This window comes from Sus scrofa, chromosome 4 (genome assembly GCF_054392235.1).
Source record: "Sus scrofa isolate SSC_HxYL_T2T_F1_AM1 chromosome 4, Sscrofa_HxYL_maternal_Yorkshire_Landrace_v2.0, whole genome shotgun sequence".
In the NCBI taxonomy this organism is placed as follows: Eukaryota; Metazoa; Chordata; class Mammalia; order Artiodactyla; family Suidae; genus Sus; species Sus scrofa.
In genome coordinates, this window is record NC_139386.1 from 101,093,523 (window position 1) to 101,165,286 (window position 71,764).

General features: G+C 43.9%; 3 protein-coding genes and 1 long non-coding RNA gene across 4 annotated transcripts; 1 reads left to right on the forward strand and 3 right to left on the reverse strand.

Annotated features, from left to right (window-relative positions):
* The first annotated feature begins 8,219 nt into the window (after window positions 1-8,219).
* LOC110255231 (uncharacterized) lies at window positions 8,220-9,817 on the forward strand. The gene is made up of 2 exons (XM_005663427.3): window positions 8,220-8,236; window positions 9,205-9,817. The coding sequence occupies exon 2, from the start codon at window positions 9,224-9,226 to the stop codon at window positions 9,440-9,442; it is 219 nt and encodes a 72-aa protein (XP_005663484.2). The 5' UTR covers window positions 8,220-8,236; window positions 9,205-9,223; the 3' UTR covers window positions 9,443-9,817.
* An 8,046-nt stretch (window positions 9,818-17,863) lies between these two features.
* On the reverse strand, window positions 17,864-18,422 carry LOC100157968 (cornifin). The gene has a single exon (XM_013997101.3). The coding sequence runs from the start codon at window positions 18,415-18,417 to the stop codon at window positions 18,172-18,174; it is 246 nt and encodes an 81-aa protein (XP_013852555.3). The 5' UTR covers window positions 18,418-18,422; the 3' UTR covers window positions 17,864-18,171.
* A 10,135-nt stretch (window positions 18,423-28,557) lies between these two features.
* Window positions 28,558-29,139, reverse strand: LOC146404077 (uncharacterized). Its single transcript, XR_014844174.1, has one exon. It is a non-coding gene; the product is annotated as an uncharacterized LOC146404077 (long non-coding RNA).
* Window positions 29,140-40,483: 11,344 nt separating this feature from the next.
* Window positions 40,484-42,189, reverse strand: SPRP (small proline-rich protein). The gene is made up of 2 exons (NM_214238.2): window positions 42,137-42,189; window positions 40,484-41,106 (listed from the first exon to the last, which is right to left on the reverse strand). Exon 2 carries the CDS (start codon window positions 41,085-41,087, stop codon window positions 40,794-40,796), a length of 294 nt encoding a protein of 97 aa, NP_999403.2. The 5' UTR covers window positions 41,088-41,106; window positions 42,137-42,189; the 3' UTR covers window positions 40,484-40,793.
* Window positions 42,190-71,764: the final 29,575 nt, after the last annotated feature.

Below are 71,764 nucleotides of genomic sequence, written 5' to 3' on the forward strand. Positions count from 1 at the left end.
GTATAGTTGATTTTCAATGTTGTGTTAATTTCAGGTATACGGCAAAGTGATTCAGTTATACATATACATATAGACATTCTTTTTCAGATTCTTTTCCCATATAGGTTACTACAGAATATTGAATAGAGTTTCCTATATTATGCAGTAGGTCCTTATTGATTATCTATAGTAGAGTAAGTACCATTGAGTATGATGGTATCTGTGGTTTTGTTTTAAATGGCTTTTATCATGTTGGGGTAGGTTCCTTTTATATCTACTTTGTTGAAAGTCTTTGTTAGTATTGAATTTTGTCAAATGCTTTTTCTGCATCTGTTGAGATGACCACGTGATTTTTACCCTTCCTTTTGTTAATGTAGCTCTTTTAAAAAATTCTTTTAGATGTTGGGTTAGGCTGCTCATTTGAGAGTCTTATTTCTTGAAGTAGACCTGTATTGCTATAAAATTCCCTCTTAGAACTGCTTGTCTTACATCCTATAGATTTTGGAAACTTATGTTTTTGTTTTCTCTTATCTTAAGGTTTTTTTTCTGACTTTTCTCTTTGATGTCTTTTTTGCCCTATTGGTTTTTCAGTTGCATGTTGTTTAGTTTTCATTTACTTGTGCTTCTTCCATTTTTCTTTCTATAATTGATTTCTAGTTTCATATTGTTGTAGTTGGAAAAGATGCTTGATACAATTTATATCTTCTTAAATTTGTTGAGACTCATTTTATGGCCCGGCATGTGATCCATCCTGGAAAACATTCCATGTGTATGTGAAAAGCATGTATTCTGCTGTTTGGGGATGGAATGTTCTATAGATATTTATTACTAAGGAACTTGTACTTTTAGTTCTTACATTTAGGTCTTTGATGCATTTTGAGTTAATTTTTGCTTATGGTGTAAGATATGGATTCAAATTAATTCTTTTGCCTGTGAATATCTAGTTTTCCCAGCACCATTTGTCGAAAACACTGTCCTTTTCCCATTAAATGGCCTTGATGCCCTTGTCAAAAATCAGTTGACCAGAGTTCCTGTTGTGGCTCAGTGGGAAGGACCTGACATTTTCTCTGTGAGGAGGCAGGTACGATCCCTGGCCTCACTCAGAGGGTTGAGGATCCAGTGTTGCTGTAAGTTGCAGCATAGGTCTCAGATGTGGCTCAGATCTGGTGTTTCCATGGCTATGTTTTAAGCTTCAGACACAACTCTTATTTGACCCCTGGCCCAGGAACCTCCATATGCCACAGGTGCAGCTATAAAAAGAAAAAAAAATGACTGGATAGGGAAAGATTTATTTCTGGATTCCCTAGTTTATTCCATTGATCTATATGTCTGTCTTTATGCCAGTACTATACTGTTTTGATTTTTGTAGCTTTGTACTAAGTTTTGAGTCAGGAAGCATGAGACCTCCTTATGTGCTCTTCTTTTTCAAGCTTGATTTGGCTATTTGGGATTCCTTGAAGTTGTATATGAATTTCAGGATGAGATTTTCTATTTCTGCAAGATACACATTTGGGATTTTAATAAGGATTGCATTGAAAATGTAGATCTTTTGGGTATTACTGTTATCTTAAAAATACTGTCTTCTGGAGTTCCCGTCGTGGCGCAGTGGTTAACGAATCCGACTAGGAACCATGAGGTTGCGGGTTCGGTCCCTGCCCTTGCTCAGTGGGTTAACGATCCGGCGTTGCCGTGAGCTGTGGTGTAGGCTGCAGACGCGGCTCGGATCCCGCATTGCTGTGGCTCTGGCGTAGGCCAGTGGCTACAGCTCCGATTCAACCCCTAGCCTGGGAACTTCCATATGCCGCGGAAGCGGCCCAAGAGATAGCAACAACAACAACAACAAAAGACAAAAGACAAAAAAAAAAAAAAAAAAAAAAAAAAAATACTGTCTTCTGGAGTTCCCTTCATGGCTCAGGGTTAATGAAAGTGACCAGGATCCATAAGGATGCCCGTTTGATCCCTGGCCTCGCTCATTGGGTTGAGGATCTGGCATTGTCATGAGCTGTGGTATAGGCAGCAGATGTGGCTCAGATCCTGCATTGTTGTGGCTGTGGTGTAGGCCAGCAGCATAGCTCCGATTCAACCCCTAGCATGGGAGCTTGCATATGTTGTGGGTGCAGCCCGAAAAAGCCAAAAAAAAAAAAGTATCTTCTTTTTTGGCCATGCCCGTGGCATGTGGAACTTCCTGGGCCAGGGATTGAACCAGAGCCACAGGAGTGACAACATAGAATCCTTAACTAATAGGTAGCAGGGAACACCTATAATTTGAATCTTTTTGATTATAGTAAAATAACTTAAAATTCTCTTTAACGGCCTTAAAAATTCAACCACATGAATGTATAGTAACTTAACCAATTCATCAAGATTATGGAAGGATAATGGAGAGTGAGCCTTATACTCAGAAATAAAAACAAAAGTCAGAAATTCAAAGGTACTCGCGGTTACCATTTCACTAAAAGTGTCAGGGATGTCTTACCATGGTTCTGATTTACTTATTGTTCTTTCTTTCCTATTTTATTGTAGAATCTTAATTTTCACGGAATATTTCATTCAATGGTGTACACATATAGTAGTAAAACATGAGATAAAATATTGAAGTGGAAATTGGACAGAATTTTTAAAAATGTTTTCCTGTCATTTGTCTTATAAGAATGATTCACAGTAAAACCCTCAGAAAGTTAGAGAATGGAGACAGTAGGGTTAAACCTGGCATTATTGAGTCTTAAGACCATAAATCCAAGCTCTTTAGATATGTAGATAGAGGATAGATAGATAGAAAGATAACACATGTGAGTGGTGTGTGTGTTTGTGTGTGTGTATAAAGTATTTTGTGTTCCATGTCTCATGTCTTAGATGCTCAAATATGGAGGAACTTTAATTATTAGATGCCATTTTCTTTTTGGTCTTTGAGGGCTGCACATGTAGCATATGGAGGTTCCCAGACTAGAGGTCCAAGTGGAGCTGTAGCTGGCACCTAAGCCACAGCCACAGCAATGTGGGATCTGAGCCACGTCTTCGACATACACCACAGCTCATGGCAATGCAGGATCCTTAACCTACTGAGCAAGGCCAGGGATGGAACCTGTGTCCCCATGGATGCTAGTTGGGTTTGTTAATCACTGAGCCATGACAGGAACTCCTAGATGCCATTTTTTCATCTTGTGGCAGCTCTTCCTGTAGATGATCTTGAGGAACCCTGAGTGTTCAAGTTCACTACCGCAACCTATAAAATGACTGCTGCCTCACAGGTTGGGGCACCAGGACTGCTGGGACTTTGGCGCCTTCACTGTCACAATGAGCACCCTTTCTGGAATGGTGTCCTCAGAGGGAAATTCTTCAAAGCTGGAGTGTCTGACACTGTTAATCCTATTTGAGCAGCTAAGTCTTAAATTCTTTGGATGACAGAAATCAGACATTTCTCTAAGGATTTAATTTTAGATGTGATGTGGAGCTCTGGGTAGTAATAACCTGTTGAGTAAAGTCCCTTCTCTTTGCTCTCCGATATAGTCTATATAAACCTTTTGGTGACAGCACTGCTGGTAGACACCTATCCTGAAGGTGCAGTAGTGATGGCTCTGTTCCTGGATGGTCACGGTCAGCAGTAATCTGGACAAAGCTCTTCCTTCCTGACAGGAGCAATGACAGTTCTGGGAACCTAACCTGTTTAACTGATGAGATGTGATGTTAGGTTAATTCCATGATCCTTGATTTCTGGAGCATAGCTGGTGACTGTTTCAGAGGTTTCAAGTGTTCCCTCTTTCTATTCCTTCCCTTCTCTTCATCCTCCTTTCCCATTTACAAAGCCACATTTTCAAAAAGCTTCCTGGTTATTTCGCCAACACAAGGAAGGAGGCTCGAGCAACATCACTGTAAACACTTAATTTGCAATTTAATTTTAAGTTAATTTGTCTGCCCTTCTGACTGCAGGAAGAATTTCTTTTTTTTTCCTTTTTGTCTTTTTAGGGGCACACCCATGGCATATGGAAGTCCCCAGGCTAGGGGTCAATCCGAGCTGTAGCCTCTTTCGGCCTATGCCAGAGCCACAGCAACACCAGATCTGATCCATGACTGTGACCTAAACCACAGCTCAGGGCAACCCTGGATCCCTATTACACTGAGCAAGCCAGGCATCGAACCTGCAACCTCATGGTTGCTAGTCAGATTCGTTTCCACTGAGTTATGATGGGAATTCCAGAATATTTATAAATGTGAAAAGATGAATCCCTAAATGCATTGATGTTGTGTCAATGTACCAAATTGGACAGTCAAGAGTTATACATTGGGGGGTCACCTTGCTGTGTACTGGTAAATTGAGAGAACTGTATAAAATAGCTATGATGGAAAAAAAATCATTTAAAAAAAAGAGTTACATATTGGAGAGTGTGAGGATAATGTGGAGGGCTGAAGGAGAAGACAGAGAGTAAGCATAAACATAAATTTAAACAAATAAAATTACAAAGAAATTAAAATTATGTTTAAAATTTACATTTAAGAATTAAACTTAAAAATGAAAAAATAAAATTACCATCTTTTAAAGAACTAAAACACATTTGGAAAGAGAATGGGAGAAAGCAAATTTATAAGCTCAGCCCTAGATCTCAGAGCTTAGTATCTGATCCTCTCCCTCCTCCCCGTACCTACACTCTGTCACTTCTTTGTGATGGTGTGAGTCTTCAACGGTGCCTTACATTTCTTTTAGGTCTCATGCCATTTAAACCCATTTGCTCATAGGAAAACAGGGTTTATTTCCTGATAAAGGAATGTGAAGCACATGACGGCAGTCTAGGGGAGTGTTGGGGTCAGGGGGAGATGGAACATGCTGGTTCCAATAACAAACATGTTCCTACGTTGCACAGGGACATAAAGCCAGGCGTGTAGCTTGATTCCCAAACCACACAGGACCCCTCACCCCTCATCAGCCACGGCCCGTGAATAAGATTTCAGTGCCCAAGTGCACAGTACGGAAAAGAGGATCGTTCCGGGCCAGCACTGAATGGGGAGCTGTAGAATTCTTGAGAGCTAAATCTCTGAAAAGGCAGAAATGAAATCCTTTGCCAGGATTGGAGAACATACTATGGCATTGTTTCTCAAACTTGGGTTATTCCCCAAAGGCCCATTACATTTGTCCCAATCACGTATCGCATGTACCATGTAGTATTCATGCTTTTTACTTTACATTCATCGTATGCTACCTTTCTGAATTTTTAATTTAATTGGCCATAGGCAATCCATTATGTACATGAAATGGCAGAGGAACAATTCCAGTTATATATATATATATCTTTAGAGAGAGAGACACACACAGACAGAGACTGAGACAGAGAAAGAGATACCTTGAAGGCTGGCAGGGCCCACACCTGTGGAGCCCAAACCCTGCTGGAAGCCATTAGGCAGGGCAGTTATCTCTTGCTGGGAGAGGGTCCGCCTTTTGCTCTTCTATTCAAGCTTTCAGTAGATTGCGTGAGGCCTACCGACCTTGTAGAGGACACCCTCAGAGCACTGACCCCAGTGTGAATCTCATCGCAAAACACTCTCAGAGAAGCATCCAGGATAATGTTTGACCAACTATCTGGGTACCCTGTGGCCTGTCACGCTGACCCACAAGTTCGCCATCAACGCTTCCTTCCAGCACTCTGACAAATTGTGTGGCAAACGTGGAGCAGGAAGCGGTGTATGTGACTTCCATTCCACTGGGATCAATATGGAAAGATCTTACTAACAATAAAATTATTGTTCATGATTAAGAAGTTGTATGTACATGGCAATTAACTTCAATGACACAATTACTAATTGCCGTAGGCCAGCTCCGTCGGACAGGGAGTGTACACTTTTTCCCGATCGGAGGTGGACGGCGTCGGCAAAAATGTGCAATATGGAGACAGCCTCTTTGCCCCTTCTTTCAGGGCGCTGGACTGATCAAATTTTATTGGCATAAGTGGTTGATTATATAGACAGCTTTTCACTACAGATTACATCACAGTGTTAAAAGTACGTTGGTAAACTATTACATGGTATAGCAGCTATACATCATGTTTTAAGATCTTTATCTTAACTAAACTTAGTGGGTACAATTTAAGGGCAATTAGGTACAATACATCATGTGGAAAGGAGGAGACTCAATACAAATCATCCATGGCCAGCCAGTCTTTACAAGTTGAAGAGGCCACAGACACAAGAATTTGGCATTCACAAACCTTGTTTGTAGACTGGTGCTTATCTTCAAAGCGTTATGGCAGGGAGACAGTGTAAGTAAATATAAACCAACTTAACCAGCTATCACTTAAAAGCTTTTAAAATCAAGGACAAAACTCACAGCTAGGTTTCGTGGACAATATATGTCTAACTTCTATGGACCTCATTAATATCCTAAGTCTAAAGTTTACTATATAACTAGTTAGTAGATAAACACTATGTTTTAACTAAGTTGGATTTAAATAGGGGAAAGTCCTTTGGGGTGAAATTCTTATTATATTATTGTTGTAACTTTGTTAAATCACCAATCACCACAGGAAAATAAGAATGGAAAATAAGAATAGTAAGCAAATAATCAGGAAAGACTGAGGAAAACTGAGTAACAAATAAAACAACAGGAAAGACTAGGTCACCAGAGAAACAATCCATGTTCTCTGGTGCAAACATGGAAATTGTTTTCCCAGGAAAGCCCCAATTCTTTCCCATCAACATCAAAATGAGAGCTGTGTAACCTGAGGCCTGCCCTTGGCTTGTACCGTGCAGGCGAGCTTTTTTCCTGACCAGAGGCCCACCTTCGGCTTGTACTGTTCAGGTGAGCTTTTTATCCGGAACAGAAGCCCACGTTCGGCATGTACCATTCAGGTGAGCTCCCTTCCTTGGTTAGGAACCTGCTTTCAGGTTTTGTTTTGCCATCAGGCAAGGTCCTTGTTTTGAGTCCCTGCATTGTCTCGGCTCCCCACAACTAATAAAGTGAGTTCAACTTTGTCTCGAATTTACCTTTAGATTCTGTGTGAAACAAATGGGTTTCAATAATCAATACATATTAAATACGTATGAAATTAGTTTTTGAATGGCACTGCTTATTACATTGGGTTTTCCAATCATTTCAAAGGGGTAAGAAGCCAGAAAATTGGAACAAGCTCCTGAGAGTGCTTCCAAAGTTGAAGAAACAGAAAGAGGTCCATGGAGAGACATTCTGTCCCGTTGGGGCGTTATGAGCAAAAAGCTTGTTGCCTGTGGTAGGTCTAGGGTCTGAGCTGCCAGAACATCTGAATTACACTAGGTGATGCTATGGTCCTGGTAAATGCCTTGTGTCCCCGTCCCCAGGTGAAACCGATTTATAAAGGCCAGAGGAACCTGCTGGATGTCCTTTGCTTGAAGGAGCAAAGCAGTGAGTGGAGGACCCTAGAGGTCAGCACTGTGCTGAACGTGTGTGAGAGTCACGAAGGGAAGGCTGGCGAGATGATTTGCAAGCTTCACTCAGTCCATTTTAGAAGAAGAATGGGAGTTCCCGTCTTGGCGCAGTGGAAATGAATCTGACTAGGAGCTATGAGGTTGCAGGTTCAATCCCTGGCCTTACTCAGTGGGTTAAGGATCTGGCGTGCCAGGAGCTGTGGTGTAGGTCACAGATGCCACTCGGATCTGGCGTTGCTGTGGCTGTGGCTTAGGCCGGCAGCAACAGCTCCGATGAGACCCCTAGCCTGGGAACCTCCATGCGCCATGACCGAGGCTCTAAAAAGACGAAAGACAAAAATAAATAAATAAAGGAACAGAAGAGGAATGGCTACTTAGGTTAGCAAGGCTCTCGATGGATCAGGGGAAAGGCATTAGGAACAGGACTTGAGGTATAGAAAAAGGAGTGAGCAGGTAGCCAGGCTCTTTTCAACCCAATGTGTGGAAGAGGGCAAGCAGCTTTATGATTCAGGAAAGGGGAAAGACAGAAACGGGTCATCTTCCCCAATCAGAAAAGGGAGACCTTGATTACCCACCTCGCTTCTCCCTCAGCCATAAAGCACGGAAACTGAGAGCTAAGGCCGGGACTCTGTGAGTCATGAGAACTTAAGCCAGTGAGCCGATCCTGAGGCAGCACAGTTCCTGTTGTCAGAGTCCCTGTCAAGCCAGGTGTGGATGGATTTGCATTTTGGTTGGGAAACGATTGGACCAGACCAGTTTTAGGCAGCTCCACTTCCCCCTGGGCGGGGCAGCAAGCCCCAATAAAGAGGCCCTCGGCTGCACAGCGGCCATCCTCCTGGTGCTCGCATCCCGATCCACTTCGGAGAACCCGGTGAGTCTGAGTCTTGATTTCGACTGTGTTCTTGGGCTCCCGCAGGTGGAATTTATTCTGGAGACACCACAAGCGGTGGGTGCAAGGTTACGATCATGGGTTTAATACGACTCAGCTTTTGGAAACTTGGAATCTGGGCAAAGGGAATGCCGTGTTTATGAGGTTTCTCATGCATGGTTTGGCATCCTCATTTAAAAAGAACCTAATTGAAAAAGCTTTGCCATGAGTGGAGGTAAAGCACAAAGTGCTTTTCCTTGTTCTTTGTTCTTTTTAGGGCTGCACCCGCGGCATATGGAGGTTCCCAGGCTAGGGGCTGAATCGGAGCTCCAGCTGCCGGACTACACCAGAGCCACAGCAATGCCGGATCCTCAACCCACTCAGCAAAGCCAGGGATCGAACTCACATCCCCATGGATCCTAGTTGGGTTCGTTAACCGCCGAGCCACGAAGGGAACTTCCTTTTTGTGTTTGTGTTTTTTGTTTTTGGCTTTCCCCGTTTCGATGTCTTTTTGGTGTCCCTCTGCTGTGACTGCAGAGGCTTCTGTCTTAGAATGTGTGAGGTCCTTGTCTTCTCCCTGATGGCCCTTTGTTCGGGACACAAGTCATTCCGTTGGGACCTCAGGAGAGAGAATGATGATAGGAATTGCCTGTGAGCTGGTCCAGGATTTCAGAACTCATGATGGCTTTTCTTGAAGATGTTTTCCAACCCCCCCAAACGTCGTTTGGGTCTTTCAAACAAAGAAATTCCCTTTGAAAAAGCTGCATGAGAAAAGAGACGGTTTTCTCTGGGCTGAGAGCACAATTTGCTCACGAGGGAGCCAGAAGCCAGAAATTTGTTCAAAGGGGTGGCAGAGATGAAAGCACACGCTTGGAGACTGGAGACGTACTGTCTCATGGCGTGACATCAGCTCTGGCTGTTCTCTCTGTGTAGGAGTTCCTTCTTGTGAGCCCTGTCGTCCTTTCTTTCAGGTTCTCAAACTCCAGAGACATGTCTTATCAACAGCAGCAGTGCAAGCAGCCCTGCCAGCCACCTCCAGTGTGCCCTCCTCCAAAGTGCCCGGAGCCCTGCCCTCCTCCAAAGTGCCCAGAGCCCTGCCCACCTCCAAAGTGTCCTGAGCCGTGCCCACCTCAGCAGTGCCAGCAGAAATGCCCTCCCGTGCCACCTCCCCAACCCTGCCAGCAGAAGTGCCCACCCAAGAGCAAATAAGAGCGTCTCCATTCGTCCGGACCAGGAAGGGATAAGCACAATGGGCTCACCTGCTGCCACACTCCACCTTCGCCTTCTCTCCAAGGCCCGTCATGGAGGCAGAAGAAGCTTCTCCCTCCTTCAGCCTGTCGCATGCTGGGAGCCACTCCTGATGGCCAAAGCTTTCTTCCCTGAGGCTGCTCTGCCTCTTCCCTCCAGAGGCTGCTAAGGAAGCACCTCAGGGCTTCAGACGGAAGAGCAGAAGCTCCCCTCCTGGGCACCAGCAGGGGATTCTCAGGCCGTCTTCAGTGCATGTCACCTGGGCAGGGGTTTCTACCACTGGGCAATTGTTACTTATCCTCCCCTTCCTGAATAAACCACAGTTCTTTTGTGTGATGAGCAATGTGTTTGCTTTCTTTTAAAGCCTGCTTGTTGCAAAGGGGTATCATCATCCGGGTTTGCTTCTGTTCTTCTTGGATCCCGAGGTTCCGTCTCTCACTGTCAGTGTTATCTGAATTTTGAGTCCCGTCCACCATTATTTCTATAGAATTTTGAATCCGTGTTATTTCCCTTAATTTCGCTTGATTGGCGGAACCATTTATTTAACTCCTCAGGACTTCAATGCCTTTATTCAAAAGTGGAGCCCATTGTCTTTTCACTGCAAACTTGGCTGAGGCGTAAAGATTAAGTGAGTGTGTATAACTCGGTTGACACCATGCCGGACACAGAGGTAGGTAGCACTTGGGAAGTCAGCAGATGCTCACGGTCTCCATCCCCATCACTGTCACCAGCATCGTGATCATCAGCACCAGCAGCAGCAGCATCACCACCACCACCACCACCATCACCGCCACCACCCTGTTGGCTCCAGCTGGCAAGGGGCTCAGACATGACGCCCACAGCAAACACGAAGATTCTTACACTCTATTACCCTTTCGTATTCTCTTGTTCTTTTTCTTTTCTCATCGGCTTATTTTTAATGCGCTACTGCAGACAAAGAGCTTTTGAGAACTCGTCGATTATTCTGTATAAACTTATAACCGTGCTTAAAACAAGACTAGGAGAGAAGAAAGGGACAGACATATAGAGGATTCTTACCAAAGTGCTGCCTCTTCTCCATGGAGACCACTCGCTCCACATATCCCACCCGCCAATCACAATTCAGAGTCCTGCTGTAGTTTGCTCACCTCTGGGATTACTTTCTTGCTTGTTTTGAAGAACAAATTGGGGATTCCAATGTTTCTTTAGATTTGCAACGTTACTATCCCTACCCAGTTTGTGTTCGAAGTGCTTAGCCTTCCAGTCAAGTAAGCTCCGAAGAGAGGGGCAAGTTCTTTCATTCTACCTTTTCTTCTCATCCCAAGGGTATCAAAACAGAATAGTTACTTCAGGTCACACACACACACACACACACACACACACACACACACAGAGTATTGAAATAGTGTAGTTGTTGCTGTTTGTCTACACTCATGGAAGTTTCTGGGCCAGGGATCCAATCTGAGCTGCAGCTGCAACCTAGGCCACAGCTGTGGTACTGACGGAGCCTTAACCCACGGTGCCACAGCAGGAACTCCTATAGCATTATGTTAAAAAGCATCAACGTCTTCATGTTAAATCATACTCTACCCCAACATACTTAAGATGAAGAAGATTTCTCTTTCTATATCCTTCCCTCACAAAGCTAGAAGTAAAGGAATCCAGGATGGTAGAACCACAGAGGACAAGAGATTTCCAGATGACTGCTCAGCCCTCATTAGAATGTGACATGAGTAAAACCAAACACTGATATTTGGGAGTTGTGTTCCCTGTAGCGCGTGTCATTGGACCTGATACAGCAATTAGTTTCTTGAGGCAGGGTGCTATTGTAACAAATCTTCAATATGTAGCTTTGGCTCAGGAGGCTGGAGGTGGCTGGCAAGGAAACTGATATTGGAAACAATAAACGATGACCCACAGAATTCAATGGCAAAGCCATTGCTAGAATGGTAGCTTGGCAGGCAGAGCAAATGTTGGTTAGTTGTTGGGTTGGCAAGGTGTTTCAATAACACACGTGCAGGAAATAATTGTTGGCTTTCAGAGCAGAGATGAAAGAATAACCAAACCCCAAATCTCCCAGAGTTAAAAAACCTTGTCGAATGGGAAAACTCACCACTGTTAGCCCAGACGAGGAGCTTGGGCTTATCAGACACAACCTAGAATAGATTTACAAGGAGATCCTGCTGAATAGCATTGAGAACTATGTCTAGATTCTCATGTCACAACAGAAGAAAGGGTGGGGGAAAAAATTGTAACTGCAATGTATACATCTAAGGATAACCTGATCACCTTGCTGTACAGTGGGAAAATAAAAAAATAAAAAAAACAAACAAATATTCCCAAATAGGTAATCTAATAAATTATGCTTATAAATGTGAAAAAAAATGAGGTTAGAGGTGGTTTTGCACTCAAAGTTCGCTTTCAGTTGACTGTAACAAGAGAGAAAAGAGACAGAACTGGTCGTCTTTCCATCTCTGTGCCTGAGTGCCTCACGGTAGCTCTATTGTGTTTAGAGGGAAAAGCAGCAAAATAAATCAGGCCATAAACCTGCTTCTAGGAAAGGACTGAGTGTGGTTCCCAGGACATAGAAATGGTTAGAGGAGTGCCTAATAAGTTTTGGAGGGAATTGATGCCTAAGTCAGTGATGTGCCCAAACTAACAGACTTTGCATTTTCAAGAAGGGAAACCACTTTCCAGCCCTCCTTTCCCCACTTTTCATGCTACCCCTTTCAGACGTGGTCAGTGCAGGTGACTGAGAAGGAATACATGCTGTGAGGTGGACACAGGACCATGGAGGATAATGGATAAGGGAAGCTCTCTCAGAGAACAGTATCAGAGCCTAAGAGAGCTAAGGATAAGAAAAAAAATACAAGAGTTTCAATCTTTTTTTTTTTTGTCTTTTTTTCTAGGGCAGCACCTGTGGCATCTGGAGGTTCCCAGGCTAGGGGTCTAATTGGAGCTATAGCCGCTGTCCTACACCACAGCCACAGCAATGCCGGATCCTTAACTCAGTGAGTGAGGCCAGGGATTGAACCCACCACCTCATGGTTCCTAGTCAGATTCGTTAACCACTGAGCCCCACGGGGAACTCCAACAATTTCAAACTGTGTTACTCTTTTTTTGTGGTGGTTATTCTCCTTTGTCTTTTGCTCTTCAGATTTATTGAGGTATAATTGATTAATTAAATTGCATGTATTCAATGTGTACCCTGCAATGACTCGATATATGTATAATTTGTGCAATGATTACCACAGTTGGAGTACTTATAACTTTACTCACCTCAAAAGCAAACATTTGTGTGTGTGTTTGTGTGTTTTTGAGAATTCTTAAGTTCTACTCTCTTGGCAATCTTCAAGTACACAAGACACAGTTATTATCTAGACTCATCATGCTTACATTAAACCTCCAGAGCTTATTCGTATTATATCTTTTTTTTTTTTTTTTGGTCTTTTTGCTTTTTTCAGGAGCACTCCTGCAGCATATGGAGGTTCCCAGGCTAGGGGTCTAATTGGAGCTGTAGCCACCAGCCTACGCCAGAGCCACAGCAATGCGGGATCTGAGCCGCGTCTGTGACCTACACCACAGCTCACGGCAACGCCGGACCGTTAACCCACTGAGCAAGGCCAGGGATTGAACCTGCAACCTCTTGTTCCTAGTCGGATTCATTAACCACTGTGCCACAACAGAACTCCTCGTAGTATATCTTAAGTCTTGTACCCTTTTATCAACTTCTCCCTTTTCCCAGTCCCTTCTTCTTGGTAACTACCGTTCTACTCTCTGTTTCTGAGCTCTTTGAGTTTGACAACACATTCCTAAATAACCAGTGGCTCAGAGAAGAAATAACAAGTAAAATTAGAAAATATTTTTGCAGGGGAGTTCCTGTTGTGGCTTAGCAGGTTAAGAACTTGACTAGTATCCATAAGGATGCAGGTTCCATCCCTAGCCTTGCTCAGTGGGTTATGGATCAGGTGTTGCTGCAAGCTGTGGTGTAGGTTGCAGATGAAGCTTGGATCTGGCATTTCTGTGGCTGTGGTGGGGGCCAGCAGCTGTAGCTCGTATTTGATTCCTAGCTTGAAAACCTCCATACACCAAGGGTGTGGCCCTAAAATATATATATATATATGAAATGAAATTGTAACTTACAAAAACTTATGGGCTACAGGTACTGCAGTGCATGGAGAGAAATTTATGACTAAAAACATCTATATAAAAAAGATGAAAGATCTAAAATCAAATACCATATAGGACTCTAAAAGAAAGAAGAACAAAGTGAAAATGGAAATAATATATACTTGAGCAGAAATAAATGAATTAGAAATTAGAAAAACAAAAGAAGGAATAAAATGAAAGAATACATACAGATGACCAACAAAGAGGCACATGAAAAGATGCTCAATATCACTAATTATTAGAGAAATGCAAACAAAACTACAATAAGGTATCACCTCACACCAGTGAGAATGGCCATCATTAAATAGCCTACAAACAATAAATGCCGGAGCTGGTATGGAGTAAAAGGAACCCTTCTACACTGTTGGTAGGAATGTAAATTGGTGCAGCCACTACAGAGAACAGTACAAGAGTTCCTTAAAAAACTAAAAATAGATTTATCATATGATCCAGCAATCCTACTCCTGGGCATATATCCAGAAAAAAAACCTATAATTCAAAAAGGCACATGCACTATTTACAATAGCCAAGGCGTGGAAATGACTTATGTGTTCATTGACAGATGACTGGATAAAGAAGATGTGGTATATTTATACAATGGAATATTGGCCACAAAAAAGAATGAAGTAATGCCTTTTGCAGCAACATGGATAGACCTAGAGATTATCATACTAAGTGAAATATGTCAGACAGAGAAAGACAAATACCATATGGTATCAGTTATATGTAGAATCTAGAAAAAGGATACAAATGAACTTACTTACAGAAGAGAAATGGATTACAGATTTGAAAACAAATTTATGGTTACCAAAGGGGACAGGTAGCTGGGAGGGATGGACTGAGGGATTGGCATAGGTACACTCTAGTCTATGGAATGACTGGCCAAAGGGGACATGCTGTATAGCATGGGGAACTCTACCGACTATTCTATGATAATCTATATGGGGAGGAGTGGATGGTTATGTAATGCATATGGAGAGGGAAAAAAAACCCCTTAACATAGAAGTCCCCTGATGGCCTAGCAGTTAAGGACTTGGCATTGTCACTGTTGTGGCTTGGATTACCGCTGTGGCCAGGTTTGATCCTGGGAACTTAAGCATGCCATGGGCATGGCCAAACAAAACAAAACAAAACCTTAACATAGAATTTCTATCACTTCTGGAGGTTGGGTAGGGGATGAACAATGAATATGGCTTCATGATACCTACATAACTGGATTTCAAAATACTAAGGTCTAATAACTGCTATTTTGTCTCCTGTTATTTTCTCTTTCTCTAATTAGAATGGTAGTTTCTATTTAGTTTCCTATATCTGTGCCGTCATTGGTTGCTGGGTAACAGGAAGAAATGGTCCCTCTCATAATCTGCTGAACCAAGAGAAGCCATAGAAAGACACGACAGAGAGAATTACATGTCACCCGGAAGCCTTATATTTTGAGTTAGATGGAACTACAAGGTTTCTTCCTTGGGAACGGTGCTGTTTAGGAGCCAAAAGGAGTAAACAGATATTTGAAGACCAGAACGGTAGACTGTGACAGAAGCTTGATAAGCTCACCTGTGTTTCTTTCCTCTTCTTTCTGGGAACCCCAAGAAACTAAATTTCTTGACTTTGTAAGGTAGATAAAACCATGTGATTAATTTTGAGTCAAGCTAATTCCAGATGGATAAGAGCAGGGCTGTCTTGAAAAAGACAAACATCATAGGACCTCACTTAACATGTGGAATCATAAAAAAGGATATAAATAACTTATTTTCAGAACATAAATGGACTCACAGACTTTGAGAACAAACTTATGGTTACTGAAGGGGACATGTAGAGAGGAGGGATGGACTGGAGGTTTGGGACTGGCATACGCTCACTGTGGTGTATGGAAAGGTTGGCTAACAGGAATCTGCTGTATAGAACAGGAAATTCTACCCAATATTCTTTGATAATTTATATGGGGAAAGAATCTGAAAAAGAATAGACATGTGTACATGGATAACTGAATCACTTTGTTGTACAGCAGAAATTATCACTACATTTTAAATCAACTACACCTCAATAAAACTTAAAAAAAAGAGAGAAGAGCTGTTTTCTCCATACTCAGTCATTTTTATCTTTGCTTATATTTAGATATTTATTTTCATATATTTTTCTTTTTCTTTTTGTCTTTTTAGGGCCACATCCATGGCATATGGAGGTTCTCAGGCTAGGAGTAGAATCAGAGCTGTAGCCACCAGGCTACATCAGAGTCACAGCAATGCCAGATCTGAGCTGCATCTTCAACCTACACCAGAGCTCACAGCAACGCAGGATCCTTAACCCACTGAGCAAGGCCAGGGATCGAACCTTTGTCCTCATGGATGTTCATCAGATTCATTAACCACTGAGCCATTATGGGAACTCCTATTATATTTTTCTTATATTCAGAGGAGGACAAGGCACTCAACCATGGAAGGAACCTGAACTGCATGGCTGCAAAGACCTTACCAATGAGCACTGGACCTGGACATGAGTAAGAAATAATTTCTAGCTGGACTAAACAACAGCAACTTAGTAATAAACACAGCATGGTTAGGACACATTTTTTTCTGTTTGTTTGGTTAGTTAACTTTGGTTCTAGGAGGCACTGTTTACTTGGTTGACCTTATCTACCAATTAAATAAGAAGGCATTTAGGATATAAATATTTTCCAAGTAGCCTTCAAAAATTTGAATAATGCAATCAGATAAAAGTGTTATGATTAAAAAGAATCACAGCAGCTTGAGTTATACCAAATGCACCTTTTTTTTTTTTTTTTCCTTAAGGCTGCAGGTGTGCCACGGAAGTTCCCAGGCTAGGGGTTGAATCAGAGCTATAGCTGCCAACCTACATCACAGCCAGAGAAAAGCCAGATCCAGGCTGCATCTGCCACTTACGCCACAGCTCATGGCAATGCAGGGTCCTTTAACCCACTGAGCGAGGCCAGGGATTAAACCCACATCCTCATGGATACTAGTTGGGTTCATTTCCACTGAACCACAATGGGAACCCTTTTAAAAATTATTTAATTTTACAACCTGAGGAGAAATATGTTTCTTTTTATACTGCTGAAGGAAAATTTTCTTTGTCTCTAAGTAATATAAAAAAAGAAACATACTTTTTATGTAACTATAAACATATTATATATGAATGCATGATTGATAATTCTATTGTGTTTCATTTTACTGTAAATATTTTTACACTCTAGGAAGATGGGGGTGGGCTTTCTAGTCCTTGCCCCCTGTGGTTCCTGCTATACTACATGTGAAGTAAATAGTTTGCAACCTGGGGGTGCAGTGGATGAGCTTTTGGGTGTTACTCCATGTGTGTTTGCACGAGGGGTGGGGTGGAGAGGGAAGTACATCCTCCTCAAAGACTATATGTGCCCAAGGCAAGCATTGTGAATCCTCCTCATCCCCTTTCTGACAGAGAGTGGCACTCGGTGATGCCAGAGGATTGATTGAGATACAAAAGTGAAGGCTGTGCATCTTTGGGTATGTTTGAGAATCTGAATTATGGGTATCAGAAAGAAATGAGAGAGAAGGAGCAGATTCACACAGGTAGGAACAACATCCCTTGAAATAAACAAGAAATGGTTGGATGGCATTCCCGTCATGGCTCAGCAGTCAACGAATCCGACTAGCATCCATGAGGATGCAGATTCAATCCCTGGCCTCTCTCAGTGGTTAGGGATACGGCGTTGCTATGAGCTGTGGTGTAGGTTGCAGACGTGGCTCAGATCCCGCATTGCTGTGGTTCTGGTCTAGGCCGGCGGCTACAGCTCCGATTTAACCCCTAGCCTGGGAACCTCCATATGCCTTGGTGCAGCCCTAAAAAGACAAAAAAAAAAAAAAAAAAAAAAGACAAAAAAAAAAAAAAGAAATGGATGGATAAATCAGCAGTCTGGGAGGTGGATTGGGGATGGGGGTGGGGAATCAGAGTGTGAATCAGTTCAGACAGGCACTAACAATTAGACTCTAGAATGACTCACCAAGTTGCAAGTGGAAAGCCCTGCTCTAGCCTTGGATTCCCAAAGCAACAGCCTCTGGGTGGCACTGTACAACCTCCCATTGCCAGCCCAGGAATACTCAGCGAGGGCAACTCCCCACCCACCTGTTATCAGGACCAGATACTTCTGATGAACCTCTTCCTCACCAACCTATGTACAGGTCCTCCTTCATGAGGGAAGTGAATCAGGGAGTTGAGTCAGACCACAACACACAGTCAGGAGTAGAATTGAAAATGCATTTAATGAGGGAAGAACAAAGCTGAGCCACATGTTTTCACCTCAAGTCCCCCTTCAGATGCATCCTGAGTAGCTGATAGGTAAAGTTCTAAGGTACCCAGACCCTCAGCCTAATTCAGAGGGTTAGAGGCTCAACGTGCCTTCTAGCATGTTTTTAGTGTGTAAATTAAGGTCTGTGACTCAGGGTGACAGCATGCTGATTGCAAGGCAAGTGGGACTCATAATCAGAACAGGAGAAGTGGGGGTTCAGCATCCAGTAGTTGGTTCCTCAAGAGCTTGGCTGTGGACCCCATTACTTCTGCTTGGTCTTCTGCTGAGCTGGTACCGGGATGACTGGTGAGGGACAAGGCTCTGGAACCTTGGGGTGGCAGGGCTCGGGCACCTTAGGCTGGCAGGGCTCCGGCACCTTGGGCTGGCAGGGCTCCTTGGTTTGGGGGACACATGGTTCCTGGGGTGGAGGCTGGCAGGGCTGTTTCACCTGCTGCTGCTGAGGCTGGGGGGGTGGGGTGCAGGGCTGCTTCTGCTGGTAGGAACTCATGCTTCAAAGGAGGCTGGACCTAGAGAAAGAACGGATGATTTAAGCAGGGATTAGCTGTGGAAGAAGCCACATTCAATGCCACTTTAAGTCTCTTAAGAAGCAAATGTCCTCCTTTCCTCTCCTCTATGGCAAAGAACACTTTGATGGTTTCTGAGCCTTTGAAAAGGAGGAAAATAAATGTGATTGTTCTGCTCCACTTGAGCAAGAACAGGCTTGTCCCAGGGTGCCCCTTCTTACAGGTATGTCTTAAAACCCAGTTAGCAAGACAATGTAATCTCAGGCTCCTGGCAGGAATGTGAGATGACAGCATTGGAGTATACGGAAATGTGATATTATTGGGGGGAAAAACCCCAATAAATTTATCCCCCCATTTCTGATAAACAGTATGGCTTATCATCATGATAAGTACTGACTTCTTTAGAACCCCACGCAATCCCACTTCCAGCCTCATTCACATCCTCTTCCACCTCACATGTTTTCCTTATTTCTGCTTGTTCCAATAGGATCCAGCCACCATGATCACAGATTGCCTCAAATGGTAATTTTGGGAGGTTTTCTTGAGCAAGCCTACCAGAAATCACCTGTCTCTCCAAACTGCCTTAGTGCCTAACTTGTCCACATTGCCTCATGCCAATGACTTTCGACATGGTGTTTCAGCTCTTTGTGTCCTTGTCTTATTTTTGTGAATAAATTGTAGTTTCATGGAATAAATTCTCTGCTGTCTCTGTTTTTTAGCAGCTATATGCCAAATATAGTAAACTTTCACAGAACAATTTGTTGAAAGAATAAATTTCTCCATATTGAATTTGTGAATAAAGAATTACAATGTCACTAAAAGTGCTGTGGCCCCTCAGTTCTAGTCCTTATCCTGCCAACTGTGGGCTCTTACACAAGGCCATCTCCTTCCTACTGACATAGTAAGAATGGACAGGGAAGAACTGATAGAGTCTTAAGTCCCTGCAAGCCTGAAGTATGATTGCTTTTATTTTATTTTATTTTTTATCTCTTTTATTTATTTATTTTTTTAGGACCACACTTGTGGCATGTGGAAGTTTCCATCCTGTAGTCAAATCAGAGCAGTAGCTGCTGGCTTATGCCACAGCTACAGCAATGCCCAGAGTCAAGCCACGTCTGTGACCTACACCACAGCTCACGGCAATGCTGGATCCTTAACACACTGAGTGAGGCCAGGGATTGAATCTCATCCTCAGGGGTACTAGTCGGGTTTGTAACTCACTGAGCCACAGTGGGAACTCTTATGATTGCTTTTAAAACACAGACATTCCTAGAGGATCTAACTCTCAAGATGGGACTTCAATAATGGGGGGAAAGATACCAATACCAAGGAGATTCTAATAGAAGTCAAATACATTGGGTGAATGATAAAAAGTTGTAAGGAAAGTGACTCACCTGGTATGCAGAGAAGAGCAGGCTGTGGGGTCACTCTGATCAGGTGTGGTGTCTCCAGCCAACTGGCTTTTATATAGGGGATGAGAACTGTCTCAAGGAATGGGATCTTTTGGGCTGCTGTGTCTTCATTCCTTGCTTGCCAAATGTGATTCATCCTTTACCCCTCATTTACCTGTTGGCTCAGCTTTGGTGATGAAACCACCCACTTGACATTTTTGTTGGCACTTGCTGTCTAACAATGATGTCACCCAAGACTTATCTACATTGAGTGCCCATTGTACCCAGATCTAGTCTTTACCGTTGGGGTGGTGTGGCCTGGAAGGAGAGAGAAGGAAGTTCTAGGGTGGCTGACTGAAAAAAGACCTGGAAGATCCTAATCCTTAGCACAGACCAAGCTTGTTGGACGACTTACCATTTGAGGTGGATGTAAAGATGAGCCATACTAGTTTCCGGGTATTCTGGGAAGCCAAGGGCATGGGGCATGAATTTTCTCAGGTGAAAAAAGGCAATAATTTTATTTATCCATCATTCAGTGTACCAGGCCTGGGGTGGGATGTGAAAGGCTAAAATGATTCTTTGGGTCCTAAAAAGCCTTTACTCCAAGAACGTCTTCAGAGTTAGTAGCAGCAGGACTTGGGGACGCTGATCAGCGAAAACACTAGGGAAGGCACCCAGGTTCAATAGCCCCAGAGCAACCTGGTCCTTTTGGCCCCTTCACTTGTTCTGTCTAATGTGGCAGCAGGTCCTGAAGATACTGTCTTTATGCGGGCAACACAGAGACAAAAGATGTGGGACACCAGAGTTTATTCTGCTCAGGCCAAAATGAAACCGAAGTCACAAATCCAGGTCTACTTCCAATACAGAGTCTGTAGCAAGTTGTTGTCTCCGAAAAATCTAAATTGTTTTTCAAACCTTCATGTTTGTGTGGTCCCGTCCTTCTTACTTTGCTTACTTAAATGTTTGTGGAGTACCTGTTGGCTTCACAGCTATGTCACTGCCCCTGAACTTGAGGCTGGGACCTGCCAGACACCACCAGAAACCTGTCCCACTGGGTCCCCTTAGCCATTATGCTACACTTTATCCCCCCAAGTGCCTGGTGTGTAATAGCTGCTCAGTGGATTGACAATTATAGAATGGATGGATGAATGAAAGATATTGTTTGTTGAGATCCCCAGAGGCTGCTTGTAGAACGACCAGGACATTTCTTTTAAAGGACACTGCTCCCTTGTGACAAGCTTCATGGTAGTTCAGAAGAGGGGTAAGGGTTCAGCAAGACAAGACATTTCTGCTACTATCCCCAACTTCCTGTTTCCCTCTCTGCTACAATTTACGTAGTAACTTCTGTTTGGGCTGGGACCACTGCCACCACCTTGCTTGAGTTCCAGGCCTCTTGAACCAATTTTTTTTTAATATTTTATTTCCTTTTGTCTTCTTAGGGCCATACCCGCAGCATATGGAAGTTTCCAGGCCAGGGGTCTAATGAGAGCTACAGCTGCCTACCTATGCCACAACCATAGCAACACAGGATCCAAGCTGCATCTGTGACCTACACCATAGCTCACAGCAATGCCGAATCCTCAACCCACTGAGCAAGGCCAGGGATCAAACCCTTGTCATCATGGATACTAGTCAGGTTTGCTACTGCTGAGCCATGACGGGAACTCCCTTGAACAAATTTAACTCTCCTCTAGGCTTGGATACTAGCCTCTCCTCACCCAGACCCCATTTCTAAGGACCCCATGGAAGGAGTTCCAAGTACACTTTGCTGCTGACCTGGTGGGATTCTCAGACCAAGGGCAAACTTCTTCCTGTTCCTTGGTCTTCCATGATGCTACCCATGGATCTGGCTGATTGGGCCTTAGCTCTGAGGCTGGACTGCTGCCTCTCCCATCTTTCCTGGACCCATATCTCTGATTGCAAAGTAGGGCTGTCTTTCAGTATTCTCTAGGCTTTAACCTGATTGTGCCAGCCTGACTTGTGCCTCCTTTCCCCTGGAAACATCTTCCCCTTTGAAGTTGCTGGGGTTTCTCCTTTACCCTTCTACTTTTGTCAAAAGTGCAATGATTAGCTGGGGGTTAAGTCTTTTTCTACTATACAGTGAAACTCAATTTCTTCATTAGCAGTGCTGGATTAGCCAATGAAGTTTCTGGGAAGCCATATGGCTTCTGATTGCAACTAGCATCTCCCCACATGCCTTTGGCTCTTGCACTGATGCCCTTTTCAGGATGATAGGGTGCTGGTGATATTCTTATGTCTTGATATTATTGGTTAACTGGACTAGACACTTCTACAAGTTCTCTCTACTTTACCCCAACCACACACCATCATGTGTCCCTTTTCATGTAGGTTTGGATGGGCTTTGTGTAGGAATCTCCTCTTCTTTCCTGATCCAGGGCTTCTATGATCCTACCATTCAGAGCACCTATGGAACACAATGCACTCCTGTGTGCTCAGTCCAGAAGTGGGGGGAGTTAACGCACATGGAGCCAAATTGAACAAATGATGGCGGTGAAAGTGAGTGACAGGAGACCATGGAGAAATGCTTCCTACCTTCATCTCCAGGACAAAGAGTTCTGAGATTATTTCCTAAAGATCCTCAAAATGTTCCTTGGGCTTGACCACCAGTCATTCCTGGTGATGTACAGAAAGATAATGACTCCTTGAATTCCTTCCTTCTCACTTATCTCCTTATGTATCATTCTGTTTCTTTGGGATCACATTCCAAAATAGACTTCTGCCAATGAGGTTTTGGCATCATGTACAACGTTCTAGAGAAGCCAGGTTAAGACAATTATGAAACAGGCTTGTAATTCACAAAGCAGGCATGTAAACACAATCATCCAGAGGATGGAAATCAATGCCCAGAGCACATAAAGGCATATGGATCACTGTAAGAAAGTTGAACTTGATCTAAGTAGCCTTCTGAGACTCTGGAAAATTTGATGTGGCTGAAGATGGTACTTTCTCAGCTCAAAATGCTGCATGGTAAGAAGTCAAGGAAAGGAGCCTTTTTCTGTTAAGTTTCATCCTAAGGGTATCCGGGGATGATGATTGGTGAAGATGCCATCTCTCATCATGACAAACTCAAGGAGAATTTGTTGGAGCGCCACAAAAGGGAGGATCCATTTGATTTTGTGGTGTTTTGGCCCTGCCAGTTTCCAAGGCTCTTCTATCTTTGGGAAATACCAAAGAGGCTTCAAATGGGAAGACTTGAGCAGACTATTAGGAAAGCAGACACACTAAGGGGAGATCCTATAGTTGTGGACAGTGGCAAGGTGGGCTTGGTGGAAATGTGCAAGGTGCTGGACAATTAAAACCGTGCCTCCAGAAACTAGGGAGGCCATGTCAGGTGAGGCTGCTGGAGGTGGCAGGCAAGGCACCTGCTAATAGAACAGCCTTCTTGTTACTTAGCAACATCTAAAGAAACAGGTAATTGTTAACAAAGGGTCTCTTTTGCAGGAAAAGTGGGCGAAGTTCTCCTGATGAGCTAGGGCAGTACTTGTCCAAACTGTGAAGATATTTTTTCAGCCCCTAAAATCATCATTATTACATTGGCTTACTTCCTCTCCTTTACTGTTTAACATTAGTCCAGAAATTTGTATTTTGCTACAAATAGCCTCCCTCTGTATTCCGTGATTCCAAGGAAATTCTCTTTTTCTTACACAGTGGGGAAAAAATGAATTAAGGGAAACAAATTGAATTTTTGAAATTGTGATCCAAGAATTTTTCCTTTTCCATACCTGCTATGAAATTCATTTTAACTAAATAGCCTCTGGAAGTGAGGCAAGTACTGCTTGAGAAGAATGGCCAAATTTAGTTCACTCTTCCTTGAAATTAACATGGAAGGATTCTTTCTGTAATGGAGATTGTCTTGTTCTCACTCTCCTCCATTGTAATGTCATGTGCCTAACTTTCTTCTCAATGAAGACTTCAAAATAACCCTTTATTAAAAAAAAAAGCAGAATAGTATTACACAGTATCTGTATCTTCTCCTTCCACCTGAGGGGGGAAAAAGCACAAAAGCACCAACCATTCTTTTTTTTTCTTGGATTCAACACACAATCTGATTGCTGCAAAATAGACATGAATCCTAAGGACTCAGGCTCATATTCACGGGGGAGATTATAGCCTCATAGGGAGGGAGGTGGAACATCCCAAGATTGAGCAGGTTCAGTTATTTCTCAAGCTAAATACAAATCATCTGAAAGGACAAGTCAGGGAGTGTTAGATGATGTGCTCTAGCACCTGCCTACTGGAATCTGTGCTCAGCGCTGGAGGTCCTGTCTAACCTTGTAGTTACAACACATTGCTGGTGGCAACGGAAAATTTTGAGAACTCCCTGTCTCTATATCCAAGGAACTCTTCTAGTTCATTCATTCACCTTATCCTTGAGTGCTATAATATGTCAGGCAGTTAGGAAATGCCAGTGAACAATAACAAAGATCTCTGACCTTGCAGAGTTCACATGGGATAGGGGAGGGTGGAAATAAACCATAAAGAAACAAGATGACTCTGTAAATTATGTACTGACAACTCTGTAAACAATGTATCAAATGCTGTGAGAAAAGGAAAAGTGGTGTAAGTAATTGGGAGCATTGAAGGGGTAAGGATGGGGGTCGTGCCTCCTTTTTGAGAGGATGGTGTTTGAACAGACATGAAGGAGGTGACGGTGTTAGTTATTAGGATATCTGTGGCAAGAGTTTCAGGTCAAGAGACCATCCAAGGAGGTGAATGCTCCAAGACAGGAGCTTGCCTGGTGTGTTTTGTCAGTGCTGTGGCTGGATGGGAACAGGTGAAGGGAGGAGAGACAAGGGCCAGAGGAATGTTAAGTTCATTCCCTGCTTTTAGTCTCTGCCATCAGCCATCATCAGGGTGCGATGAGGCTTTCTTCTTCCTCAGTCAGCAGAAGCAATCAGCTCAGTGTAAAATACACTAAGGAAGGTTTCTCCAGGCTCCCAAATGTCACTTTTATCTGTAGGCTCTCCTGTTATGGTAAGTTTCCACTCTACAGAGGTAGGGTACCCACAAAAGTGAATTAAATCCACATGTCGAAGCCCCTCAAGGACAGGAAGTTGACTTGCCATGGAAATGCTCTTGTAGCAGACTTTGGTTTGTTGTGCGTGATAATACCACAGAATTACTCTAATGCAGAAACTATGTAATTGTGATTTTTGAAAAATATCTTTTGTTATAAAGAAATGTTAAAGAGATGTTAAGAAAATATTGTAGTACAGGGATATCAAGTTGTGGTAAAATAGGGATAGTGGTGAGGCAGAATAATAACTCTGGTAGTCTGTGTAAGAGCATGGGCTTTGATACCTTCTTTGATGTGGCTATTGATTAACATTTGTAGCATAAGGGCTCCAGGGAGTAACATCCCCACAGGCCTTGTTTATTATAGGGAGTGTACCTATGTCCAGATGGACATTAATCTCTAACACCCTGTGACTCAGTTTATGGGAAGAAAAGGGCAAAGAAACCAAGAGACTTACGGGACATTTCCACCCCTAAGATCCCTGTTGGACAAGGACTGATATAGGTAACTGGGCAAGGCCAATGGGAGAAAACCACATCTTTCTGGACCCCATGCTGGTACCATCCCCCTCTTTAAGGGATAAAAACCCCTATAAGACAATAGAGAGAGGGGGGCTCTTCTCCCCCTCCCAGCTGTCCTGGGAGCTATTTGCTTGCCTGTAAAAAAGACTTGCTTGCCTGCTGCCTGTGTATTCACAAAGTTCATTCTTCAGCTACGTCAACAAGAACCTGGATTCTGGTAACAACTTTCCAGCATTAGTAGTATGAGAGTAATTGAATATTTGGAAAACTGGGAGTTCCTGTTGTGGCTCAGTGGGTCAAGAACCTGACTAGTATCCATTAGGATGTGGGTTCAATCCCTGTCCCTGCTCAATGGGTTAGGATCCAGTGGATGTGGCTTGGTTAGTTTCCCAGAACTGTCATTGCTCCTTTCAGGAAGGAAGAGCTTTGACCAGATTACTGCTGACCGTGACCATCCAGGAACAGAGTCATCACTACAGCACCTTCAGGATAGGTGTCTACCAGCAGTGTTGTCACAAAACGATTCATGTAAATGAATCATGATTCATTACATTTGCCCCTATGTACTAATTACCTGAATATGGTTAGAGTACATGTTTTGTACACAATATGTGGGGACCTGTAGAGTACACTTAGTAGTCACAGCTAGATGTAATTTGGTCAAAGTATGCCATGAGGACTTCCATAGCCTCTCTCATCTCAAGGTGGGGCTAAATCTCAGAGTACTCTGGATCCTCCCTGATATGTCTACTTCCTTTTTTTTAATTCCACTTTTTATTCTTTAACATTTTATACATAATAAATACAAAGTTTTTACAGCCACTGTAAAGAAAGCACATTGGCACAGAGATGCTCCCTCTGAGCCCAGCCTGTTGCACTGCGACACTGGATTGCATGTCCTGGAGGGAGGGGTTCTTTTTAAAAAAGAGGCATATTTTTATGACTTTGTATTTTTTTTAAACAAAATTAGCAGATCTTCCAAAAAATATTTTAAAATATAACCAAAGATTTCAAATAACCCTTGGAGAATGTGGAAAACCCAGGTTCAAAGACAACTTTGCTAGCTAAAGAGAGACTACAAGACTGAGTAGCAGGAGTGGCCCGACTTGAGCACTTTGAAGATTTTTAAAGTACTCCAAAGACTTTTTAACTTGTCAACAAACTTTAAAATCTTAAAAATAGCCACCCTTTTAGTTTCTTTTTTAAACTTAAGAATAAGTTTGATAAACACAAAAAGACCTCAAATAGATCAACATGTTAAGAAATGCAAAAAACTGAAATAAAACTCCTCAAATCACAGAGAAGATTATCAATGAGTATTGTCACTCATCAAATGAGTAACTGAAAATTTCTTCAGCTATGACCATACTTTTGGTCAAAAATCCCATGGGGACATTTGGTGATCATTTCAAGTGTTTAAAGATTCTTAGGAGGGATGGAATTTTCAAAACATTAAGACAACTTTTGGATTAAGTTCTGCAAATCTGATTTCTTTTTTTAAAAAAAGAAAGTAAAAAGAAAAAGCAACTGGCAAACATCCTTTAGTCCCTAAATAGTGCACTCCTACCTTCCCTGGGAGGGGAGGGCCACCAGGGGCTTACTCTGGGATGCCTACAGCACAGGTTGCCCGCCTGCCCGCAGGAAAGGCAGCTTCTGGCTCTATTTTCCCTGCCTTGGACGTAAGTCTGCCATGCGGACTTCCATAGCCTCTCTCGTTTCAAGGTGGGGTCAATCCTCAGAGTAATCTGGATCCTCCATGATATGCCTACTTCCTTAATCCCATCTAAACCCATTGTCTTTTTTTATTCTGTTTATTAGCTTTCCTTCAATAACAAAAAATGTGATACTTGCTACATTTTGTTTGTTGTAACTCCAGACCTTCCTTAGCATTCCATCATCAAGGTTTATAGTTACATTGTGATCCATCTGCAGGGAGTTATATGCCATGTTGTTAGGTGGCCCTATAGGGAGTAGTTGCTGGAAATTTCATCCCAAACAATATCAATTATAGTAGATGTATCCTGAAAAATAAGAGTCAAAAGACACTGACACATCACTACAGTTTGGCCTCAGTCATTAACAGCTGGTACAGTTCATTGTCATATTGTATCATCAAAATGATTCCAGGAGTTCATCGGTAAGGAACCCAATTAGGATCCATGAGGACACAGGTCCGATCCCTGGCCTGGCTCAGAGTTAAAGATCCGGTGTTGCCATGAGCTGCGGTGTAGGTCCCAGACATGGTTTGGATTTGACACTGCTGTGGCTCTGGTGTAGGCTGGCAGCTACAGCTCCAATTCAACCCCTAACCTGGGAACTTCCATATGCTGTGAGTGTGCCCCCCCCCCGAAGAAGTCTTCCAGATGATGTCACTCAGATTTTAAAAATTCTATTTAACCTTATAAATTTCCAAAAGCAAGTGTGGTCTCAGCCAACATATGGCCTCACTCTGTTGGGTATCTGATATAATTGTGTTAAAAAGACAGTGGTTTGTTTGTTTGTTTTCTCCTCTTTTTTTTTTTTTTCTCTGAGCCTCTCTCAGGGAACCAGTGTAATGAATGTTGGATTTTCCTTTTTGCATAATTCATTTATTCATTCTTTTGCCTTCAGCTACTATTTCTCCTTCTCTCTGTTTCTCATTGATTTAAACCTCTGGATGGGACATTAGGTTCAGCCCCTGTCTAGTGCAGATAGCCAAGAGCAACGCCAGTCTAGCAAGTGCTTTCCCCTCAGTCCATTCCCATTCATACAAGGTAGGGTTACATAGGCACGGAACTAGAGGACTAGTTCAAACACTAGACAATGCAGCTGCAGTCACTGTCAAACCTAATTTTCCAGACCAGTAAAGACACAGTCCATCTAAGACAATGGATCCACCTGGGGCAAACCAAAGTAATTGGTATTTTAGTACAGCACAGTGCCAGAGAAGAGCTCTTCTCCAGGTATGTCTGCTCAGAATGACAGGCTCTGCCCTCTACTGTACAATAGCTATAGCCATTCAAGGGATGCCCCCTAGACATAATCACACACACACACACACACACACACACACACACACACACACACACACTTACAGAAGCACAGGAGACCACCTCCTCTCTGTCTACAAGTCCTACTCATAATGGGACAGCAGGGAATGTGGCACAGTCACCCAATGACACAAACAGCCAGGAGTGCACTTAGAAGTGTTTTAATAGAGACAGAAAGGAAAACATGTATTTTTTCCCATCCAGATTATCCCCTTCAGATGAACCCTGAGCCACTGAGGACCTAAAAGCCACTAAGGCCTTCTGCATAATTCAGAGCTCAGAAGACTCTTTGGAGTGTGTAGAGAAAACTTCATAGCACATATTTTTAGGATGCAAAGATGAGAGGCTGTGACTCAGGGTGAAAAAATACTGATTAGAAAATCTACCCAATGAAGACAAAGAAGAAGAAGGGAAAAAAGTATTCAGCATCTAGAAATTTCTTCCTCAAGGGCATGGCTGTGGACCACATTACTTCTTCTTGGATGAGCCTGGAACGACCGTTGTGGGGCAGGGCTCTGGTGCCTTGGGGTCGCCAGGTTGAGGGATGGTGGGGTAGACCGGCCCAGGAACCTTGGTGCTGTCAGTTTGTGGAACCTTTGTGTGTGGGTCTCTGGGTACAGGAACACGTGGATCCTGGGGTGGAGGCTGGCAGGGCTGTTTCTCCTGCTGCTGCTGAGGCTGGGGGGGTGGGGTGCAGGGCTGCTTCTGCTGGTAGGAACTCATGTCTGAACCTAGAGACAAAAAAACTGACTTAGTGCTTTGGTCAAACAAGGAGAAAGCCAAGTCTAACGACAAATATCTTATTTCATGCCCCTTCAGAATTGAGAGCCTCTCTTTTCTTTATTTTTGTTGCCCCGAATTTGAGATCAAAGGAAACTTTGGTGATTCCTCTACACTTTCAAAATGAGAAGCTTAAAGGTAATTTACTCTGCTCCATAGGAGTGGAGACTTTATGCTTCCTCTTCTCTTGGTGATTCTGAAAACCTTCATTAGCAACATTAACTTCAGGCTCCTGACTGATTGAGGCCTCAGGTTTTCAGTAAGTTGAAACGATGATAAAGTTCAAAGTCGGGAATATACCCTCTTATGTTGACCACATAGAATGCCTCAGATCTCATAGGAAAACCCCCGAGCCCTAACAATTCCACCTATGAGCTTCTGTTCACATTGTCCTCTCTATGCATGCTTTCTGGAAGGCTCTCCATTCTTGCTGCTTGTCCACACACGCTGACCCCTCGTGGCTCTCCACTCAGAAGCCTTCTGCCCAGTCCCAGGTTATCATTCTCATTCTTCAACAGCACAATACCTGCCTTTCCCTCTCTACTAATCACTTTACATACAGTATGTTTGCAAATTATGCCCATGTATTATATTGTCTCACAGATCATAGGTTCATGGAGTAAGGAAAGCATATCTTTTGAACACCCAAATTGCCAGTGCAGTGCTTTCAATATTGCAAATTCTCAGTATTAATTACAGAGAGTATTAAAATGTCACTAAAAGTGCCCTGGATGTGGGCTGTAATCTATATCCTACTAACTGAATAGACGATCAACAAAAACCACTCCCCTTTTCTGACCCCAAGTTCCACTGCTGTAATCTAAGCGAGAAGTTAAGAAAGATTTGTAGTCACCCTAAACACAAATTACTTTGCATTTAAAATAAATCTACTGCAGCATGGCAAAGAGTTCCAAATTTCCAAATTAAAATAAAACACCACTTGGCAAATATTAAGAAAATTCAAGTGGGGAGTCTCACCTGGTGTGCAGGAAAGTTCGAGTTGCTTGGCCTCTTGGATCTGGTGAGAAGTCTCTGGCCAGCTGGCGTTTTATACAGAATATGAGCCTTGACTTAAGGGAGTGGGACTGGGGGGTGCTAGTCTATCTTCATTCCTGCTTTTGTAACAAAAATCTCTGGCTTAACACTTTTGGGGCACGTATTGTTTGACAATGAGTTCACTTAGGTCTGTCTTTCACTGTCTACTCTTTGTGGTGTGGTTGCTGTGGGCAACAGGATTCTTGGGTGGGGATGAGTTAAGTCAGGGAGACATTCCAGGTATCTGGGACCAGAGATGGCCATGCCTCTTAGACAGGACCCTGATATTTAGCTCAGATTAATTCTGTTGAGCATTTTAGTATTTTAGATGGATGTGGAGATGAACAATAGACACTACTAGTTCTCCTGGAGGCTGTGGGGATGGAGGCTATATGTGGATCATTTGAAATTCCATCTCTTAGTGGATCCAAGCCTGGGCGAGGAAAAGGAAATGTCTCTCTCTAGAGAGAGCCTTCATTTGCCATGTTGATCACAACTAGTAGATATCTTTGGGATGGACAGTCAAGATTGACTGGATCTGTCCAAGATGATGGCACAGCCCTGAAGGTCTTGCTTCTCATGGGAATCTCTCTTCTCTGTGGGTGACAAAGAACAAAAAAGCTCTGATTCTCTAAGTTTATACACCAGCCACATCCTTGGATCAAGGTAAAATGAAAGAGACGTCACTAACCCAAAGTTGATCTCAAGGCACATCTCTTGTGAGGTGTGGCCCTTGGGAAGTTCAGATATCCCCAAAACTCAGATATGTGAATGGGTCCTCCCTTCTCACTGCTCTCCCTCTATTACCTCCCATGAACCCGAGTCCCAGGCACAGCCACCACCAGGATCACCTTTTATTAGTTCTCCAAAGCCCTAGTTACACTTTATCCTTACACACTGTCTGGTAGATGCTCAGGCAATGCTGGATTATTCTTTTCCCTGGTAGATGCATAGGTTCCTAGAGGGGAGGGAGAAAGTAAGAAATGAAGGGAGAAGGAAGGGAGGGAAAGAAGAAGGGAAGGAAAGAAGGAAGAAAGGGCAGAGATAGAGAGAGGAGGAGGAGGAAGGGGGGGAGGGAGGGGATGAATAGCATTATTTTAGAAAGATGCTTTGACAACCATAAAGCAACTTCTTGTAAATGACTCACTATCTTATGACAGGCTTCAAGGTATGAGCCGAGAAGAAGGTAGGGTTCGTCATGCTCTTCCCCTGCTTTCTTCCCCCACCCATCTCCTTCCCTCTCTGCTACTGTTTGACCAGCCACATCCCTCTAGGGTGGTGCCAGTGCCACTGTCACACCTAAGTGCTAGTCTATGGTGTCACATTAGCTCTCCTCTCAGGTTGATCCAGTTCCCTCCGTTTCCCAAAACCACTCTCAGAGCCGTGGCCTCAGGGATATTCAACCAGGTCCTGAAATTCTTATTTCCAGAGATACCTGCTTCTTGCTCCTTTTTATGAATCTGGCTTTCTTGTATCCTAGATGGATTACGGACCTTGATTCTAGAAGACATTCCTTTTCTCATTTCCTGTCCTCCTTCACTGATGGGCTCTCTTCGGCTCTGTCCTAACTCATGCCTATTCACCCTAACAAAACCTCTCTGTCATTAGCCACTAGAACTTCTAATCTACTCCAAGCTTGCTGTTCCTTTTTGGACAGGCACACTCACTGGCTGGGGGTCAAAGATCTTTCTGTCCTTGAGAGAACCTTGGTTTCTTCACCAGCACTGCATGCACTAAGGAAACTGACCCCCATACAGGGCATGGGTTGCATTGCTTCTGACAATGAGTCCCACCTCCAGAGGTACCTTGATCTTTTCCACTGGACCCCTTTCCTGGGGGCAGAAGGCTATAACTCTTCCCACATCAATGGCCTGGACCCTGCTTAAGACCCTGTATATGGGTGATGGGAGTACTTTAAACATTCTGCAAATCTTCTGGTCTTGCTCTTTTGCCAGCCATGATTGTATGGAAGTCCTACCCATCCCCTTGGATGCTACTTTTCCTTTCTTGATTCTTGGTTCCAGGGTGCCAAAGCATGAGATGTCTGTGGAAATTTTTAATGCATTTGTAGAAATACAGGCTTGAATAGTTAATGTTTGACAGCCCCATCTTACCACTGGAATACATGAGCTGATAGGTAATGCTTCCCTCTTTTATCTCCAGAGAAAATCCTTCTGAAACACATTTTTTTTCATGTTTAATATGTATAATTAGGTGAGTTTGGACACATGAAAACACCCATGGTAGCATCTCCATACACATCAAGAAAATAGACGTTCAACACCTCCCAGTGTCACCAACTTTTTTCGGCTGCTCCAAGGCATATGGAGTTCCTGGGCCAGGGATCAGATCCAAGCTGCAGTTGTGACCTACACCACAGCTGAGGCAATGCCAGATCCTTTAACTCACTGCGCAGGTCTGGGAGTTGAACCAGCGTGTGGCACTGCAGAGATGCTGCTGATCCCATTGTGCCAAAGAGGGAACTCCATTCCTCTTCTCCTTCTTCTTTTCCTCTGCCTCCCCCTCCCCCTCTCCCCCTCCTACTCCTTCCCTCCCCCTCCCCCTTCTTCTTCTTCTCTCTCTTTTTCTTTCTTTTGTGGTGAGAACACTTATATATTCTCTTAAATTTCAAGTACACTGTATCATATTGTTAACTATAGGCATAATGTTGTAGAACTGATCTCTAGAATTTATCTATCTAGCATAACTGAAAATTTATGTATCTAATTGAATAACAACTCTTCATTTCCTCCAATTCCTCACCCATGAAAACCACTATTGTATGCTCTGTTTCTAGGAGTTTCACTATTTTAGATGCCTCCTATAAATGGAATCACTTTTGTCCTCATGTTACTGACTTATTTCACTTAGCATAATGTTCTCTGGTTCATCCATATTGTTGCAAGTAGCAAGATTTCCTTATTTTTAAAGGCCAAATAGTATGCCACTTTGTTTATGTACCATATTTTCTTTGTCCATTAATCTATTGATGGACACTTGTGTTGTTTCCATATCTTGGCTATTGTGAATAGTGCTGCAATGGTCATGGGAGTGCAGCTATCTCCTAGAGACACTGATCTAAATTGTTTTGGGATATATACCCACAAATAGGAAAACTGGATCATACAGTAGTTCTGTTTTTATTTTTTTGAAGAATCTATATTTTCCAACTGCTTATTTTACATGCCAAAAAACAATGTGTAAGAGTTCCAATTTCTCCATAAATTTATCAGCACTTATCCTTTATTCTTTTCACAATAGTTGTATGAAACCACAAAAGAGACAGAATTGGAGTGTCCATCATGGGTCAGCAGTTATTGAACCCGACTTGCATCCATGAGGATATGTGTTAGATCCCTGGCCTAGCTCAGTGGGTTAAGGACCAGGTGTTGCCATGAGTTGTGGTGTAGGTCGCAGATGTGTCTCAAATCCCTCATGGCTGTGGCTCTGGTGTAGGCCAGTGGCTACAGCTCCGATTGAACCCCTAGCCTGGGAACCTCCATATGCCATGGGTGCCACCCAAAAAGACAAAAAAAAAAAAAAAAAAAAGAGAGAGAGAGAGAGAGAGCGATACAGAATTGCCAAAATGATCTTAAGAAAAAAGAACAAAGCTGGAGGCAACAAACTTCCTGATTTCAAACTATATTACAAAGCAACAAAAATTAAAACATTGTGAAAGTTCCCTGGGTGACTCAGGGGGTTAAGGATCCAGTGCTGTCACTGCTGTGGCTCTGGTTACTGCTGTGGTGTGGGTTTGATCCCTGGTCCAGGAACTTCTGTATGTCTCAGGTAAGGTCAAAAAAGCCCACAACAAACAGTACAGTACTGGCATAAAGAAAGACTTATAGACCAATGGAACAGGCTAGAGAGCTTAGAAATAAATTCACTCATATGCAGTAAGCCTATCTTTGACAAGCCTGCTAAGCACATATAATGTGGAAATAATAGTCTCTTCAACAAATATCTTGGGAAAACTGGGTATCCACATGTCAAAAAAAAAAAAAATTGGACTCCTACCTTCCACTAGTTACAAAAATCAACTCAAAATTGATCGAAGACTTAAATGTATGACCTGAACCCATAGAGCTTCTAGGAGAAAAAAAAGGGGGGGGGAACACTCGTGACACTGGTGTTGACATTGCTTTCATGGATATGAAACCAAAGTACACCAAACTAAAAAGCTTCTGCACAGCAAAAGAAACAATCAACAGAGTGAAAAAGCAACCTACAGAATGTACAGAATGGAAACCATATGTCTGCGAAGGTGTTAATTTCCAAAATATATAAGGAGCTCCCGCAATTTAACAACAACAACAACAAATCAAACAACCTGATTAAAAAATAAGCAAAGGAATTAAATAGACATTTCTCCAAAGAAGACATACAAATGGCCAACAGGTATGTGAAAATGTGCTCAACATCATGAATTATCAAGCCAACACAAATAAAAAAATTATCAGGGAAATGCCCTTGGTGGCTGTCTACTTTGAACATATTCTTTGTGACAGTTTGGTGTTTCCTTTTGCCTAGTTTCACTCCTCCTTGATCCCATCTTTCTCCTACCTAGGATTAAATTCTTGAAGAAGAAATTAGTGGCACATAAGTCTTTGTTACAGTCTCTGTTCTGGGGAGATCCAGGCTGGGACATGTCATGAAACACATGCTCTATTGGAGACACAGAAAGAGAAACACAATGGCCTAGTGACCGAAATCAGTGTCTAGGTCAGAGAAATCCTGTGATGGATCAATGCAGGAAACTTGGAATTGACCTCAGGCCCCTTTTTGGAAGCTCTGAAACTAGCTCTGGAACTAGGCTGTTCAATAGATTAGGCACTGGCCACGTATGGCTATTTAAATTTAAATGTAGGCATTTGGGACCACGATGGTGGAGGAGCAGCAGGATGAGACAAGATCAAGCCCATGGCTGAGCGAGTGACTTGAACTCTGGTGCTGACTCTACACTGGCATATTTATGTGTGTTCCTCTGTACTGATCTGTTGCTGATTTACTTTTGTGGGGTTTCAATACCTTGGGTTAGCTCGGTAGAAGCAGTGCAAACTAACATGGCGGTAGGAGAGGGAGAAAGCGCACTGACAGCCTGGGGTTTGGGGGTTGCACAGTGGGTGCCAAGCATGAGGCTGTCTCCGTGAGCCAGGCCTTGGCTCTGGCCCTCCAGGAGTATATTCTGGTGTTCTCAGATCTTTTATCTCCATCACCATCAGCATCCAGCTACTATTCCTAGTTAACCTGGCCACCGTCATCCAGCAGGATTCCGCTCACCAGCAAATTGCTGCCCCGTAGTGACAGTAACACAGCCTTCATGAGGGGGTTTGTCTACCAGGATTCCCCATTTCTGAGCTTAGCAGAGCATTAATAGCATGTGATAGCATCGTGGATGATACCAATCACTTGCCCGCTTCTCTTACTGCTTACTCTGTAGGATTCGTGAATCGGATATGGATGAGATAACTTCATACATTATTTATTACTACAGCTTGGTGCCACTGTCTTGATTCTTGCTAAAAGTGCCAGGAATTTTTCTCTTTTTTCCTCATTTAGATTGACCCATCTAGGCAATAATATCACAGTAAAAATCCAAACCATCTTATTATTATCAGTCTTGATACCACAGACTCCCTGATAGGATCTCAGGGACCTTCAGAAACCTGCAGGTGAGACTTGTGAACCACTGGTCTGGCATCCTATGAATAGATTTGTAAAAATGCCTATATTTGTACAAATAAGGCAACTCCAGGGGCTGCCGTCGTGGCTCAGTGGTAAGAAAAACCACTAGTATCCATGAATATTCTGGTTTGATCCCTGGTCTCGCTCAGTGGGTGAAGGAGCTGATGTTGCCGTGAGCTGTGGTATAGGTCACAGATGCGGCTTGGATCCCGAATTGCTGTGGCTGTGATGCAGGTCCAGCTCTGATTCGACCCTTAGCCTGGGAAATTCCATATGCTGTGGGTATGGCCCTCAAAAGAAAAAAATAAATAAATAAGGCAATTTCTACTTTTGGCCTGGTCACATCGGTTCCTGAGGCAAAGCAACACACAAAGCTTGTGACCGGAAGATGCAAAACCTCACAATTACTATCACAGTAAATATAGACTTTCTGGGCTGCCATCCACCTGAGAAGGGTCAGGTTGAAGGAGGGCTAAACGGCTGTGGAGGATTTGAGAAATAAGATCAAACTATTCAAGGAAAAAGCTCAACTTACTATCCATTTATATGCCCCATTTGCACAGAGATTGGAAGATTGGTTATTTATGTGCAAGGTGGGTTTTTTCTTTATGCAGAAATCTGATATTTTCAGAGGGTGCATGTCTTTAAACAGGGACAGCAGCTTAAAGAAAGTGTTAGGTCTCAGAACCACAGAGCACCAGAGGGGAGGGACCCCTTATTCTCTGTGCAAACCACTCACTCTGTCCAGTCTTCTAGTTGTCTTCTCTGAAAAGGAGGAAACATTGCATTCTTCAGGGATCCTCCACTCGCAGATAACAAGGCCAGTTCCAGTTAATAAAATCCTTTAAATTCATCTACACTCTTCAGTATGTGCTTTACACAAAATTCTATGTGACAAAATGGGACGCATACATAAATTGTTTCTGCTGTCTTTCAAAGCATGATGATTATCTCAAGAAAAATCCTTTGTGCTGCTGAATTTTGACTTCAACTAGCTGTTCTTCATGAAGCATAAACTTACTTTTGACTTTTTAAATTTTATTTTTATTTTTTAAGGCCTTAACTGCAGCCTATGGAAGTTCCCGGGCTAGGGGTTGAATTGGAACTGCAGCTGCTGGCCTACTCCACAGCCACAGCAACGTGGGATCTGACCTGCACCTGCGACCTACACCACAGCTTGTGGCAATGCTGGATCCTTATGCCACTGCATGAGACCAGGGATCAAAAACACATCCACAGAGTTACCATTGTGGCTCAGTGGTTAATGAATCTGACTAGGAACCATGAGGTTGCAGGTTCAATCCCTGGCCTCGCTCAGTGGGTTAAGGATCCAGTGTTGCAGTGAGCAGTGGGGTAGGTTGCAGATGCGGCTCAGATCTTGCATTGCTGTAGCTCTGGCATAGCAACAGCTCCGATTAGACCCCTAGCCTGGAAACCTCAATATGCCGTGGGTGTGGATCTAGAAAAGACCAAAAAAAAAAAAAAATCCCCATGGATACTAGGTCAGGTTCTTAACCCATTGAGCCACAATGAGAACTCCATAAACTTAAGTTTTACTTGAAAGGATAACTGATGGGCAGACTGTGGTTAGTCAAACTCTGATATTTGAAGACATTTCTTCGGCAGTGAGTTAAGCGAGCCTGTTCACTTCAAGGAGAACAGCTCATAGTGTTTGTGGTAGTCAGACCCTAAGCTGACACCACCCCTCTGCCCCGCCCCGCTCAGCAGTTCCCTTTCTGGCATTTGTGCTTCATGTAATCCTCTCCCCTTGGGTGTGGACCTATGACCTGTTACCTGCTTCTGACCAATGGATTATGGAAAAGGAGATGGGACACCACGCCTGTGATTCTCTCATGTATATGATTCTGACTTAGCTGGCTGGACTGGACACTCTCCATGCAGGCAAGATGAAGCAAGAGCCCATGTGCTGTGTGAAAGAAGTTCACTGGGCAGGGAATTTGCATAGGTGGATTCTAGAATCTGAGAGAGGAGTCCATTGGATAGCCAGCAAAAAGCTGTAGCCACAAGGAAATGAATCCTGCCAACAACCTAAATTAGCTTAGAAGTGGATTCTTCCCCAGGGGAGCTTCCAGATAAACGCCATAGCCTGGCTGATATCTTTTTATTTTTTCTTTTTAGGGTCACTCCTGTGGCATATGGAAATTCCCAGTCTCGGGGTGGAATCAGAGTTGCAGCTGCCAGCTTACACCACAGCCATAGCGATGCAGGACCCAAGCCATGTCTTCAACCTATGCAGCAGCTTGTGGCAACACCAGATCCTTAGCCCACTGAGCAGAGCCAGGGATCAAACCCACATCTTCATGGATACTAGTTGGATTCTTAACCCACTGAGCTACAATGGGAACTCCCATGTTTTTAAACTTTTAATTTTGAAGTAATTATAGATTCACAAGCAGGTGCAAAGAAATGTACACCTTCACCCTGTCCCCTTGGATGTTATCTTACTTAATTTTAGCACAATATAAAAGCCAGAAAATTGACATTGGTACAATCCAGTGAATTGATTCAGATTTCACCAGTTACCCATATGCTTATTTGTGTGTGTGTCTGTGCAGTTTTATCATAGGTGTAGTTTCATGTAGCCACAGACATCATCAAGCGACATAACTTTACCATCACCTACCATTTGGTAGGTACTTGGCTTTGCAGAAGTGTAGGGGTGGCCAGAAGTGTGGGGGTGGCCAGGGTGTGTTGAACATACAGCAGAAAAGTGACGGAAGGCAAAGAGAACAGAAGGACCAATGTTGCAGATAATCACAAGCATTATGTAGGAAGATGCTGGAAGTCACTGTGCTGTGTGAAAGAAGTTCACTGGGCAGGGAATTTGCATAGGTGGATTCTAGAATCTGAGAGAGGAGTCCATTGGATAGCCAGCAAAAAGCTGTAGCCACAAGGAAATGAATCCTGCCAACAACCTAAATTAGCTTAGAAGTGGATTCTTCCCCAGGGGAGCTTCCAGATAAACGCCATAGCCTGGCTGATATCTTTTTATTTTTTCTTTTTAGGGTCACTCCTGTGGCATATGGAAATTCCCAGTCTCGGGGTGGAATCAGAGTTGCAGCTGCCAGCTTACACCACTGGAAGTCACTGGGAAAGTGGTTGGCACAGACCTCCAGAAAAGCATCTCTTTGAATCAGGAACAGGTGGAAACAGCCTGCAGCCCAGTGGGAACTCCCTTATAGAACAGCACTCAACTAAACTAGATACTCTATTTTCTTCTGCACACATGGAGACTCATGGTGCTACTAGGACAGAGGAATGTGAGGGTGAGGAAACCAAGGTATACACATGAAGAGAACCCAAAGTGCTTTCTTTATCCGCACAGATGAGCTCTGCAACCAAGCTGTTAACCTGCAGTTTCCCAGTGTGTAGCCTGTGCTTCAAATTCCTCCCACACAACAGTATCCTGCCCTCTAGTGTTGGCTGGGTGAATGGCATCCTGCTTACTCAGAGGAAAGATGCTGTAGAAAGAGGGAGAGCTGAGACCAGGATAACCTCATATTACCCTTGGTGGTCATAGTTTCAAAGTCAGGGAGCAAGACTGGAGTCCTTGGCTGTGAGTGGGATGGATGGGTTGGGGGTCATGCTCTGGGGGCTTTCCCCAAAGGATTTAGAATTGCAATGGGCTTTACGTGGGGTCACGAGTACAAAAAAAAAAAAAATATGTAACCACATCCCTCTTCCTCTCTTTTTGGGCTGTGGGCTTGGAAACTGCTGCAGGGCTTTAGAAAGATTCTGAAAAAAAGTTTCCTCTAGTTCCTCAATATCTTGGACTGCATTACTTTTTTTTTTAAAGGTGTGAAAGAAAGGTTATAAATAAACATAATTTCAATTTATGGTGTAGAAGATGTTTTAAAAACTTCTTAAAAAGTGCATGTGTGCCTTTGTGTCAGTGCATATTTGTGCAAGTGCATCCCTTCCTGCTACAGCACTGGGGTCTTCATAGTGGGGACTCAATGAAAGGAGAAAAAAAAAGAGACTAATTTCATAAAATCGGCATGTGTGTGTGTTGTGTGATTTTGGGGATCTGTGTGTGTCTATGTGCGTGTGTGTGTTTGTGAGTGTGAGTGTTTAAGAGCTCAGCTTCGTGTGGGAGGCATCAGGAAAGGAGGATGAGTGAATAGATAATCATGTTGGACCATGTTCAAGCATCATTTCTTTGGAATAATAATAATAAAGAATAAAGGTAATTTGGGAGCAAGGACTTAAGAGTCAGAGATGGTGTGAAGGAGACACCATCTAAACTCAGTTATGAATAATTTATGCAAGGGCAAGAAGAAAGCCCTGCTCTTGCTCAGGCTGCCCAAGGTAACAGGCTCTGATAGCTTTGTCTGCTCTCCTGTCGCCAACCAGACATTGCCATTGCCTGTGAGTATAACAAACACACACACACATACACACACGCTCACACACAGTCCTGATGCTCAGGTGCTCAGGTGAGGCACTTTCTGACCGCAGCCCTCACAACCAGCCCTCACTCTGTGCAGTTCCTCCTCCGTGTAAAAGAACCACAAAAAAAGCTGAGTTGGCCAACGACACACAGCCAGCTATGGGGTTAAAAGTGATTTAATGGGGACAGAGCAGGGAAAATTCACTTGACTTCCCCAACCCCAATATTCCTCTTCAGATGAGCCCTGAGCATCCAGAAGACTAGCTCATCCAGTGAGACTTTCAGCCACATTCAGAGGCTCAGGAGCCCTCCAGACTGAGAGTGAGGGAAGCCTTTTAGAGGGTGCAAAGAGGGAGGGGTTGTGACTCAGGTTGAGAACAAGCTAGTTACAGACAGGACACACAGGCAGAATGGGAGAGGAGATTCAGCCTCTGGTGGTCGCCTCCTCAAGGGCTTGGCTGTGGACCCCATTACTTCTGCTTGGTCTTCTGCTGAGCTGGTGCTGGGATGACTGGTGAGGGACAGGGCTCTGGAACTTTGGGCTGGCAGGGCTCGGGCACCTTGGGGTGGCAGGGCTCGGGCACCTTAGGCTGGCAGGGCTCCGGCACCTTGGGCTGGCAGGGCTCTGGCACCTTGGGGTGGCAGGGCTCCTTGGTTTTGGGGACACATGGTTCCTGGGGTGGAGGCTGGCAGGGCTGTTTCACCTGCTGCTGCTGAGGCTGGGGGGGTGGGGTGCAGGGCTGCTTCTGCTGGTAGGAACTCATGCTTCAAAGGAGGCTGGACCTGGGGACAGAAAACCTGACTCAATGATTTGCTTAAACAGAGAAGAAACCAAGTTAAATGCCAAAAAGATTTCATTTCAGCTCCCTTTAGATGAGAGAGCTTCTCCTCTCCCTTAGCTAGACATGAGAGTTAAAATACACTCTGATAATTGCTGGGTCCTTTCAAGAGGAGGGGCTTAAGAGCACTTCATTCTGCTCCATCTCAGAGGAGCAGAAATGTCACATCTGTCATTGACAAGTACCCAAAGCCTCTTTGGAAGGTGATATTGTAGGAAGAGCTGCAGCGTACACACCCCTAGTGCTACACGGTACATCAGTGACTTGCACGGTGACTCACTGAGTCTAAGCCCCTTCCGATTCACTCTGGCCTTGTGTACGAAGCCCTTTCTCAAGCACTTTCCTTCCTGTCTCTGTTGGTCCAAATACTCCTCCATCATAGCTCACATCACGCGCCATCACTGGGAGCTCTTCTTGAGCACCGCGCCGCCCAAATGCCACCTCCCTTCCCTGCCCTTCTGTGCTCACACCAGTCATGGTCTATTTTGCATTTTGTCCCTGTGTGTACAGGCATTCTCCTCCCTGCTCCCTTGGAAGTTTGTTAGGTCCCATAATCATCTGATTCATTCACAGTGCCTAGGATAGTGTCTGAAATATACTAGATGTTCAGTAATAAACAGGTGCATCTTAGGAGTTAAAATCGTTATAATGCACATCGCCAACAGAGAGAATCATGGTGTTGCTGAGTGTGCCTCAGGCCTGAGTTCCAGCTGTAACCCTGATACTAATTTACTGTGGGACCTTGCACAGATCTGCCCCCTTGCCTGACCTCCACACCTGTCTACTCCTGTCCACAGAGGTGGTAGAATTCGCCAGCTCTAAAGTAAAACACAAACCATATTGCATTTAAAATAAATATATCCCAATATTCTCTCTCTCCCGCTAATACTCTGCTTCAGTCCTCTTACATGTGTTGGCCATTTTCCAATAACGAAAAAATAAAAATTTCAAATGGATTCTGATGAGAGACTCACCTGGTACACAGAGAAGAACGGGTTGGCTGGTTGCTTCGGTCTGCTGTGAAGTCAAGGGCCAGCTGGCTTTTTATATCATGAATGAGCCCTGCCCCAAAGAAATACAATCACCCCGGGCCCCCTCTGTTTTCATTCCAAACCTGTCAAACATGATTCACCCCACTCCCCTCAATTACCAGTTGGCTCAGCTTTTGTGATGAAAACCACCCACTTGTTACCTTTTGGCACTGGCTGTCTGACAATGATGTCACCTGGGCCTAATTCCCACTGTCACCTCCCCTCACCTTGGACACAGGTGTAGGGCTTGTGCTGGGGGAGGGGTGGGCCACAGGCTTCTTGGAGGGTTTAGTGAGTCCTCCTTTTGTGGTCTTGCCACCTTCCTGCTCTCTTTTTTCTTGAGATGGTTGTTCCTTGGTTTCTCTGGGATAGAATACATTTGGGCACACGAGCAGGTGGAAGGGAAGGGGAGCAGAGAGCTGAGGTGGGCGCGAGTCCGCCTTATAAAGGTGGATGCGAGAGACCATGGACTGAACTGAGTATAGACCCCTTGTCTGCAATCTCCCAGACCCTGTATCCACTTCCCGCCTCTTTCTCCCACCTCCATTGAACTACACGCATTTGGAACTGCTTCATTATCACCCCGCGACCCCACCCTCCCTGACGAGTTGCTAATCCAGGTAAACCTGCTTTGCTTTCTCCAACCACACCTTCACCCCTCTCCTACTTGAGAGATTTTCAAGAGCTAATTCCTCTTCTGGGATAACCTTTTTCCTCCCCTCCACCTGGCCCTCAGGCCACGGCCCTTCCCTCTTTCCTAACCCTGCTCTCAACCACCCCTACGTGAAAACCAGGACGTCTGTCTGTTCTAACCACCGGCCCCTACCAGGCCCATCCATGGAGCCCTGGGGCGTGAATCCTTCCCCATCTCTCAGCCACTTCCAACTCTGGACCCAACACCTGAGGGTCCTTCTGGCTGCAATGTTTTCCTCCTCTCTCTCGGGCATGTGGCTGGGTGTATTCTGAGCATCAGAACTGTGTCTGCTCTAAACGATGGTGTTCCCATGATAGTATTTGTTTCCTCAATCATTCAAGTGTTAAGGGAGTCCTTTATATACGCCAGTCATGTCTCATTTTAAAAACTATTCCAGGAGTTCCTGTTGTGGCTCAGTGGTTAATGAACTTGACTAGCATCCATGAGGATGCGGGTTTGATCCCTGGCCTCTCTCAGTGGGTTAAGAATCCGGCGTTGCCGTGAGCTGTGGTGTAGGTCCCAGATGCAGCTCGGATCCTGCCTTGCTGTGGCTCTGGCCTAGGCCCGCAGCTACAGCTCCGATTCAACCCCTAGCCTGGGAACCTCCATGTGTATCGGGTGTGGCCCTAAACAGACAAAAGAGAAAAAAAAAAAAAAGCTATCCCAGCACAAAGACCCCTTCCCTTCAAGACTGGGCTGAGAACTCCTGAGGGCAAGGGGCTTAGCCAAATTCAGAGCCACTGGTCTAATGGATCTCAGAGACCCTCACTCATTCCACGCTCCTCAAGTGATAATTGAGTTTGAGGCCATGAGAGGTGAAGTAACTCAGCCAAGATCAAATAACAGATGCCATGAGAAACAGAGCTCTATATAGGAACCCTATGTTCATCTCTGTCCTCTCCCATCTTTGCTCCTCAAGCTTGCAGAGGAAAGAAATTAAGCCTAGCCAGGAAAATGATTAAAAGGGGGAGCTCAGACTTCCTGTGTGGAGGTGGGCCCAGTCCTAGTTCTGGGAAAGCTTTGTGTGAGTGGCATTGGGGGATCAGAAAGAGCCTTGCCTTTTGGGTAAGCCCTTAATATGTGCTATGATGAATCCTCTTAAGTAGGAATAAAGCTGCTGAATGTTTGGATTGGCCCTGGGGATAAACAGAAGGTATTTTTCAGTGCTGCCAAAAATAGGAGGGGGCATGAGCTAGAGCAGGTGGCAGTAATGGACTCCCTCAGTTTATCATCACTCAGTGAACCAAGGTCTGAGAGCGGGGAGAGGCTGAAATGCTTAAGTGCCAGTTTTTGTTTTTGTTTTTGTTTTGTCTTTTTAGGGCCGTACCCTCGGCATATGGAGGTTCCCAGGCTAGGAGTCACATCGGAGCTACAGCTGCTGGCCTACACCACAGCTACAGCAATGCCACATCTGAGCCGTGTCTGTAATTTACACCATAGCTCATGGCAACACCGTATCCACTGAGTGAGGCCAGGGATCAAACCCACAACCTCATGGTTCCTAGTCGGATTTGTTTTCACTGCACCACGATGGGAACTCCTGTCTGGTTTTGAACCAGAGTTGCTTTCACTCTGGAGGGGGTTCCAGGGTGGCATAGTGACAGAGCCTGGGCACCCAGAATGACACCGAGGATGGTAGAAGATGAGCAGCTCCTGAGCACTTGCCTGGGTACTCCTTCCATCCAAGATGGTCATTTCCTGAAGAGGCTCCTTGCCATGGGCTTATCTTTTCTGGGGACATAAGAACTGAGATTCCCTGAGCCCTTACAGTGGCAATTTCCTCTGATCAACATAAAATGACATTGAAATCACTCCTGCAAAGCTGCCCTTGAAACACGTGTTACTATGTGTGGCCTTTGGAAAATCTTAATCATGCTTAAAACCCAGGTTTGTGGATAGTTCCTCCTTCCCCGGCCCCCAGACACAAACCTAAATGTTTATAAAGCACCTGCTGGATCCACAGGCGATCACCTCTAATGACCCTGAGTCCTGCGTGAGCCTCCCACTGTGCCCCCATAGCCAATGGTTGGCTTCCATCCTTACATGGTCCCTGGAGTGCCGTTGGTACTCAGTGAGTTGGTGATTGTAGAATGACTGACTGATTGACTGGATGAGTGAATGGGTGAATGAATGGCATTATTTGGTTTCTGGGAAGTCTCTTCTCCTTGAGGGTAATTTAAGATGAAGAGTAAAGGCTTAACAAAGGACAGACAGCTTCCGCTGCCTTCTCCACCCAAAGTTCATTGTCAGCCAGTACAATGACCTGCCTCCCAATGGGCTGCAACCAGCATCGTGACCACAGCCAAGTTCCAAGCCTCTCCTCTGACTTGAGCTCCCCTACAGGCTTGGGCCAGGTCCCTCTCTCGACCCAAACTCCCTCTCAAGAGCCCCTGAGAGAGGGAGCTCCAGGCAGAACCTACTGCTGCATCTGGTAGGCTTCTTAGCCCCGAGGGAACTGCTTCCTCTCCTCTGGCCTGTGGTGTAGCCCAGCTTGCCTCAGGCCCTGGAGGATCTTAACCCAGCTCCCATGCCCTCCTGGGGCCTTGGCCCCAGATGCAAAGGAATTTCCCTGTCACCCAGTACCCCGCCCCGGGCGGACTCCTCTGCTTGCCTGGACCTCTGCTTCCTGCATTCTGCCCCACAACACTGCGGATCTGAGCTGGAGCTTTCCCTTGACCCGCGACATCATTCTCCCTGTTTGTTCATCTGAAGCTCACTCACTGGTTGGTGTTAAGTCTATTTTCCCCTTCAGAGATGCTTGGTTTCTTCACCATCCGGGTTGGGTTAGCTGGTGAATCTGGGCTCGCAAACTCCCCACATAAAGAAAGGGGAAGCCAGGGGGCTTCTGCGGGTAAGTACATCTCCCAGAATGTCTCATCCTTTAAAACACAGGAGGCTGCTGCTCTTCCCAAGTCAAAGCCTGGCTTCCCTCTGGACCAGCTCTGGGATCCTCTCTCCACTATCTTGGAGTGTGTCTCTGTTCCACGCTCCACCACTCATGTACAGAGCAGGGAACTGGGTAGCCCTGGGCCTATGTACCCAGCAATCAGGCCCTTAACTTAGGCCATCCCCTCCCTTACTTCTTCACAGCCCTGAGCATGCAGACTGGGTCATGCTGAATTTGAATGCCTGCCATTTTAACATAGAAACCCATATGTAAAATATGGTAACATCTGTGAATTCCCTTCGTGGCTCAGCGGTTAATGAACATGATTAGGATCCTTGAGGATGCAGGTTCGATCCCTGGATCCCTGGCCTCACTCAGTGCGTTAAGGATCCAGCGTTGCGGTGAGCTATGGTATATGTCGCAGATGGGACTCAGATCCCACGTTACTATGACTGTGGCTTAGGCCGGAGGCTACAGTTCCAATTGGACCCCTAGTCTGGGAACCTCCATATGCAGTGGGTGCAGCCCTAAAATAGCTATATATATAGTATATATATATATACTATATATATAGTACCATCTGGAAACAAGCAGTAGGAAGAGAGTTTTATGGTCACTCTTCCCCCATCGCTGTGAGGAGCTCAGGACACCAGATTGCTGGCTGCCCATTTCAGGCTGGGATGGCTAAAGGAAAACAAAGCACACAGTGTCCCCCATCTGAAAAAGAGGGGGAGAAGAAGAATCCCCCGATCCCAGGTGTTTAGAAGCCTACCGAACACTTCAACCTGGCAGGCAGGAGAAGCAATGGTTGCCAGCATGGATGCTCAGTGGTGAAGGCAGGGCGGTCCCGGGGCTGGGGAGCCTGGACCCAACCCTATCTGCAGGCGGCAAGAGGCAAATGGAGTAGGGGAGGGACTCCGAGCAGGCTTCACCGCTTCCTTAGCAGCAGAGTCAGACAGAAACCTATCTCCCCATCCTGCCCCTTTTCCCTTCCCGGTCCCTGAGGGGTGGAGAAAATTTTAAATCTGGCTTCTCTTGCTGGAGGCAGGTAGAAAAGAGAAGACCTAGGCTTAGCATCTGGCCCGGTTGTTTCAAAGTCTCTTTATGCTCTTATGAGTTGGATGATCTTGAGCAAGTTACCTGACCTTTCTGTGCTTTAACATCTTGTTTAAAATGGGAACTAGAGGGAGTTCTTGTCGTGGCTTAGTGGTAATGAGCCCGACTCGTATCCTTGATGATATGGGTTCAATCCCTGGCCTCACTCAGTGGGTTGGGGATCTGGCGTTGCCATGAGCTGTGGTGTAGGTCGCAGATGCGGCTCGGATCCTGTGTTGCTGTGGGCCAGCAGCTACAGCTCAGATTGGACCCCTAGCCTAGGAATCTCCATATGCCATGAGTGTGGCCCTAAAAAGCAAAATAAATAAATAAATAAGAAATAAAATGAGAACTTTATTTTATTTTTTAAATTACTCAATGAATTTTATTACATTTATAGGTGTACAAAAATCATCACAATCAAATTTTATAGCATTTCCATCCCAAATCCTCAGTGCATCCCCCCAAAATGAGAACTTTAAATCATTCTTCGCAAGGTTGTTGTAAAGATTAAATGAAATGATGCTTTAAACCCTTTTAGGATGAATGGGCTAAAAATGTTGCACATAATCATTCTGGCTAATTTGTCTCATTCTTTCCTTCCAATTCGAATCTGACAGATCCTCTTCTTGCTGTCTGTGTGTTCCCCCTTTATGTTCTTATTGTGTGTGTGTGTGTGTGTGTGTGAGTGTGTGTGAGGACCCAAGGGCACCCTTCTCACGTGGCGCTACGTGCTTGTGCTTTGTGATTGCTTCATCTCCCCTCATTTTTTTTTCCACTACACTTTCAGAGGTACATGTTTGTTAGATTGGATTATTGGATACTGACAATGACTACACAGGCCATGCTTTATATAAGTTGGTGGCTAAAGTTTTTGGTGACCATGCATGACCAGGGCATGCCCTAGATAAAGAAACTTAGGCAGAAAAATGTTAAGTCACTCTCCCAAGAGGTCAAAAAGGTAGCATGTGCCAGGATATAGTCCCTTAACAACTTTGCTTTTCTCAGTACTAGCAGGGCATTCTATATGCTGGAGGGCTGCTCTTAAAAGGAGGAGAGGGAGGACGAGGAGGACAAGGAAGAGGAGGAATGGGACGGGGAGGAGTCCTGGCTGGGTCCTGACCTCTCACAGCTGAACTAATGGATTACCTCTCTATTGTCTTTTCAAGATAACCTTCCTCTGGGTACGGATGGTCAAGGACACATATAGATATATTTTTTTTAATCAAGAGTATTGAGTTTTGAAATGAAATCTGGTGTGGTTCAGATTATTATCCTAGATAAGTGCTCCCCCATTGATGTCTCATTGCCACTGGGGCTGATGAAGGTCAGGGTGATAACCCCATGACTAAACATCTTGGAACAGAGTCCAAAACCCCACTGTAAGTGACTGCTGTTTCTAGCTGTTGGTCCACTCTTGTTTGCTCAGCTGTACCTGCTGTATCACTGATTCATCTCTCAGAGCAAGCACCTCCAGAATGCCCAGTGGCCTCTATAGATAACAGGTTTGGAAACATAAATTCCTGGGTTCAAGTTCTAGCTGCTCCTTACTAGCTCCATACTAATAAAACTGTATGTTTACTTAATCAGTTTTTTTTTTTTTGGTCTGTTTAGGGCTGCACCCAGGGCACATGGAAATTCCCAGGCTAGGGGTCAAATTGGAGCTTCAGCTGCCAGCCTATACCATAGCTATAGCAATGCCAGATCCGAGCCATGTACATGGGAGGATATTGGGAAAGTTTCTCAATAATAATAACTCCTATCTGATTGGCACCTACAAAGCATTAGACTTTCTTCTAGGCATTTGACACTAAACCCCACAATATCACTGCTAGGTCATTAAATACCACTGTTAGTCATTAAATCCATTCTCTAAATGTGGAAGCTGAATCAAAAAGAATATCACCTGCTCAAGTTTACATGGCAAATAGGTGGCAGGGCCAAGAGGCAAATCCAGTATTGTGGCTCTGAGGCCTTAAGGCTCTCAGTTTTTCTTACCTATAAGTTAGGAATGATAAGATTGCTTCCAGAACTGTTATTAAATTAGATTATGTATGCAAAACAACTACTGTCGTGACTAGAGCATAGTAGTTGAATGCTAGATGTCAAGTGCATTGCTTTTCTTGAGGGTCTGAAGTACATCTATTATTAGAAACTCATCTCCAGTGACTCAGAACATTCCATAATTTTCTTGGCTTGTGAGGTATTCACCCACTTATCTAACACATATTTGCTGAATGACAACCACTTGTCAAGCATGAAGTCCCAGCTGATATGAAGGCTGGAGGAGAAATAGGCAGACTTCTGTGAGCTTCTGGGATTCAGTATCTATGAGTGAGGCGTGTTCCCCTGACTGACCTAAGCACAAGAATGACTTGGGATGCTTGTTGAAAATACAGTGACAACCTCTTCATTGTAATGTAATAAAAATAGCTAGGGAAGGCCTGGGTGTCTGTATTTCTAAAGTGTTTGTCGGGTGGGTTTTTTTATGATAATGTATAGTTGATTTACAATGTCTCTTCAAGTTCTGTTGTATAGTAAAGTGACCCAATCGCACACATTTCCCTGTACTGTACAGTAGGATCCCATTGCCCATCTATTCCAAATATAACCGTTTGCTTCCCCCAAACCCCCCAAATGCCCATTCCTCCCACTACCTCCCCTTCCACCCTGGGAACTCCAAGTCTCCTCTCCTTGGCCATGATATGTTTCTGTTTTTTTAGATAGGTTCATCTGTTCCATATTTTAGATTCCACAAATAAATGATGTCATATGGTGTTTGTCTTTTTCTTTCTGGCTTACTTCACTTAGTATGAGAATCTCTATTTCTATCGATGTTGCTACAAATGGTATTAGCTTGTATTTTTTATGGCTGAGTAGTATTCCATCATATATATGTACCACTTCTTCTTAATCCATTCATCTGTCAGTGGACATTTAGGTAGTTTCCATGTCTTAGCTATTGTGAATAGTGCTGCAATGAACATAGGGGTGCATGTATTTTTTAAATGAAAGTTTTGTCTGGATACCCAGCAGTGGGAGTGCTGGATCATATGGTAGCTCCATATTTAGTTTCCTGAGGTATCTCCATTCTGTTTTCACACTAGTTTTACCAATTTATCAGATAAGTTGGGAAACACTAGATTTTAAACTCAATGTCTCTTTTACCTCAACAGCAACTGTCATTATCTGGTATCTCTTAAAAAAATATCCCTGTCTCAGCACCAATCAAAATTTATTTAATCAGTTGATTTTTAAATTTTTCTATTAAGGTATAGTTTATTTTACAATGTTCCTTAAATTTCCACTGTATAGCAAAGTGACCCATTCATATATATATATATATATACACACATTCCTTTTTTCCCTATACTATCTTCCATCATGTTCTAACCCAAGAGATTGGACAGATTGGACATATTTCCTTGTGCTGTACAGTAGGACCCTACTGCTTATCCATTCCAAATGCAATAGTTTGAATATACCAACCCCAAATACCCGCTCCATCCCACTCCCTCCATCCTTCCTGGCAACCTCAAGTCTGCTCTCCATGTCTGTGATCTGTTTCTGTTTTGTAGATAGGATCATTTCGTGCCATATTTTAGATTCTACATATAAGTGATATCATATATTACTTGTCTTTATCCTTCTGACTTACTTCAATTAGTATGAGAATTTCTAGTTCCATCCATGTTTCTGTAAATGGCATTAATTTGTCTTTTTATTGCTGAATAGTATTCCAGGTATATATGTACCACATCTTCTTAATTCATTTATCTGTCAGTGGACATTTTCTTTGTGTTCACATAAGCACCTATGGCCAACTAGTCTATGACAAAAGAGGCAGGGACAGTGAAAGGAAGATATTCTCTCCAATAACTGATGCTGGGAAAACTGGAAAGCTACATGTAAAAAAATGAAATCAGAACACTCTCTAACACCATAACAAAAATAAACTCAAAATGGAGTAAAGACCTAAAATATAAGGCCAGATACTATAAAACTCCTAGAGGAAAACATAGGCAGAATACTCTTTGACATAGATCATAGCAACATCTTGTTTGATCCACCTCCTAGAATAAGGAAAATAAAAACAAAAGGAAACCAATGGGACCTATTTATCAGTTGGTTTTTTAAAAGTCCTGAGACTACCAGGTTTGAAAATCACTTCTCCAACAGAATATCTCAACCCCTAGAACCTGAATCCAGACACGGATCCCCAGTCCCATAAGTCCTCCAGGTGGAAGGAGGTACAGGTGGGTGCTAATTTACCTGGGTGTGTGTTGATGTTGATGCAACTAGATGCCCATAGATGTGAGTGTTTGGCCCGAGGATACTGGGAGCCTTGGGAAGCAATTAAGTCCCATCCTAGGAAGGCTAAGTATTCCACGCACCCTGAACTCCCACCCTCCCTCCAGGGAATCATCAAAAGACAGGCTCAGGCTGGCTTGGCTGGCTGGTCCTGGAGCCAGGGCCTGGAGCCCGGCCACGGTCCGGTGTCACCTGCCTGGACACCATCATGCGCATGGTATGGAGACTTTGTGGTGATGTAGGGGAAGCAAACTTTTACCTCTCCCCATTTGAAATTTTTAACTAGGACTCTTTTTTGTTTTTTAATAAATTTTATTAGAGTGCAGTTGACTTGGAAAGTTGTATTCGTTTCAGGTGTACAGAAAAGTAAGTCAGTTATATATATACACATATCTATTCATTTTCAGATTCTTTTCCCATATAGGTTTTTCAAAAAAAAAAAATAACAGGAGAAAAGCCAACAGTTTATTAATGTGCACAGCACACATCCTTCTAAATCAAAGAGTAACTCTAAGCCGTGGCCCAAGACTGTGGTTTATATAGCATCTCCCACAAAGAATAATACATTTGTAGAGAAAGATCAGGTCAAAGGGAATTGGTTTCAGGCTTCCAAGGGCAGCTAACTGTGGAAGGGAAATAAAGGAGGAAGTAATGGAAGAAGCTTGGCTTGCAGATTCCCTGGTGCCCTCACTGGTCTGATGAGAGTCTGTCTCTAGTAAAAGAATTTGTATACTGCTTTTAGGCCAAAAAGGGGAAACTTTTTCTGTGTCTGCTATTTCTTAATTGCCTTCAGCCTGAAATAATTGCCATGTCAAAGGGGCATATATGGGCTGACACATTCTGATTTCCTTCAGCAGATTAGAGGTCCTTGCTTCCTCCACAGAGCTTCTGGCAGGGCCAGATTATCACATTTGGGGGCCCAAAGTACCAAAAATTACATTTTCTGCCCTCCTCCCTCACCTGCTGCTTCAGCAAAACTTTATTTTTCAAAATCACCTAAAATGCAGAGTTGTGGCTTCTTTTTAGATTTTCTCATTACTACAGTCTGATATTGCTCATAAAGTCTGATCTTCTTTCATTTCTTTATTCTTTCATTTGTTCATTCTCTCATTTTCTGGGCTTTGTCCTTTTCTGGAACACATGGACTCTGCTTACTTAGATCAGCAGATTTACCATTGTGGGGCTGGAGAGGGTGGGGTAGGGAAAAGGAATACAAACAGCCCCCCTCCCCTAAATGCACGATCCACTTAATATTAAGCAGGAAGAAAGTATCCAACTCAATTTCTCATTTTATGGGCAAAAGACTGAAGTGAAGGGACTTAAGTTCACACGTCTGTTTAGTAGCAGAGCTGGAACTAGAACACACGTGTCTTCTTTCCTGGTCCAGCTTGGGAAATAGACAATTTACAATTAGTGTAGATTCCTGAGCGAGCAGAAAGATTCCACATGGCCACGCTCTAGGCAGAGGAATGTCCTTAGGCTAATGTTTTGGCAGTTAACTTCCTCAGTTGTAAATGATGATATAAGGCCAATCATTTATCGAGCATATACTGTATCCAGCCAATTTATAGATGTCCTCACAAAAATTCTGCAAATAATTGTTATTAAACCATTATTGCTTCTCATGGATGAGAAAACTAAAGCTTTGTGTCTTGGACAGCTACGAAACAGAGATGCTGAGAGTCAATGCTCTTCGATCTGACTGCAGACTCCCTGCCCCTGGAGTTCCTGTTATGGCTCAGTGGGTTAAGAACACAGCACAGTGTCTGTGAGGATTCGGGTTTGATCCCTGACTTCACTCAATGGGTTAAGGGTCCAGTGTTGCCGTGAGCTGTGTTGTAAGTCACAGATGCAGTGCAGATCCAGTGTTCTTTGTGTGTTGCTATGGCTGTGGCTGGCAGTTGCAGCTCTGATTTGACCCCTATCCCTGAAACTTCCATATGCAGCAGGTGTAGCCATAAAAACAAGAGAGAGGGAGAGGGAGAGGGAGAGGGAGAGAGAGAGAGAGAGAGAGAGAGAGAGAGAGAGAGAGAGAGGAGAATCCCTGCCCCTTCCTTCCAAAGGAATATTATCAAAACAGCTCCCATGCAGATAATGTCCAGGCCTGGGGCTCCCGTCCAGAAGATGAGGTTGCAGGGAATGGGAAACAGCCAGGTTAGTATCTACCCAGTGGGGTGGCTGGATCAGGTGGGGCATAGTTTTGTCTCTGAGGTGGAGAGAATTTTCTGGGCAAGTGGGGTGAAAAGAAGGAGGGATGGAGAGAGACGGTGGTTAGGCTTCCCTCCCCTCGCCCCCTTCTGCATTATTTTGAGTCTTTCTATGTATACTTTCCTTTCCTCAGAAGAACAGAAGTATGTTAATCTCATTAATTTGTGTGGATGGGGTTTGAAGTCATGGCGGGAGAGGAAATCAGTGGAGTGTGCAAAGGAACAGTGAGAAAAAAAATCGTCAATTGTCAAGTCAATTAGGGTGGGAAGATAACCTTGTTAAAAATTTGGAAGTATGATATTATACAGGAAAATACAGGAGGCTCAATGAATTTTCACAAGGTGCCTGCACCCATTTACCTAGGACCTAGATAAAGACAGGGAACTAGGCCAGCTCCCCTATTACAGCCTTCATTTCATCTGCCAGCCATTCTGGCTCTATATAAATGGGATGGTTCAATACATACTTTTTAAAAATTTAATTTAATTTAATTTTTTTCCTGCTGTACGGCATGGGAATCAAGTTACTCTTACATGTATACATTTTCTTTTTCCCACCCTTTGTTCTGTTGCAATATGAGTATCTAGACATAGTTCTCAATGCTATTCAGCAGGATCTCCTTGTAAATCTATTCTAAGTTGTATCTGATAATCCCAAGCTCCCAATCCCTCCCACTCCTTCCCTCTCCCGTCAGGCAGCCACAAGTCTATTCTCCAAGTCCATGATTTTCTTTTCTGAGGAGATGTTCATTTGTGCTGGATATTAGATTCCAGTTATTAGTGATATCGCAATGGTATGTGTCTTTGTCTTTCTGACTCATTTCACTCAGTATGAGATTCTCTAGTTCCATCCATGTTGCTGCAAATGGCATCATGTCATCCTTTTTTATGGCTGAGTAGTATTCCATTGTGTATATATACCACATCTTCTGAATCCAATCATCTGTTGATGGACATTTGGGTTGTTTTCATGTCCTGGCTATTGTGAATAGTGCTGCAATGAACATGCTGGTGCATGTGTCTCTTTTAAGTAGAGTTTTGTCGATATATGCCCAAAAGTGGGATTGAGGGGTCATATGGAAATTCTATGTATAGATTTCTAGGGTATCTCCAAACTGTTCTCCATAGTGGCTGTACCAGTTTACATTCCCACCAACAGTGCAGGAGGGTTGCTTTTTCTCCACAGCCCCTCCAGCACTTGTTATGTGTGGACTTATTAATGATGGCCATTTTGACTGGTGTGAGGTGGTATCTCATGGTAGTTTTGATTTGCATTTCTCTTATAATCAGTGATGTTGAGCATTTTTTCATGTGTTTGCTGGCCATCTGTGCAATACATACTTTTTTTTTTTTTTTTTGTCTTTTGTCTTTTGCCTTTTTAGGGCAGCACCTACAGCATATGGAAGTTCCCAGACTAGGTGTTGAATAGGAGCCATAGCTGCCGGCCTATGCCAGAGCCACAGCAATGCGGGATCTGAGCTGCGTCTGTGACCTACATCACAGCTCACGGCAATGCCAGATCCTTAATCCACTGCGTCTGTGACCTACACCACAGCTCTCAGCAACACCAGATCCTTAATCCACTGAGCGAGGCCAGGAATCGAACCCGCAACCTCATGGTTCCTAGTCGGATTCGTTTCTGCTGCACCACGACAGAAACTCCCAATAACATATTTTTAATGTCTGCTCTCTTTTCCTCATGAGATTTACCCATGTAATGTATCTAATCTCACTGCTGTGTAGTATCTCATTGTATGAAGATACCATAGTTATTATATTTAGGATATCATCAGCTTGGACTTAATGCAAATCCTGCTGCCATGAACATCTTCATATATGTGTTTTAGCATCATAAATACACATTTCCGTTGTATATACACTAAAGAGTGAACTTGCTGGGATAGGGAGTGTATGCTCAACTTTAGAAAATACCATTCAGGAGTTCCTGCTATGGCTCATCTGGTTAAGAACCTGACTGGTATCCATGAGGATGCAGGTTTGATCCCTGGCCTCACTTGGTGGGTTAAGGATCCGGTGTTGCCACAAGCTATGGTATAGGTCAGAGATGTGGCTCAAATCTGGGGTTGCTGTGGCTGTGGTGTAGTACGGAAGCTGCAGCTCCGATTTTACCCCAAGCCTGAGCACTTCCATATGCCACAGCTGAGGCCCTAAAAAGAAAAAGAGAAGAAAAAAAAAAGGAAAGAAAGAAAAGAAAGAAAAAAGACCATCCATTAGTTTTCCAAAGTGTTTGGCCAATTTATGCTGCTATCAGCAGTCTATGGGGGCTCTGATTCGACTTACGTCTTTATCAGATCCTGGTGGTATGCATGTGTTTTTAATTTTAGCCAATTTGTTGGATTGTGGGTCACACTTTCATTCTGATTTGCATATCCCTGATAATGAGTGTTCAGCATCATTTCATACAGTTATTGGTCATTCTCTTTTATAAAGTACCTGTTCAAGTCTTTGCCCATTTTTCTAGTAGGTTGTCTATAGCTTTTATTGATTTAGTCCTTTATGTATCCTGAATATACTGCCTTATCTATTTTATATTTATGTAAATAAACATAGTTCTATTTTATGTCTATACCATATGTAAACACACATATAAATATACACACATATGTATATATGTCTATGTGTATGTATATGTATATACAATTTTCCCAGTCTGTGTATTTGTGTATATTTTGGTGAATGAAGTTCTTAGTTTTAATGTAACCAAATTTATTAATTTTTTAATAGATGACACTTTTGTGCTATTTAGGAAGTCTTTGTTACCCTAAAGTCTTCTATGTTTTTTTCTGAAATCATATTTTTTAACATTCAAATTTAGATCTACAATTTATCAGGAATTATTTTTGTGAATGCATAAGGTGGGGTTAACATGTATCTGTTTCATATGCATTTCATTTGACCCATCACTATTTATTGAAACATCTTGTTTTCTCCTTTTTGTAATGCCATTTATTTTTTGTAATGAGTCAGATGACTGTGTGTGTAAATCTATTAGACTGTAATAGAGTCTGCCAGGGCCTGACTAGCGCACATGTCTTCATTTGTTAGTTCTTCTTTAATTTCTCTCAACAATGTTTTATGTCTTTAGTATAAAGGTCTCACATATCTTTCATTAAATCTATGTGAAGTAATTGAAGCTTTTTTTGTTTCTTTCCCATCCCCCAGCTTTATTGAAACATAAATGTTATATAACATTGCATAAGTTTAAGGTGTACAATGTGATTTGATAAACATATGTATTGTGAAATATTTGTCTCTATTTTCATTCAGGTTAAATTAACAAAATGCAAAATACACAAATCTTAGGTATAGCTCAGTGAATTTTGTACATACATATGCACCAACCCATAAGATAGAGAACATCTCTGGAAGCAGGAAATCTCCACCACGTCCCCTCCAGTCCGTCCTCTCTCCAAAGATGACCACTATTCTGCCTTCTCTTGTGAGAGACCAGGTTCACCCCTGACCTTACAGTTTTAAACTCCTAATCTGGTGTGTTCCTGAAGGCCCCTCTCCCTGGCGGTTCACAAACTCCAATCATTATCTTGTAAACCTACTAAACACTCCACTCTGCTTTTCAGAAACTTTGTGCTTATATTTTTAGTCTATTGACTTAAACATTCCCCCCCTTCACTAAATTTTCTGAGTGGAAATCAGTCACTTGCTTGAAGCTCTTCAAAGCTTCCACCACCTTTTTCAGTTTCTCTGTCTCCCAGCGAGTCCTCACAATGGGAAGCCTGGTTTTCATTCTTCTGCTCAAGTCCAGAATCCACAAATAACCCCCTGGTTGAAAAAGTTCAGCTCTTCTCTGAAGTTCTCCTCTCTCTGGAGTTTTGTGGTCCCCAGGCACGTTCAGATATTTATAAATTTATTCTAGATTCATATTAGCCTGCCGGAGGGCCTCAAGTTATCCCATCCCACTCAGAATCAGAAGTTCAGGAGTTCCCATTGTGGTGCAGTGGAAATGAATCCGACTGGTATCCATGGAGTTGCGGGTTTGATCCCTGACCTCGCTCAATGGGTTAAGGATCCAGGTGTCATAGCCAGTGTTGCTGTGGCTGTGGCATAGGCCAGCAGCTGTAGCTCTGATTTGACCCCTAGCCTGGGAACTTCCATATGCTGCCAGTGCAGCCCTAAAATGCAAAGAAAAGAAAAGAAAAGAAAAGGAAAGAAAAGAAAAGAAAAGAAACAGAAGTTCAATCTTCAGTACTTTGGAAAAGCCAGTCATTGTGCAGTTGGGGAATAATAAGAACAGCAAGACTCTAGGCTTCAAGAGTTCATAATATAATACGGAAAATAAACACATAATAGTGAACTTTAATGCAAAAAGTAAAATAAAATAAAATATCATAAAATAATCGTAATAAATGTATTACAAATAATAGAAATTTATACAATGTGTCATGAGAGCTTATGGAAGGTTTCAGTTCTTTCTAAAATGTTAAGTGAGGTTCCATGGAAGTATTTGAAGCAGATCTTTAGAACCAAAAGGATCTGTTACAGGGCAAAGTGGAGAACTGATATTCTAGGCAGAAGGAGTAATATGAAAAAAAACCAGAGGCGTCAAAATTGAGTGATGTATTTGGGAAAAAGTGATTATCTTGTACTGCAGGATTGTGGCACGTTTTGGGTCTTGGGGGGTTTTGGAAGAGTTCAGTAGTTTTTACACTTTGGAGAATATAGGAATTTTAGGAGAGTTTTACATTTTCTCCTAGGCCCATGAAGTTGAACCAAATGGTGCATCATGTCTCTTTTGTGGTCTGACATTATATTACTTTATGTGAAGGGGAGCCAGGAACGAACAAATCACCCTTCTTCCACGATATATATGGATGAGATTTGCATGTATGACATTGTTACTTTGTGAACCTCTGCCGGGTGGAGTTGGATAAAAAAATGTGTTTCCTTAAGAAGGGAATGGGAACTTGATATTCACAGAGGGATGGGACTTTGTTCTTGGCCAGTGGTGTTGCAGGGATGCATGTCTCCCTTCCTCGCTGAGCCAGTAACGTGGGATCTGACTACAGCGCAAGAAGTCACTGTTTTAGTCACTCCAGTGAACTGAAGCCTAGGCAAGTCTGTCAGCCCTGGAACCCAAAATTCTGGCAGGAGGACTTGCCAGGGTCTTCCTGGTAGACAAGGAAATCCATGTCTGTGTGACCGAGAATTTGACTGGGTCTTCGATGGAGGGAACCAGAGAAGGGGGTCTGCTGAGATACCAGCCTTTCTACCTGACAGAGGAGCTCTTTCAGGATGCAAGGCCTGGGGCTCAGAAAGACTGTCAAGTAATTCTTTGGGTTAGAAGCATTTGCAGTTGACCCTCTCTGGTCAAGTTGGCTGGGGGTTTCAAATGGTAGGAGCCAAATTTCCCACCCTTTGTCCTTCCTTAGACACAATTAGCTGGCAAGAGTCTTAGACTCTTGTCAAATTGTCCCTGGGCTTTCTCTCCCCTTTACCTGAGATGTGTCAGGATTTGACATCACCTGTCATCAGTTACCGGAGAGCGAGGAAGGATGCACCGCCTGGGCACGTGTGTACTCACACTCACTTCCCCAAATAGCCTCTCAGAACCAATGAATGCATCACAGACTAGGGCCGGGACACAGAAAATGACAGGAAGCAGGGTTTTATTTGGGGAAGAAATAGGAGAGAAGCTCAGGAATGGGAAGATGGGGAGGGGATGAGGCAAAAGCTGTGCAACAGCCTCTGGTGTCCCCATGCATCAGGGTGGAACCCCAGAAGAAGCTAAGATATATCCATGCTTTGGGACATGGATGGGGCCAGAGTTGTGGCCAAACTGGAGGCTAGAGATGATGAGCCCCTTCTCATGTCAGAGTGGGGTACAGAAGGAGACTGGGGGCAAACAGGCAGGTGTGTGGCAAGGGGCTCAGTGGGAAGAAATCCTGATAGTGTTTCATTGGGCCCTGGATGGGAGGAGGTGGAAAAGAAGGGCAAAGCCTGGAGCTGGAGGGAGGAGGGGCGGGAGGACGAGAAGGCTGCATCAGGGGTCCCGGATGACAGGCTGGTATGTCTCAGTCCATCCTTACTTCTGCTTACTCTTGGGGGCTTGCTGGAGTGAGGGACACTTCTGCTGGGTTGGGATGGCTGTTCCCTTGGGTGGACATTGCTTCTTGGCCTGGGGAGCACATGGATCCTTGGTTTTGGGTACACATGTCTCTTGACATTTGGCAGAGGGTGGCTGACAGGGCTGCTTCACCTGCTGCTGCTGCTACTGCTGTGAAGACATTGCTATAGAAACAGGAGAGCCTGGAAGAAACCCTGGACAGGGACATCGTGAGATGGGCTCCCTCCATCTCTTCTCCCTCTGGCTCTTAGAGGAGTGTTTCCTCTACCAGCCAAGGGTGTGATACATGATTAAGAGCCTCCAGTCAATTAATGGATTGATTCACACACACCCATCGCCATCTTCCTCTCTCTCTTTCTTCCTTTGTCTATGTTGCTCTGACTTCCCATCTTCCTTCATTGACCCAAGGACTCTTTGTTTTTTTTATTTTTGGCCAAAACCGTGGCATGTGGAAGTTCCTGGGCTAGGGACTGAACCCAAACAACAACAGCAACCTGAGCCGCTGCAGTGAAAATGCTGGATTCTTAACCCACTGTGCCACAGGAGAATTCCATTCTCCCATGGACTCTTGATCCAGCTGAATATACAATTTATTTCTTAGTCTTAACAGGAAATAAAATGAGGATTAAAATATCGCTCAGACATTTTGCCAAATCAAGGCAAGAGATTTTGGCTGATGGGTTGGCAATACCAACCGTCTCCCTCAGGAAGTGCAGGTAGTGAGTGTGGACAAGGTAGGAAGGCATGAGGATTCTGTCTCAGAAGGAGGCGTCATGGTGTGTGAGTGATGGGGCTGGAGTCAACCTGCTCTGGGAACTCAGAAGCCCATGTTCTGATCCTGGCTCCAACCCTGAATCACCAGGGGATGCTAAGGCAAGTGATTTAATGTGGCCATGGGATAAGAGTTCTAGCCTTCCATGATGAACTGGGGAATTGAAGGCTGATTAGATCACTGGAGAGAAGGGACTATAGGAGGATGTTTTGCCAAGAGGCAGCCTGGTCCAGAGGAAAGTGCATTGGTCAAGATGCCATGGTGTGTGTTCTAGATCCAAACCTGTCACTCACATGCCAGGTGCATCTCTGGCAAATCTGCCTTCTCTGGACCTCCATGCTTTTATTAGAAGAATGCTGATCTGGAAACTCTCTGAGGCCTTCCCAGCTTTGACATGTGTCTCTGGTTTTCTTTGTAGGCACATTCCTAATCTTCTAAACTCTTGATTATCAATGGGAAATATAGGTCCCAGGTGGCAATCAGGATAGCAAGTCATGGGAGCTGCATCGTGTAAAAGACAATATTCAATATATCTATTTCTGTAAACCTAAATGCAGTTTGAGAAATTTGCTTGTACTGCTCCAAAGGGCAGACAGGGCGTGAGAAGGCTTTGGGGGAGTCTCAGAATTGCTACAAAATGCTCCAGCTCTAAACATCTCTCCTGGCTGAGAAAAATCCTCTTGTCAGGGAATCAAACCCAGAATCAGGAAATTAGTCAGCCCCAGCATTGGTGCTGAATGGAGATTGAATTTCCTGTGTGACAATTAGTGTGACATTTCCTTAATAGTCATGAGGCTTATGTCACTTCTCTGGTTACCCAAGAATAGGAGAGGAGCTTGGCTAGCGGTTCAAGACAGTTCAAGGAGGAAGAAAGGGCCAAGCAGATCCCAGGAGAATGAATGCATTACCACTTACCAGGTGCAAACCAGACCCTAGGAAAGGTGGCTGAACACAGGTCCTCATCAGCTACTCCTGGGAACCTTTTAATGGCCCCCAACCTGCCCCAGGCACCTGGTGTGGCCCTCATTACCACCTCTCAGGGAATTCCTCACATACTTCTCCCACCTGCATTTCCTCCAGGACTTGATTTACTGGCCTGTTTTGGTGAAAACCACCCACCAGATGTTCCAGCATTCTAGGTCCCTGGCTCCCTGAGCTGACTTCAGCCACCTAAGTTGTCTATTTGTAGACTGGGAGTTATAAGAAACATGGAAGAAGGAAGAGGAAGAGCAAGGAAGGAATATGGGCTGGGGGCACTTCCAACAGAAATAGGAACCTAATCTTTTCTGCTACTGCTGCCACTTATTGAGTGTTCACTGGGGCTTGGTGCTGAGATCCCCTTCATGCCCATTGTCCTATTTTATCTTTATAGCTCCTGTAAGGTGATGTCATTGCTACTCTTTTGCAGATGAGAAAAGTGAGGCTGGGGAAGATCACATAGGAAGGAAACAGCAGAGGTTGGATTTGAACTTAGATCTGGTAGATTTTAAGAACACAGTCTTCCGGACAAAGCTCTACTTAAAAGAGACACATGCACCCGCATGTTCATAGCAGCACTATTCACAATAGCCAGGACATGGAAACAACCTAAATGTCCATCGACAGAGGATTGGATTCGGAAGATGTGGTATATATACACAATGGAATACTACTCAGCCATAAAAAAGAATGACATAATGCCATTTGCAGCAACATGGATGGAACTAGAGAATCTCATCCTGAGTGAAATGAGTCAGAAAGACAAAGGCAAATACCATATGATATCACTAATAACTGGAATCTAATATCCAGCACAAATGAACATCTCCTCAGAAAAGAAAAACATGGACTTGGAGAAGAGACTTGTGGCTGCCTGATGGGAGGGGGAAGGAGTGGGAGGGATTGGGAGCTTGGGATTATCAGACACAACCTAGAATAGATTTACAAGGAGATCCTGCTGAATAGCATTGAGAACTATGTCTAGATACTCATGTTGCAACAGAAGAAAGAGTGGGGGAAAAACTGTAATTGCAATGTATACATGTAAGGATAACCTGACCCCCTTGCTGTACAGTGGGAAAATAATAAAAAAATAAATAAAAAAATAAATAAAAAATGAAAAAAAAAGAACACAGTCTTCTTTTTCTTTTTCTTTTTTTTGGCCACACCTGCAGCATGTGGAAATTTCCAGGCCGTGGATTGAACCCACACTATAGCAGTGACAATACTGGATCCTTAACCTAATGAGCCACCAGGGAAATCCAGAACTCATATGCTTAAACGCTATAAAGGAAGAAGTCAAAAGTCTAGCCACAGGTGCCCCACCGTCCCACCCATGACACAGTGCATATGATTTTTCCAATGCAGCAGAGACTGTTTGCATAGTATTCTATGAGGCTTTCTTTTGATCACAAGTAGAAGATGAATGATCAATATGAATGATCAGGAGTTCCTGTTGCGGCTTAGTGGTAATGAGCCCACTAGTATCCATGAGGTTGCAGGTTCAATCTCTGGCCTTGCTCAGTGGGTTAAGGATCTAGCATCGCTGTGAGCTGTGGTGTAGGTTGCAGACGCAGCTTGGATCCCAGGATGCTGTGGCTGTGGCAATAAGTCAGCAGCTGCAGCTCTGATTCTACCCCTAGCCCAGGAACTTCCATATACTGCAGGTGCAGGAGCCCTAAAAAGAAAAAAAAATATGAATGATCAATTAGAATGATCCCCCCAAATTGACCAACATAGTGGTGCAGTCCTTCATCTGCTCACTGGGAGTCAGGCTGCTGTGAGTGTTAGTGGTAGGATAGCATTTGTTCCCAGATAAAATATAGGACAACCAGCTAAAAGTGAATTTTCAGATAAAGAGAACATTTTGAGTTTAAGCAGGCCCCAAATATAGCATGAGACCTACTACAAAATCTCTTGTTGTTTGTCTGAAAGTCACATGTAACTGGAGAAGTTGTGTTTGTATCTGAAAAATCTGAGAACCTAACTCAAGGGCTTATTCAGATGGAAGAAGGGGCACTGGTCCTCCCATTGGCCCTGTAGCCCCTGGGATGGGGGAACCCAGGATTCTGGGAGGCTGGTGCATTTTGGGACCTTTGCGCCAACCATCAGGGTCCCACCCTCTATGGGCCATCAATGCCCTTCTTCCTGTCATGACCAGAGCAAAGTGTAGGGCTGCCTGAGATGTGATAGAAACACCTGAAAGAACCTTCCAAACCCTTTGCCTTATTTAAGCACCATGGGAATTCTGTCAGCTAGTGCAAATCTGATTTTATAGTTGAAACGTGTAGCTCCAAAGAAGTTAACTGACTTGCTCAACAACATGCAGCTAGAAGGGGTGGAGCTGGGTGGGGGCCCAGGCCCAGGGCTCCTTTCCACTGCATCACAGTACCTGGCGTCCCCACCGTGGACAAGTGACTGTCGCTGGGTGGGGACTTTGACTAATGATCTTTCCTGAGCTTCCTGTCATCTGCAGACCGAACACTGATCATTTTTCGGGACCAGCTTCACTCGAAAGTTAATCCTCCCTTTAGATGCCCATCCAGGCCAGGCCTCAAGCTCATTCACATCAAACATGTTAAACTTTTCCAAACCCCCCTCCACCTCCTCCCAAGCCTGCCACTCTGAGGATGTAACATGCTGGGTCCCAGATTCCAAGTTCTGCATTCCATCTTCTAGAAGAACCCCTTCTCCACCTCCACCTCTCTCTTCCCTGCTTCCACTGTGTTCACTCTGATGCAAATTCTCTATAAAGAAAGTGTGAAGCAGGACGGGTGTGGACACGGATCAAAGCATCCTCCATGCCTGGCACCAAGAAGCATCCCTGTGTGTGCTGCTCAGGAAGGAGTGGATTATGTCACCCGTCATGTCTCTGTCACCGCCATGGCTTCTCTGGAATAAACATTACTTCTATTTTGCTCAGTCTGCTCATTAGACTCTTACTTGATCCATCGACAACTCCTGCTGTGTTTTGAGAGTTCTATCTAGCGATAAAACTTGGCTTATAACACAATGATCATCTCAGAGGATACTCCAGGGGTGGCCTTTATAGAGACCTAAACATGGTTGTCCTTGAGGTAGCCATGTCCTCTGGGTCATAAACATTCAAGAGTGACTCAAGCTCCTTCACATCGAACTTGTTAAACATTTCTGAACCCTGGCCTTCAGCTTCCCCGTTGGCCTCATCATCCCCATGTTATAGAGGGAAAAACTGAGACTTGGAGGGAGGGTGTGCATGGCTCAAGGTCACAGAGGGTTAATGTCAAAGCCAGGGTTGGATCACAGGTCTCCTGACTTCATAGCAATTTGCAGTCAGCTGAAGTGCCTGTGGCACTGGGCCACTTCCTAGCAGAGGCTACGTCAAGGACAAAATGAGAAAGCTGGTTCTGGTGGTCTCCACATCTTGCACAGTCCCCTGTCTTCTTTCCTCTCTGGCATACAGATGATTCTTTCCCACCAAGCCTGTCCCTCTCTTCCTCTAAGAGATCCAACCGGATGCCTTTTTGTATTAATCCTTAAACCTTACAAAGCTCCTCTAATAAGTTTTCACAATATGCTATGAAGAAAGTTAATTGCATCATGAATTTTATAGATGAGAAAATTGTGGCTCTGATGGTGGCTGGATCTGGAATCCAGAAAAGAGAGCCCGCTCAAGTCTCTTAAATCTGTAACCGCTCATTGCCAGACACCCCAACTGGCTGGGGGAGTGGATTGTTCTTCCCCAGGAGGGGAGACTTCCTGGTACCCCTCAGATCACCCCATGAGAGCAACTCCTCCAGGTGAGGCGGGCCCTGAGAAGCTGTGTGGAATGGAGCTCTGCAGTGCCCGCTGCCACCCACACTGTCCTGGCCTGGCCAGGGACGGTTGCCTGATGGACCCTGAGTCCTGCATCTGTTCTCTCATCCTCAGAGGACCACGTTGTATGGAAAGCAGGGAGCCAGGCTCTGCATCTGGCCTCTCTAGGGAACAGACACCTGAGAGCAGGCGTGTGCCAGTGACTCCATCAGGGAGGGGAGGGCATGGGCAAGACTCATTTCTGAAAGTGAGTCAAAGCTTGAGAAACCCCAGCCCCACCCTGCAGACAAACAATGGGGTGACCGAGTAGCAGACACCTGACACTGGGAGGGGACCCTGCCAGGGATAAAGCTAATTCTCTAATGCTTCATCAAGACACATCTTCACTGGGGCACTTTTTTGTCTGAACTTTGAGGGGGAGACAAGAGGGTTGTTGATGAATGACTCCATCAGGAAACACACAGAAGAGATGTATTCTGTTATTTCCAAGACTGAAACAAAGGAAAACAAAAAGGAGAACTCTGGGTTGCTCACAGGAAGCTCTTCTGAGGGGAGGTCTGTGCTTGGCAGAGAGGACGGTGGACAGGGAGGCTGCCAGCATTCCTGTATTTTAGCTGCTTATCCAGGAACATAAAAACTTAAAATGGAGCAAGTTGCACCTTATTTTTAAAAATTGCAATCATGTGATATTGGCTTTATCTTAATTTCTGGTTGATACTTAACCAGCAGTCATGGCTCTGACCATTTCAGTTTCATGTCTACCTCCACTATTGACTTAACCATCTATCAACAAACACTATAGAAGATGCTACTTAAAGAAAACTTGCGACTTCTTTAAATTAGGGAAATCCACTTGCACCGTGAAACATCTCACCCTCTAATTTATCTGTACACAAATAAGATGCTTGGACCGTAAGATTACGTATTCTGTGTCACAGTATTAAAAGCAGTCTCAGCCAAGGCTGAGAGAATGGGTCCCAGGAAATATATGATTAATTTATCTCCTCCCTCCACCTCTTGTTCCCCTGATACATTTCCAGAAGACCCTCCATAGGAAGACTAATCCTAGTGATAATAAATAAATAAAGTCCTAGACCTGGTGAGAGGCTAGTTTTAATAGAACACCTGTAGACTCACCTGTGGAAGTTGAAGACTGGCTGTCGAAAGGGAGGGGTGAGTGGGCAAAGCATCCATCTCTGGGAAGAGTGCCTCGCTTGGCCTCTTGGAGGTCGAGAGGTGCTGGAGCACTAGTCACCATCTTTTTGAATGGGACATAGTGTCATTAAAGACATAGGGAAGGACCCAAGGGAGTAAGGAAATAGCTCTACTGACTTCCCCTTCACTGCCTGTGAGGTCTTGGGCACATCCCTAAACTTTTCTGGGCCTCGGGTTTTTTTGTTCTTCAATATGAGGAGATTGGCTTAAACTTCCTCTAAGGTCCCATCGAGGGCTAGCATTCTGTAAACACATGATTAGGTCCAGATGGCAGCCACGTTTCATGCCAATGAGATCAATAGGGAATTAAGGGGGCTGAGGATGAGTTCTGGCGGAACGGGAAAGAGTGCTGGTATTGATGAGAGATGTCTGCTGTGAGAGGCAGGTGCAGTCTTTGCATCCCTGGTTTTGCCTAAAGCAGAGAGGGATACACCAGGATTTATGAGTGCGAATAATTGAAGCACTTGACGAAGGAGAGAAGATAGGAACTATTTAAAAGTTCTGCACAAGGTGGCACCACCTAGAAGTCCCACCTGAACTCTCACCTTTTCTTAACACAGCTGTTAAGGGGATTGCAGTTTCCAAATGCTCAAACCATTTGATCTGTGATGGCACTCTACTCCCAAATTTCCTGGTGAAAGTCAAGGTATTCTCTAAGAACCATTTTAAATATTACTGAAACTAGGCAGGACCCTGTGGAGCCCTCCCAGATACAAGACTTGTTCTGCTTCCCCTGTTCCTTGTGTGCAGGAAAAGGCTTTAGCCTCCTAGGGGCCTCTCCTGAGTCACACAAGCCTGGTTTAATAATTAATGATTGAAAGATGTAAACATATAGTGAAAAAAATAGCACTTGGTCCAGGAGGACAGGTAACAATATATACAGTAAATCAGCCATATGGCCGTCACAGAATCTTTAGTTTCTCCCTGAAGGACATAGATAACTATGTCTGAGAGACATTCCTATGTTGTTTTGCAGATGCTATCACCGCCACCAGAGGAAGAAATCTAACTGCCTGATGACCAGACTGGAGCCGTGACCTAAGCTGTTTCATCCTGAGCAGTACTAAATATATGGTTTGCACAGTTCCAAGGATTGGCCTCAAGAAAATGGGAATAAACTGACCCTAGAGATGAAGATTAACTGTGCTTAAAACAATCAAGATGACACTGACAAGACCAATTTCAAGATGATTGTTGGAGCTACCTCTGCTGTTCCAAACATAGCCTCTGCCTGCACATCCTTGAAGCTCCTTTATTTGTATTTATTTAATTATGTATTTATAAGCCCAAAGAATTTATTGATATATTGACTCTTGAAAGAGAAGCCAGGTTTTCTTTCAAGTAATCCCGTCATTTCTCTTATGTTTTCTATAGATGGTTTCAAGCTCTTGTATATTCCTAATAAAGATAGCTGACTGTGGATCATCAACCAAAATTTCAAAATCTTTCAAAAGGGTCCAGTAGGGTTGATTTTATTAAAAATGTACTCTATCTGTTGACCATGCTGGTGTCACAGTATCAAAACAAGAAAAAATTAAAATACACGTGTTTCACGTAGAAGCTGTAATGTAGACAGAGCCTGCTGTTCTTCCCATGGATAACAAAAGCCACTGATGGAGACTCTGAGAGTCTGGGCACTGCAACCTCTATTGCTCCTAAAGCTAATATTGGGCTAATTCCATTCAACACAAACTATTTAAATGATACTTCCTAGACCCTGCTCATTAATTTCCTTTGTAATCACAGGAAATTTGGCTTCTATTACTACCAATATACCAAGCTACAGAGAAAAGACAAGCTTTCCTTTGAAAACTCCTGCCCTCTGATCAGCAATGGGGAAGTGGTTTTACAGATGCCAGTCCACCATCTTCCCAGGTTGCTGGCTTCTTGAATGAAGCATCTTTTTTTTTTTTCCCCACCAACCCTTGTCTCTCAAACATTGACTTTTGAGTGATGAGCAGCTCAACCTGGTTTGGTTCCAGCTCTGACTGGTAACGTTACTTTCTCTAAGACTTCTTTCCTTATTCTCTCCCCAAAGAAGTGTTTTCCTCTTCTCCACCTCCACAGCTTTTATTTATACCTATTTGGAACACTTTTTATCTCATGTTTTGACTTGATATACATATAAATGATAAAATATGCTATTTACTTGTTTATGTATTTATTTATTTATCTTAGCATCAAATATATGTTCCTTGATGGTAGGAGCTGTTTCATCCTCATCATATATTCATGTGTTTACTCTCTACCTCACATACCAGCCAGACACACATTATATCTACTCTATAAATATGAACAAATAAATGAATGCATAAATGAAAAGGTGAAAGAATTATAAATGAATGAATTGAACTGAATGGTAAACACAGGGCTAGACATTTTGGCTTTACAGCCAGAATCATTAGGGGGCAAGCTGCTTTTTGGACTAAGCCATCTTTTCAAGTTCAGGTTGATGGTTTCCATCTCTAAGTAGCTCTCCCCATTCATCCCAATGATGCATATAGTCTTTATACTCCCCTAAACTTGAAGATTAAAGCTGAAATCATCCATTACCTGTAAGAGGCCCAGGTGCTTAGCGGTGTGTGTGTGTGTGTGTGTGTGTGTGTGTGTGTGTGTGTGTGTGTGTGCTTCTTCATGCACAAACTGCAAGCTTCCTAAAAGAAGGGAAGATTTTTTTTTGTCTTTTCTTTTTTGTCGTTTCTAGGGCCTCACTCATGGCACATGGAAGTTCCGGGCTAGGGGTCTAATGAGAGCTATAGCCGCCAGCCTATACCACAGCCACAGCAATGCAGGATCTAAGCCACATCTGCAACCTACACCAGAGCTCACAGCAAGGCCGGATTCTTAACCCACTGAGCGAGGCCAGGAATCGAACCCAAAACCTCATGGTTCCTAGTCGGATCCATTAACTACTGAGCCATGATGGGAACTCCAGATTTTTTTTTTTTTTTGAAATCATATATTTTTTTTATTTTTTATTTTTTTGTCTTTGGGATATTTTTTACTTTTTTAAAATTTCTCAATGAATTTTATTACATTTATAGTTGTTTGATGATCATCACAACCCAGTTTTATAGCATTTCCATCCCAAACCCTCAGTGCATCCCCTCAGCCCCCAACCTGTCTCATTTGGAAACCATAAGTTTTTCAAAGTCTGTGAGTCGGTATCTGTTCTTCAAAGAAGTTCATTCTGTCCTTTTTTAGATTCCGCATGTAAGTGATATCATATGATGTCAGTGTCTCACTGTCTGGCTAACCTCACTTAGCATGATAATTTCTAGGTCCATCCATGTTGCTTCAACTGCCCTATTTCTTTCCTTTTAATGGCTGAGTAATGTTCCATTGTGTATATGTACCACATCTTCTTTATCCACTCCTCTGTTGATGGACATTGTTTAGGTTGTTTCCATGTCTTGGCTATTGTATAAGTGCTGCAATGAACACTGGAGTACATGTATTTTTTTGAGTCATGGTTTTCTCAGAATAGATGCTCAGGAGTGGGACTGCTGGATCAAGTGGTAATTCTGTTTTTACTTTTCTGAGGAATCTCCATACTGTTTTCCGCAGTGGTTGCAGGAAGAGAAGATGTTCAGAATAGAATTTACACCTGATAAAAACTGGTACTTGGACAGACTATCTAGTTGGTGAGTAGGTGGTCTGGTTACTAAGGGATGCTGTTGAGGGAGTGAGTTACTGAATAAATGAAAGATGGAGGGAGTGAGTAAGCAAATGAATAAATGAGAAATGAGCTGACACACTAGCTGACTGACTGGATAGTTCACTGAATAACTGACTGGCTGCCTGGTTGAGTAGCTGATTTACTGACTGGCTGAATGGTTGGAGAATTTTGGAAAGTGGATCCTGATACAGTATAGCAAAGGAAGCTCGCTGGGGGACATGGAACTAATGGCACAAAACAAAAGAGGATGCTGGGTATAGAAGGCCCTAAGGAGTGTGTCCTATGAGTTGCACGACCGTATCTTAACTCTCTTCCTTTCTCTTAGGGGTTCTCTGTGATTTCCATTCCCAGTGAACTGAGCTCAGTGGAAGTAATATCAAGCAAAGGCCTGCCAGAGGCAGCCAGTCTAGGACAGCGTTTCTCTTCCTGTAAGAAGATGGTTGGGGCAAGAGGACATTTGCCCAGTGGGGAGCCTGAATGCTCCCTGGGCCTTGGGACTTGGGGTGGGGACGAGATTGTCCTTCAGGTCAGAGACAGGGGCCTCTGTGATGGTGGCTGAGATAGGGAAACAAATCAAACAGACAAATTAGCAGCTACCACAAGCCGGGTCCGTTTGTCTGGTCAATGCCCTGCTCTCTGACCCCAGGGCCCTTCCTTGGGAAAGTGACTGCGGTGGCAGCAAGCATGGGCTTCCAGACCCATCCTCAGACTATGCCTAGTGATGACCAAATCCCCCAGAATGGACCAGTGCACACAGTGCTATGCAGTGCTTTGTCCTGCATTCACTCACCTGACTGACACACGGAGACACCACCCTGCCACAGCCATCCCACCTGACCTGGATGAGAAGGGAGGGGGCAGGGCAATTCCTTGTATCCATAGTAACCAAGCCACTCCATGCTCAAATTCTTCAGTGATTCCCACAGGTCTCAGGATAAAGTCCATGGTTACGACACAGGTTAAAAGGCCCTTCCCACTCTGGTTCCTCTCTGAGAAACCTTCTCTCCTCTCTCCCCAGTCATCCCATCTTCCTCTTTCTCTTTGCACAAATACTCTACCATTCCAGCCGTAAGCCATGATAAACTATTCACAGGCTTTCAAAAAAAATAGTCTGGGAGTTCCCATCATGGCTCAGTGGTTAATGAGTCCGACTAGGAACCATGAGGTGGTGGGTTCAATCCCTGGCCTTGCTCAGCAGGTTAAGGATCCAGCGTTGCTGTGAGCTGTGGTGTAGTTCGCACACGCGGCTCAGACCCAGCATTGCTATGGCTCTGGCGTAGGCTGGCCGCTACAGCTCCGATTAGACCCCTAGCCTGGGAACCTCCATAGGCCACAGAAGTGACCCTAGAAATGGCAAAAAAGACAAAAAAAAAAAAAAACTGTCTTTTTCTCTCTCCCTGTGCCAGCAAACTGCTGCCTCTGCTCGGCGTTCCTGCTTCTCCTCTGTGCCTAATTTTAGAACTTCAGAAATTAGTTCATTCCTTCCCTGAACACCCCCAATTCTGTGTTCCCAGGCAGTGATTCCCAGGCATGTGGAATAGAATATTCCCTGGTGGGTCCCTTTGTCAACTCTGAGCTCCTGGAAGGCAGAAATATCCCCTCCTCTCTTTTGACTCCTAAGAGCCCATAATAGACACACAATGAATCTGTGTTCAAACAAGCCAAATATGCAGTCAGTCTGGGACAGATGTAAACATGGTCTCTCCCAGCGTGTGGCTCTGAGAGGGCTCTTACGTCCTCTGTCTGACACAGCGGAGCCCGTTCTCCTCCCCATCACGGGGGTTTTCCCTTCCAGGTGCTTTCGGTCCTTCCATGCTGGCCTGGGTCAAACACAT

What these genes read in the sequence shown, in the direction of transcription:
- LOC100157968 (XM_013997101.3), bottom strand. Translation starts at nt 18,417, where the DNA reads ATGAGTTCCTACCAGCAGAAGCAGCCCTGCACCCCACCCCCCCAGCCT.
- LOC110255231 (XM_005663427.3), top strand. Translation starts at nt 9,224, where the DNA reads ATGTCTTATCAACAGCAGCAGTGCAAGCAGCCCTGCCAGCCACCTCCA.
- SPRP (NM_214238.2), bottom strand. Translation starts at nt 41,087, where the DNA reads ATGAGTTCCTACCAGCAGAAGCAGCCCTGCACCCCACCCCCCCAGCCT.